The 63,024-nt window shown below is 38.8% G+C and overlaps 5 protein-coding genes across 5 annotated transcripts; 2 read left to right on the top strand and 3 right to left on the bottom strand.

The window, feature by feature from the left end:
- Nucleotides 1-5,153: 5,153 nt before the first annotated feature.
- Nucleotides 5,154-6,188, top strand: LOC125120619 (trace amine-associated receptor 6-like). Its single transcript, XM_047769126.1, has one exon. The coding sequence runs from the start codon at nucleotides 5,154-5,156 to the stop codon at nucleotides 6,186-6,188; it is 1,035 nt and encodes a 344-aa protein (XP_047625082.1).
- A 4,913-nt stretch (nucleotides 6,189-11,101) lies between these two features.
- LOC125121003 (trace amine-associated receptor 7a-like) lies at nucleotides 11,102-12,133 on the top strand. Its single transcript, XM_047769335.1, has one exon. The coding sequence runs from the start codon at nucleotides 11,102-11,104 to the stop codon at nucleotides 12,131-12,133; it is 1,032 nt and encodes a 343-aa protein (XP_047625291.1).
- Nucleotides 12,134-21,388: 9,255 nt separating this feature from the next.
- Nucleotides 21,389-22,423, bottom strand: LOC125121004 (trace amine-associated receptor 6). Its single transcript, XM_047769336.1, has one exon. The coding sequence runs from the start codon at nucleotides 22,421-22,423 to the stop codon at nucleotides 21,389-21,391; it is 1,035 nt and encodes a 344-aa protein (XP_047625292.1).
- A 7,954-nt stretch (nucleotides 22,424-30,377) lies between these two features.
- TAAR8 (trace amine associated receptor 8) lies at nucleotides 30,378-31,406 on the bottom strand. The gene has a single exon (XM_047769127.1). The coding sequence runs from the start codon at nucleotides 31,404-31,406 to the stop codon at nucleotides 30,378-30,380; it is 1,029 nt and encodes a 342-aa protein (XP_047625083.1).
- Nucleotides 31,407-42,076: 10,670 nt separating this feature from the next.
- TAAR9 (trace amine associated receptor 9) lies at nucleotides 42,077-43,129 on the bottom strand. The gene has a single exon (XM_047769337.1). The coding sequence runs from the start codon at nucleotides 43,121-43,123 to the stop codon at nucleotides 42,077-42,079; it is 1,047 nt and encodes a 348-aa protein (XP_047625293.1). The 5' UTR covers nucleotides 43,124-43,129.
- Nucleotides 43,130-63,024: the final 19,895 nt, after the last annotated feature.

The following is a 63,024-nucleotide window of genomic DNA, read 5'->3' on the forward strand; positions in this document are numbered from 1 at the left end:
AAAAGAAAGGATTCTTGAAAAAAGCAGGTAAGTAAAAAGTAGGTAAGTAGAACATACACAGAGTAAAGATCTAAGAATACATAGTTTGGAAAATACATAAAGAGCATGAGTCATATGGGATGCAAAGATCTAAAATTAGTACAATGTAAATTCCAAAAATATAGGGTAGAGTGAATTAAACCAGAAACAATATTTAAAGATATTTTGGCTGACAATTTTCCAAAATTTATTTAAGATATCAAGTCGGTTTTAAGGAATTCCACCAAAAAAAGGGAACGAGTTCCTTTCAAGTGCACAAAGAAACACACGCTCAGTGTACATGCTGAAAACAAAAGACAAATAAAACATTTAAAAGCAGTCATAGAAAGAAAACACATGACCTTCAAAGGAGCAAAAATAAGATGCTGATCTGAATTTTCAACAGAAATGAGGGGAGCTTAAATACATTGGAAGAATACCACTAATGTGTTCATATAAAATAACTGACAACCTTCTGGAGTCAGCAAATATACCACTCAAGATTAAAGGCAAAATAAACTAAAAATATTTTTGAGAGTCCTCACTGCCAGCACATGAGCATACAAAGGAAGGAAAGCGAGTACTCTGTGGAGAAGCAAACCACTTCCAGACTGAACACTGTAACGTAGGAGGTAAGGAAGGATATCACAATGTATAAATAAGAGAAAAAATAAATGAATGCCAAAATAAAAATAAATGTCTTTTGAAGCTTATAAATGCAAGATTTGAAAAAATGACAAGAGTATCAAAAGAGAGATGATGGAATTTAAACATTTAATTGTGACCCCTAGCAATTTTTTGCATTGCATAGAATTGGTAAAATCATTAATTTATTGAAGAATTTAATTAATCAGGGATACAAAGTAAAATTCTAGGGGACCTGCCAACAGAATACTAAAGGTGATCAATTTGTAATTGTACAGAAGGGAATAATTGAATCATTTTAAAAATCTGATTACAATCAGTCAAGAAGGCTAAAACGAACAAAGAAAAAACATGATAAATAGAAAAAACAGTAATGCGGTCAATTTAAACCTAAATAGATCAACAATCATATTAAATATAAACACACTAATTATTCAAATTGACAACAAACTTGTCGGACTGGGCTTAAAAAGTCAGCTCTAAATTCTCTGTTTTAGTTTACCCTTGGTTAGGAGAGAATTATAACTTCATATAACTGGCCAAGAATTAAAGGACAGTTTATCAACAGAAATTTGTTTTCAGGACAAGACCTAAATTTAAATGAAGAAATTGTGCTGTGTGGGGCAGTTTCTGTTTCTTACGGCGTGGAATACAGCATGGAGTATGATTTCAAATTTGGAGACAGGTGTTCCCCAGATTCAATAGTACAAACATTGTTTACAGTGAGCTTTCTCAAGCATCGGCTGCAAACATGTTTACAAAAGCAGTGACACAAGGTTCTATGTCCTTACTGTTAGGATTTTTCAGTTTTCTATTTCCCAGTCTTCTGTGGGAAATTTTTTTTTTTTTTTTTGGTATTTTCACTGTTCACACTCACCTCCCTGTTAATTTCGATGCACATTTTCTTCTTCCCACTTTCTGTTAATGTCATGTGCTTTGGGTCGTTCCCTAGATGCTTGTTTTCTCAACTTCCATTTCCATGTCTTTGGCTGGGGCTCTGTTTTCTTAAATCTCCTCAGCTTCCACTGCTTCTATTCCATGGCAAGGAGTTTAGTCCTTCTTTTTCACCAATAGTCCTTCAACAATAAGGAACCAGGCATTATTTTCAGATCTTGCATAAGCTGAAAATTGGCATTTAGGGGACATTCTCCTGGGGTAGTAACGACCATGACAAAATAGTATATCAACCACAATAATTTTCTTTCCAGCATGATTACTTCCATGGGGCATGTCACTTCACCACTTAAACACACAATGGGGAAATAATTACTTGACTGTCATGATATGTCGCAGACACTGCTGATCATAATGCAACTTATGATGTCACGAGCTTATAGCAGAAGATAATATATTCAAGAAATTGTGTTTGGACATTTAGCTGTCTATTTGGAAAAAGAAATTGTTAGATTCCTGCTCCCTCCTCTTTCTCTACACACACACACACACACACACACACACACACACACACACACACACACACACTGCTTCAGGGTAGATTGTAAAATACAAAACCATAACAATTTAGAAGAAAATACTGGAGACTGTTTTCATAGATTCTCATGGAAAGATCGACAGATTAACTACAAATCTAAAATTTCTACGTAACAAAAATGAAGTTGCAGATACGATGAACTTGAAAAAACACTTTAGAACATCTATTCTAATTACTTAAGTTGAAATGAGGAAGAATTAGGATTATTTTTCTAATGCTTGAGACTCAAAAGGCCAGGCCTTGTTGGGACAGGAAGAGCTGATATTCAATAGCTTTGGGGAAGTTCTGGGCAATAGGAAAACTTCCCTGCATCCCAGCGTAAGAGTAGGACAAATAACTGGAGAATAAAAATAAGTGAGAAAATAGCGAAGGTCTCTAGGAAAGCGTATGCCATCTCTCCCTGCATATGGTATGGGTTGGACAGAGGTTCTCTAAAGAGATCTACATCCTAAACCCTAGAACCTATAAATGCTAATCTTAGTTGAGAAAAGAAAATATTGGCGGATGTGATTAAGAATCTTAAAATGAAGAAACTATTCTGGATTATCCAGGTGGGTACTAAATGCCAGCACTGTGCATGTTCTTACAAGAAAGAGGCACAAGGCAACTACACAGAGAGAAAAAAGGCAATGTGGCCCCAGAAGCAGAGATTGGAGTGATGCGACCACAAGCCAAAGAACACCGACAGCCAGGAGAAGATGAAAGAGGCTGGAGTTCCCCTTAGACCCTCCAAAGGGAGTAGGGCCCTAGTAAGACTTTGATTTTGGATTCCATACTTTGGCCTCCGGAACTATGAGGGAATACCCTTCTATTGCTTCAAGCCACCAAGTTCATGGCCATTTGTGGTAGCAGTGACAAAATGAATTTAGTCAAGTATGTTTGAAGGGAGAAAGCCCAGGTGTAGAGGGAAGTCATTCTCCCTTTCCTGGGCAGAACGCACTGAATATGAAGGCCACAGTGCAGAAATGGACACATAGGCTGTCTCAGCATGTAGCCTGGGACAGCCTCACAGCGCATCTCACAGCTCTGCCACGGTGCAGGGGCAGGAAAAGATTCCTGAGGCTTTGAGGGCAGCATTGGGTCATGATAGGTCCTAGAAATCCCCACCCAACCTTCCATGGTCCTGTGTGGCACCAGCACAGCTGAAGGATCCCTTGCTCTGAGAAGCAGTGTTCCCAACACCACTTATTGCAGAGACTGTTTTCCCCACATTTGTATCATAGATTGCTGCTTTTGTCACAGATGGATTGACCATAAGTGTGGGGGTCTATTTCTGGGCTCTCTGTTTTTGGGTCATACTGTACTGTTTTGGTCACTATAGCTTTGTAGTATGGTTTAAAGCCAGGGAGCATAATTTTTCTTTGTTCTTATTACTTTACACTTTTCATGTGTGTTAATTTTAGCTTGAAGCCCATTGTTGCTATTGCTGTCTTATGTCTGTCTCTCATATAACATGAAGACCCCCTTAGGGGCAGGCAATGTTTCTTGTTTACCCGTGTCTTAAAGACCCTGACAGGAATAGATGCTTAATGAATAAGCGAATATCAGTATTGTACACATGATTGACTGGTATACAGCTGAATTTATGGATGTCTTAAGATGACTTACACCCATAAATCTTCTAATGATTTGAAGCATCTCTGCCTTTTTCCTCGTCTTAAGGAGAATTCTCTCCACTTTCCCTGTTGAGGATATCACATGAGGTAGGCCCTTTCTGTAGAGACCTTTACAGGTAGAAACAATCACTTACCTTTTTAGTTAGTTAAGAGCTTTTGCTTTCAGTAATGATTCAAATTTGAAACTTGTCAAATACATTTTGGCATTTCATCAGATGGTCATAGAAGTTTAATCGGTTAAAATGGTGCGTTATACTAATACACTCTCTCTGGTTAAAGAAAATGTCCGTTCTTGGCACGGACTCTAATCAAAATGTATGTTTTTGTATATGCTGTGGGGGTTCGTTTGCAAAAGTTGACTGTTTTTGCGTCTTTGTTTATGAGGGAGAGTGTTCTTTCATTTTCCTTGCGTTCCATGCTATTCTCCCTCAAAGAAGAACTTTTAACTAGAGATTGTCTTCTCCCTGTTCACACCCTGTCCTATAGGGACTCCGCTGTAGATGATTTTGGACATGGGATTTGGCTGTGCCTCCTGGGGATGGTTGTATCATGAACTTTTCAGACAGTCTTGTGGGGTGGGGAGTATGCGAGGGTGGGTAGCAAAGGTAACCAATGGATAGCAAATAACACACGTCTCACTAACTTTGACAAAGAGGACTCTCCCCCATACCCATATATAAGCCAAGAAACAACAGAGTATGGATAAATTGTAAGGCAAGACATATTTTGTGGCTAAAGCAAATGTGCAAGCGATTTATTTGAAGTGAAGTTCTTAGTTGATTTCAAAAACCATGCGCAATTATATTCCAAAGTATAAGAAAAATAACAGTAATCATAGCTAAGATCTCCTGGGTATTTAAACTGAAGCGATTGTTATTTCACACGTTCAGAAATTAAAACTAATATGGTTTGTAACAGGTCATGGAGTTAATATTATTATTATTATTATTATTTTGCCTTTTGTCTTGTTTAGGAACACACCCGTGGCATATGGAGGTTCCCAGGCTAGGGGTCTAATCGGAACTGTAGCCACTGGCCTATGCCACAGCCACAGCCATGCCAGATCCGAGCCACATCTGCAACCTACACCACAGCTCAGGGAAATGCTGGATCCTTAACCCACTGGAGCGAGGCCAGGGATCGAACCCCCAACCTCATGGTTCCTAGTCGGATACATTTCCGCTGTGCTACAACGGGAACTCCAAAATTAATATGGTTTGTAACAGGTCATGGAGTTAGTATTTGAGAACTCTGACAAAGGTAATGAGTTCAAAGAAATCTTTTCTCTCCCTTCAGGCAATAGCAATCTTCTGCTCTATCTGGTGTGATTGACAAAGGGGCAGGTCTTCTCCACGGGTTTACACGCTCTTTACAGCAGCAGCATGAACAGCCTCTCACCTTCTGCAGCTGTGCAGCTCTGCTACGAGAACGTGAACGGATCCTGCGTGAAAGCCCCCTACTCGCCTGGGTCCCGGCTGGTTCTGTACACAGTGTTTGGCTGTGGGGCTCTGCTGGCCATGCTGGGCAACCTCCTGGTGATGATTGCCATCCTTCACTTCAAGCAGCTGCACTCGCCCACCAACTTCCTCATCGCCTCTCTGGCCTGCGCTGACTTTCTGGTGGGAGTGACTGTGATGCCCTTCAGCATGGTCAGGTCCGTGGAGAGCTGCTGGTACTTTGGGCGAAGCTTCTGTACTTTCCACACGTGCTGTGATGTGGCCTTTTGTTACTCGTCTCTCTTCCACCTGTGCTTCATCTCCATCGACAGGTACATTGCTGTCACCGACCCTCTGGTCTATCCCACCAAGTTCACGGTGTCTGTGTCAGGGCTATGCATCAGCATCTCCTGGGTCCTGCCCCTTGTCTACAGCGGTGCTGTGTTCTTCACAGGTGTTCATGAAGATGGGATGGAGGAATTAGTAAGTGCCCTTAGCTGCATAGGTGGTTGTCAGCCTGTTGTAAATCAATTTTGGATTTTGACTGACTTTCTATTGTTTTTCATACCTACCTTTGTTATGATATTCCTGTACAGTAATATTTTTCTTGTGGCTAGAAAACAGGCTAAAAAGATTGAACACCTTAGTAGCAAAGCCAAAGGATTTTCAAGGTTAAACAAAACCAGAGTGGCCAAACGAGAGAGAAAAGCAGCTAGAACCTTGGGTGTCACAGTGGTAGCATTTTTGATTTCATGGTTACCATACATGATTGATTCATTCTTTCATTCTTTTGGGAGATTCATAACACCTTCATATGTTTATGAGATATTTTGCTGGTTTGGTTATTATAACTCTGCTCTAAATCCTTTGATTTATGCTTTATTTTACCATTGGTTTAGGAGAGCAATAAAAGTTATTATAACTGGCCAAGTATTAAAAGATAGTCCATCAACTATAAATTTATTTTCTAAAGAGACCTAATTTTCAAATTCAGGATTTTATTGACTTATTTGGAATTTCTCAATAACTATGACATGCAATGCATTTCATAAAATTGATGCATTCCAACTGGGAAGGAAAAATGATACCTCAATTTAGTAATACAACCTTTAAGCTTGTACTCTCTTGATGAGTGAACATCTTTAAGCATTTCACAGAAGTATATCTTCTAAAAATGCTTGACACAAAGTTGCTGTTTTCTACTTCCTCGAATCTGCACACTTCCTTGCTTTGTCAGTTGTTAATTATTTTCTTTTCCCAGGTTTTGCTTTCAGGCTGAACTTTTCTGTCATTTCAACTGTTTCCTGGTTCCAAGTTCCCTGTGAGAGTCTTGTTTCCCCCCCCCCCTTTTTTTTTAAACTCATTTAACTTTGCCTCCATTTTCAGACAGTTGTTTCTCAGGTGACAGTCTTCCAGGAGCATCTGAGGTCACCGAGTCATATACATTGGCAGTTTCAGACTCAGGAATGGACTCATAGTTCATAATTTGTGGGGATTTTTTTGAAGGTAGGAGTTACCATAGACAGATGGTAAATTTCTAAAGTGATTATCTTTTTATGATTATTTTTCTCATCCCATGAGGTATATTACTTTACCTTCCAGTCCTGATGGAGGGCAGTTTTTGTTATTTTTTTCTGTAAACACTGTCCGAAGTTTATTCATTGTTGATGACAAGAATAACAACGTATTATGAGTTATAGGGAAAGGATGGATTGTTCAGAAATTGGTGAAATGGCATACAGCTTTTTGGAAAAATACATCCAGCATCTTTTGCATTGTACCGTTCACACAAGCAAAACATTTTTTCAGATGTTAAAAATTTTATAAGTTTTCACTGGAGGACTCATGACTAAAGATCCATATAGATGTACACACTCAATTTAAATGTGTGATTAGTTATACAGACTTGAAAATAATTTTACTTAACATTTTTGGTAAGATTATTTTACATTTGGGGCTGATTACTGCTTGTTTTCACCTGAGCAAAATTATATACTATTTGGTTGTCACATTTTTTGGTGATTTCAAGATTGCTTAGTACATTCAATGGTTACTAGATCATGTTAGAGAATTGTTGTTAATATTGCTCAGTGTGGTAGTAGTATTTTCTTAAAGCTATTTATGAGTGACTTAATATAATGTCTAGCACTTGCTTCGTAATATTTGCAGAGGGAAAAAGTGTGCTTAAGACACAAAAGACAGGCAAAATGCTGATAATTAATGAAGCTGGGTAATGGGCATATTGAGACTCACTGTATTATTTTGTTTTTCTTGTATGAATCTGAAAATATGTATAATAAAAAGTTTTAAAATTGAAAATAAAATAAAATTTTAAAATGCAACAGAAAAAAAAGCCTGGTTAAGGAGTCAAACTTGGAAAACTTTGGCAGCATATCAGATCAAGAGAGGGTGAATAGACTAAAAAATATAAAAACCTTTTAGAAAATAGTTAAGACAGAGACAAACACCCCACTAGACAAATGAGTAGGCAATTTCACAGAGAAAGAATACAATTGGGTAATAAATACATTAAATGAAAAGAAATCAGAATGCTAATAAAAGTAAGCAAATTTTCATATATCATGTTGGCAAGCATTAGGAGGATCAATAATATTTGACGTTTAGTGGGAGCTTGGGAATTTGAGCACTCTCATGAGAGTAATACATGCTCACACATACCTCCAGAAAATAAAATTTAATTTCTCCTTTCTGAGGGAATTTAAACATTTTTATGAAAATTCTAAACATACATGTCAGTTGACTCTGTCATTCCATTTTTAGTAAGTAATCCTAAGAAAAGATGCAGGCAAATAAGAAACATGACAAGGACTGCCAGTGTATAACAATCATTAACTGGAAAAAAAAAACACTAGATGATTTGGGTTAAGTTAAATAAATTGTGCTGTACCACATAATGGAATGTTACAAAGCAGCTAAAAAGCACTAAGAGCTATATAAACTGACATAGATAGATTACCACAATGTAATTTTTGACCTGAAACAACAAAACCAAAAAATTCTAATCTAAATTATAAAATGGTATATGTAATTTGGCTCCTTATATGTATATACTTCTATATGCTTTTACGAAGTCTAACTTTATGTATAAGAACAGTGTGTGTGTGTGTGTGTGTGTGTGTGTGTGTGTGTAGGAATTTTACTTTGTAAATTATCTCTATTATTTGAACGTTTATGATGAAATTAACATACCAAAATGGACATTTACATTTCATATATCTGTCTTCTACTTGACTAATGAATTTAGACTTGTCACTGTGTTTGCTTGTTTTACTATAATGAGAATATTTTTCATGTGCATATCCCTAGTATATATTTTTCCTACCTATTGAAAATAAATTGTAGCAGCATTGGTACATTTTGAGGACAACATCATAAAAAGATTAAAGGATCTTAATGTTATTAAAATAATTTAATATTGTTTTGAAGCATGTCTTTAAGAGCCTTCAGTTCTCCCTTTCCTAAGGATTCATTATGTGCTATTTTGTGGGCTCTTATCAATACATCAAGCCTGATCCCACCTTCCACCCCTTCCACAGTGATATCATGCCATTGTGATCCATTCTCACATGTATTCCTTGGGCTTCTGTCAATATAGATTGGCAAAATCATGTACTCTTTTGTTCTGAGTTGTATGTTCTCACGGGTCACGCTTTGTACTTTATTCTTTGGGCTCTGCTGGCTCTGATTCTGCTTGTAAGTTTAGAGATAAGGAATTCTGGGAGTTCCTGAGGAAAGTCAGTGGTGCATCATAAGGCAACCACCTCAGGGGGAGACCTTATAGCTTCTTCAGTCAAGGGGAGACTGAGCTCCTCAGGTAATGATTGGAGGGCTGCAGGGATTGGAGGTAACCAGTTTCTTCAGATTCTGCCTATATGTTACCATCCTAATTTTGAAAATCCTTTCCCTTCCTAATCAATGCCAGAATTTTAGTGAAAGATGCTCTGGGAGTTTGAGAATTCTGTCTGCTTTGTAATTTGGCCTCCTAAGAATTAGGCTGGGAGTTTGGTTTCAGAAATTCAGTTTGTAGTTACTGCTACAGTTAAATATATATATTTCCCATATGGTCCAGCAATTCTACACCTAGGTATTGACCAAAAAGAAACAAAATGATTATACTTGAATGTTCATAGCAACACTTAATAACAGCCCCAATGTGAACACAAGTCCAAATGAATATTGACCAGTATGTGAGTCAAATAATTGTGGTATATGCACAAAATAGATTGCTATTTAGCAAATAACAAGGAAAAAACTCTTAATATACCCCATAAATGGATGAATCTCACAGACATTGAGCTGAGGTATTGGAAAGCATGCCTATCCTGTACCTTGACTGAAGTGGTGGTTACACGGGGTGGATACATTTATCATAATTCATCAACCTGTATACTTTAAAACTGTGAATTTTTAAAGTATAAATTATACCTCAAAGGCAGAAAGCTTGTTTTGTAAAATGGCCAGAAGTCATTCATCAGAGATATCTTTTTCAAAGTCTAAGCTGAGTATCAGTTCCAGAGCCCTAAGAGGAAATGAAAAATCTAATATATGGCACCAATGAACCTTTCCACAGAAAAGAAAATCATGGACATGGAAAAGAGACTTATGGTTGCCAAGGGTGAGGTGAAGGGAATGGGATGGATTGGGAATTTGGGGTTAATAGATGCAAACTATTGCCTTTGGAATGGATAAGCAATGAGATCCTGCTGTATAGTACTGGGAACTATACCTAGTCACTTATGATGGAGCATGATAATGTGAGAAAAAGGAATGTATACATGTATGTGTGACTGGGTCACCTTGCTGTACAATAGAAAATTGAAAAAAAAAACAGTAAAAAAAAAAAGAAAAATCATCAACAGTATATTCCAGAGTTAATATAGGGATATTCATGTTCCAAAGATGCTTTATTCACGGTATTTCTCTAATATCTCTTCAACAGTTCCCATATGGAAAGAACAACACACCCTCTAAAATGAAAATCTTAGCAGGAACTGCCTTTTGGGTACACTTCCTTCATGTATTTGGACTCTACACCTTACTTTGCCAAATCAGAGTTGTTAAAATTAAACTTGAAACGTTATAAATTTTAATATATAATTTAGTACTTAATCTCTTTACACAAACCAGTATTGGAAGGGATTAAGAATTTCTTTGAAAGAGTTTTAGTGACAAACAGGAATCATCAATCAGTGATTCTTACAAAAATAAAAATGGAATCTCCTATAGTTATTAGGAATAAGAAATATATCTTTCAAATTCTGGACCAAAGTTTTTAAGAACAGATGCTATTTCCATTTCTATTTCATGAAACGTTCAAATGTCATCAGGAAATTAGTAGGGCCTAAACTTACTTTTAGGATAAACATAATCACTATTTAAAATGTTCTTTTTTTCCACACCTTCCACCATGGGGATTCAGTCTTAAGGGCTTGGTGTATTAGAATCATTTAGCTACTTTCCTGAGAGGAGAGTGTGTTTTGGGTGTTATCTTCACTCTGATAAATTAGGAAAAGAATGCTAATAAAATGTGGCATTTGAACAAGCATCACATAAGAGCTTCTTGAAGATTAGTGCTTCTCAGATATGAAATACTAGGTAATGCAAATGAAGACATTTAAATAAACAGCATTTTATGTAATGAAAATTAACGGCTTAGTCATTTGGAATTGGCTTATTTTACAAGGTGAGACTATGAATCACTTTACAAACATGAAAATAAGGCTTTGCACTTAAAAAAGAGCTAGAGACAGCATGTACCGTCAAGTACTAACGTAGTTATCTTTTTTTTTTTTTTTTTTTAAAGTACTTTGAAACATGAAATGACATCCTGGGCCATGGATGGTGGCAGTTTCTCCAGGTATCAAAACAGAATCATGAGCAGTGATTCGCCCCCTCCCCAGGCAGTGCAGCTCTGCTATGAGAACCTGAATGGATCTTGTGTCAAAAGTCCCTATTCACCAGGCCCCCGCCTGATCCTGTACACAGTGTTCGGCTTTGGAGTGGTGTTGACTGTATGCGGAAACCTCTTGGTGATGATTGCAATTCTCCACTTCAAGCAGCTGCATTCTCCAGCCAATTTTCTGACCGCGTCCCTGGCCAGTGCGGACTTCTTGGTTGGCGTGACGGTGATGCCCTTCAGCACAGTGAGGACTGTGGAGAGCTGCTGGTACTTTGGGCAGAGGTACTGCCAGCTTCACTCTTGTTTTGATGCGTCATTCTGTTACGCTTCCATCTACCACTTGTGTTTTATCTCTCTGGACAGGTATGCTGCAGTCACTGACCCCCTGATCTATCCAACCAGATTCACCTCATCTGTTTCTGGCATGTGTATTGCCTTCTCCTGGCTTTTTTCGATGATTTATAGTTTTGCCCTTTTTGGCACAGGTACAAATGCAGCTGGGCTAGAGGATCTCGTAAGTGCTCTGTCCTGTGTGGGAGGCTGTCAATTTACAGTGAATCAAAGCTGGGTATTGGTCAATTTTCTATTATTTTTCATCCCCACCCTTGTGATGATAACTCTTTACTCTAAGATTTTCCTTATCGCTAAACATCAGGCTAGAAAAATCGAAAGTATGAGCAAGGAGACTGGGACATCCTCAGACAGCTACAGAGACAGGGTGGCCAAGAGGGAGAGAAAAGCCGCAAAAACTCTGGGCATTGCAGTGGTAGCATTTCTGATTTCCTGGTTGCCATACTTCGTGGATTCAATAATTGATGCCTATCTAGGTTTCATCACTCCCACATATATTTATGAAATATTGGTTTGGATTGCTTATTATAACTCAGCTATGAATCCTTTGATTTATGCTTTCTTTTATCCTTGGTTTAGAAAAGCCATTAAACTAATTGTCACTGGCAAAGTCTTGAGAGAGGATTCCTCAACAATAAATTTATTTTCTGAGTAGGTTCTGGTTTTATTTTGGGAAACTGTAAATAGACTCATGCTGGACAGATAATGAGGAGGAAACAATTGATCATAAAAGTACAAAACTTTTTAATGTAAAATAACCAAATTATGGCTCAACCTTGATCTAAATGTTAAATTCAAGTTCATAGTTCTTTGGCAACTATAACATTAAAACCCATTTGTAATGGGAACAGGATGGCCTTGTAGCCAGAAATGCCTGGATCACAGTACCAACTCTGCCTTTTAACACTGTGATCTTGAGCAAATTAGTTTTCTCTGAACTTCACTGTATCTCTCTGGCTAATAACCTGCCCCTGTTGGGATTTGTGAGAAAATTAAGGAAATACATGTAAAGGACCTAGGATATATTTGTTATTCTAAACCCTCCCTTTAATTGCTTTATCTTAGTTCAATCCTCACCTCTATCTTCTCTTCCTTCCTGTAAAATGTGAATACAACCCTGAGATATTTAGTGGGGCGGTAGCTCCTTGCTCAGCAAGGGCAAAGGAAGTGTCTGTATTGTAAAGTGTTTAAATTTGCAAGTGTAAAAATGTGATTTCAGAGTCAGGTAAAAATCAATTAAGAGAGAGTTTTATTTACTATGAGATAAATTCAATTATTTACCACAGGAAAGATAACTAGAAACATAAATAACATTCATTTATTCAGGGAGCTTCTTTCTGATGAGTAAGTCTGCTCATAAAATTATATTCAGAAATTTTACCCATTACCAAACGTTTAAGGCAAGGAATTTAAGATTGTTATTTATTATGTACTTTATTTTAAAATTAATTTATTTCGTATTCATTTATTGTACATTGTTCTACAAATAATTTACAGAGGCTTTTAAGAATATACATGAAATCATAACTTAAAAATGTATTCAAAAGAGGAAAGAAAATTGAAAGGAAGGACGTAATGTGAAGTCAAGGCAGACTACAAAATGCGTTTTGCCATGAACCACAAACTTGGTTCCAAGGCAATAAAGAGAAATGAATTGGTCACACAATTCACAGTGGGTAAACCAAGCCAATTATTTCAGAGAATTTTTCTTGGTACTAAGTGGGTGCTGTTATGTCCATGAACAATGTAAATTAATTAATTTTTTTTTTTTTGGTCTTTTGTCCTTTTAGGGCTGCACCAGCAGCATATGGAGGTTCATGGGCTAGGGGTCTAATTAGAGCTGTAGCTGCCGGCCTACACCCGATCCAAGCCGCGTCTGTGACCTACAGCACGGCTCACAGCAATGCCAGATCGGATCCTTAACCCACTGATCGAGGCCAGGGATCCAACCCGCAACATCATGGTTTCCAGTCAGATTTGTTTCCATTGCGCCATGTGTGGAACTCCGTAAATAAATGTCTTATATCTTATTCTAGCTTTAATCTCGTTTCAATTAGACATCAAGATTTTAAAATCTTATTATATCTTTATTATGTCTTTGGGGCAGGAGTGAATATATATCTAACCATTCTTGCTATATTTTAAAAATGTCTAGCTTGATGTAAATCAGCGTTATCTATTAGGACATCATTCCTGATTGTCACACAAATACTTTGAATTGGTAAACCTTTCTGGAAATAGTGTATTGTTTCTGATTACACTGTTCTTGTGAGAAGCTGTCTTATCTTTATCTGATTTTACAGATGATTAAAAGCACCCTAGCCTGTATAATATCAGTTTATCTACAATTCTTCAGTATACTAAGTACAATAAATTTATTTCGACTCCTATGGTTTCGGTACAGTAACTTCTTCTTATCCTGTTTTGCAAGCTATTATTGGAATAAAATTAATCTTTTGAGGTCAGGCAAGAAAATTTAAGCATAGCATATTCCCTGCCCATATTGGGCTAATCTTAAGGTGCAATGTGTATCTACTTTATAGTTAACCAGACCTCTTCAAGGTAGGAATGCCTGATTGAATGTAAAGTTGTTTGTTTTTTTTTCCTTTTTCTGATGCCAACAATGTAACTCTTTAGAAGGTAATCTTTTCCTAACTGTGTAAGGGGTCATGGTGACCTGTGGCTCATTTAGTATGTGCTTATCCAGACTATGTATCTTTGGTGAACTTTATATAACATGTCAGTGTATCATTTTGATGTATGTTCCTTTGTTTCAAAAATGTATATGACTGCGCTTTCTGAAAGATGCTTCCCGAACTATAATCCTCATGTTGGTGCCAATGAAATCCTCTATTTCTTCCGTAGATTGACTATTAATTATTTTTTTCATGGACATAGCAGAATAAAAATATTTCCTCTCCTTTAAAAGACAAAAAGGAAAAAAAATCAGTGTTTAAGAAATCTGCTGAATATCATAAAACTTCTGGATTCCAATAAGCTCTTCTTAGGTGTTCCTGTTGTGGCTCAGTGGGTTACAAACTTCACTGGAATCCATGTGGATGTGGGTTCAATCCCCAGCCTCGCTCAGTGGCTTAAGGATCTGGCATTGCTGTGGGCGCAGGTGCGGCCCTGAAAAAAAAAGCACTTCTCACATTTATTTCAATATACTTCTCTTTTTTTAGTAGCCTTTTTTTTCTTTCTTTTTTTTTTTTTTTTTCTTTTTTAGGGCCACACCCAGGGCACATGGAGGTTCCCAGGCTAGGGGTCTAATTGGAGCAACAGCTGCCAGCCTATGCCACAGCCACAGCAACGTGGGATCTGAGCCGTGACTGTGACCTACACCACAGCTCAAGGCAACGCTGGACCCTTAACCCACTGAGTGAGGCCAGGGATCGAACCCGCAACCTCATGGTTCCTAGTCGGATTCGTTTCCGCTGCACCATGGCGGGAACTCCAGTAGCCTTTCTAATATATTAGACAAATCATCAAATTTTACCATTTTACTGTCCTTTTGTAGGTGCAGACCACAGCTTAAATATTCCGAGCAAGGTCAGATAGCCAGTCTCATGAATTCATGTGGGGAGTGGTCACAAGCTCCAAGTCCATTTCAAGGAGATTAAACCCAAAATCTCTGGCCATGTCTCATTGTAATGCTCCTTCCCCCATCTTGACCAGCTTGGGCTGCTCACTCCCAGCTAGAGAGGGAATGTCACCCACTCCTCACCTGCCATTCTATAACCTGTTCTCCATGCAAATAAGGGATCCTTGCCCAGAACCAATCAGAGGATCAAAAGGTGCCCCCCATACAGAGATCAAAACAACACTCAGCCCTTACTCACGTGCACGGCACAGGGGGGTTGGGACAGTAAATTAGCAGTCCTGGGGACAAGAGAATGGGGGTCCTCAAACATGTCTGCAATGTAGAGATATAAGGAAGGACCCAGTTGCAGCCAGCACCAGTCACTACCCCAGAGCAGCTTGCTCTCTCTGAGGGTGTAAATAAAACTTGTTGTACACTGCTACCTGACTCTTGATTGTCTCTTTAGATCTGCTTATTCAGTTGTGTTGCTGATCTGCCCTGTGCTCATGTTGAGCAGAGGAAAGTAAACTGGAGAGAGATGGATGGGAGGAGAAAAGAACCAGCAGGGAGACATGCCCATACTGTCACTGATTAAGGTGTCAGCGATGCATGGGTTTCCTGAGGACTGGAGGCCATGTGAGAGCCCGTCAGATTTGGCCCTTCCACAGGTGTCCCATTTCCCTGTGGATCAAGCATCTGACACACACCCCACAGGACTTGAGGAGGAGGTTGGAAAAGGTCAAAGGAGCACTGACCACAGGCATGAGGGACCTGGAGAAGAAAATGCCTCCTGCAGGGATGCTTGAGGACCCCAGATAGGCACTGCATGAGAGAGGGACAGTGTTAGAAGGCTCACCACACAGAGGTCAGGACCACCAGCAAAGTTAAAGCAGACCAAACTTGGCACAAAACAACTGTTCTCTTTTCCTTCTACTCTCTCTTTCACCTCTCTCTATGGAAGAGGGCAGCAAAGGAGCATGGAAAAATAAAAGATCAGAAATGCTCCTTGCCTAAAAATCATACCTTTCGAGTGTCAGCCTGGTCATCAATGGACCTGAGAAGGAGAGGGATCCTCGATTAGACATAGATCATGGCAGTAAACCAGAATAGATCAAAATGGAAATTTGTAACACTCAGAGTGACTGGACAGCTCTGGGGTCTGCCTGAAATCTAATGACAGGATGAAGAGGCGAAGATAGGCTAGAGCCCACTGGGGTTGTGATGGGAAGAAATATAGTTTTGTATGGTTTCTCACCCGAAAGTATTCCATAAGCAGTTACACATTTCTAAGAAATACTTGTGAAATGCAAATGAATTGTATGATGAATCAAGATAAGAATTGATTCTGTTACGCAATAACTTGAAGAATGGCTTAGACTGTTAATTAGATATATCAATTGCATGTAACGAAGCCAAGTGCTGTTCATCAACTGCGTAACACTTTGATCCTGTTTTGTGTTTGGTTACCTCTAGCCTCTAATCCAAAGAGACAAGAATACAAAACATTTCTGTCCCCTTCTTCTCATTAACAAGCTTTCAAGTGTGGGCACTTGAAAGACCACAGGGCATCATTAACGAATTTTCTCCCACTTTCATCATAATAAGGAATGCCTCACACTCTTTCTCATTTGGGGAATTGATTCATTTCACAGACTTTAATGTTAAGAATGCCTTAGAGAAGTTAAAAGCTTGAAAACTAAAGGTCCAGTGTAGATCTGGGACTGAAAACTTGAGATGATGCAAGGCAACCAAAGTTTGACTCCATATTCTGCCCTAGGTGTTAGTATTATAACCCCGAGAGAAATGTGATTGCTGCCTAATTTTGATCTTTACCTGATGCAAATATGTTTACTCAAGATGGTCTCATGAGTAAGATAGGAAGAATCACATATTTACAAACATTTTAGAGGCCTTGGGAAGGGTCTCCAATTTACCTTTCATCTTAACATGAGACTAGTTCCTATTTAGAGACTAACCCCAAACATGGACACAGTATAAAATACCTAGCTTCCTCCTCTAATACACTTCAGAAGTGTAGTCCCCCCAAAAAAATAAAATAAAATAAAAAGGTGGGAAAATGCAGGACAATTCTTCTCTTGTGATAGGAGACATTCCATGTTGCTTTTTCTATGTGGTTGATTTCTTTTTTTTTCTTTCTTTTTTTTTTTTTTTTGGCGTTTGTTGTTGTTGTTGTTGCTATTTCTTGGGCCGCTTCTGCGGCATATGGAGGTTCCCAGGCTAGGGGTCCAATCGGAGCTGTAGCCACCGGCCTACACCAGAGCCACAGCAACGCGGGATCTGAGCCACGTCTGCAACCTACACCACAGCTCACAGCAACGCCGGATCGTTAACCCACTGAGCAAGGGCAGGGACCGAACCCGCAACCTCATGGTTCCTAGTCGGATTCGTTAACCACTGCGCCACGACGGGAACTCCTCTTTTTTTTTTTTTTAAGCTTTTTATTGATTTATTTTTTTTCCCACTGTACAGCAAGGGGATCAAGTTATCCTTACATGTATACATTTTCTTTTCCCCCACCCTTTGTTCTGTTGCAATATGAGTATCTAGACATAGTTCTCAATGCTATTCAGCAGGATCTCCTTGTAAATCTATTCTAAGTTGTGTCTGATAAGCCCAAGCTCCCGATCCCTCCCACTCCCTCCCCCTCCCATCAGGCAGCCACAAGTCTCTTCTCCAAGTCCATGATTTTCTTTTCTGAGGAGATGTTCATTTGTGCTGGATATTAGATTCCAGTTATAAGTGATATCATATGGTATTTGTCTTTGTCTTTCTGACTCATTTCACTCAGTATGAGATTCTCTAGTTCCATCCATGTTGCTGCAAATGTCATTTTTTATGGCTGAGTAGTATTCCTTGTGTATATGCACCACATCTTCCTAATCCAATCATCTGTTGATGGACATTTGGGTTGTTTCCATGTCCTGGCTATTGGGAATAGTGCTGCAATGAACATACGGGTGCATGTGTCTCTTTTAAGTAGAGTTTTGTCCGGATAGATGCCCAAGAGTGGGATTGCGGGGTCATATGGAAGTTCTATGTATAGATTTCTAAGGTATCTCCAAACTGTTCTCCATAGTGGCTGTACCAGTTTACATTCTATGTGGTTGATTTCTTGATCTTCTCTTTCCATTGTGCATGTCAATTTTATTATCACTCATTATTATTTCAACTGTTCTAAGGTTTGGAGTTGAACGGTGTTGCCCTGGATTATCTGGGGGACATTATGGAAACCTTATCTGCTGAAAATACCAGGTTTCCTATTTAAAATATTAATTGCTCAGGAAAGTGGTTCCTAGAAATTTGGGTTTCAGAAATTTAAAAATGGATGAAATTTTGAGAACCAACAGATAACAATTGCCAAATTTTAACTTGCCAACGAAGGACATGCTAAACAGCACCAATAAGAGCAGCAAAAATTTCCATGTACCTTGTCATAATTTTATAAAATAAAAGTGTTTTAATGACAAAATCAGGAAAAACACAGTCTAAGAAAAAAGAAATCTTATAAATTAAACTTTCCAATATGTGCCCTGGATTGAACTTTAAGGCCAACTGGCTCAGGAGTCTGTGTTTTGACCATGGGCTAAGTTGCCTTTCAGTTCCTAGAAATCCTCTCTTTCAAGAATACCTCAGCGGTAACTTAGGACTTGTCATTTTCAGGTTATAGTCTTGTATCTGAAACCGTTGGGACTTCTAGAAATCAGATTTTATAGAACTCCTTAATGCTTTTCATTGACTTCATAGCATTCTATTGCATGGGCGGACCATGTTTATTTAATTTGTCCCACATTGAGCAAAGTTTTTTCCAGTTAGTAGTTAAGAGATATACAAAGAATGCCTTTGTTATATTTGCTCCCTTACCTGGCTCTTTCCTTAAGAATATTTGCCAGAAATAGAATTACAAGAGTCAAATGACATGCATCATTTAAAACTTTACATAAATTTAACTCTCCTCAAAAAGAAGATACTAATTGCTATTTTTCCTAGGGGTATATGAGCATATTCTAGTCTCACAAGAGCACTCAATTTCCCACATGCTAATTAATACCAACTATTATCGATCCTCTTAAAATTTTCCAATTTGAGATATGAAACACTGTTATATTTTTATTAACGCTTTTGATTATTTGTGCATTTGACATTTTAATGAATTTATTAGCCATATCTCTGTAAAATTGCCTATTTATTCGTTAGTGGGATATTTGTCTCCATTTCAGCTTTGTAAAATGCTTTTACATTTTTAAATCTACTAGCCCTTTCTTCTCCATGTATGCTGCCAATAATTTCCAAGTGTGCCTTTTGTTCCTTAACATGGCTTTGTTTTCCCTTGAAGTGTAAAAATCTAAATTTAGTGCAAGAATCTCTTCCAATTCTACCAATAAAAACTATAAAAGCTATGTTAACTTCTAGTTGTTTATATCTGGAAGAAATCAGATTTGATATTGTGAAATACACGAAACAAGATGCTAAAGAATTTTTCAAAAAGTTATATACCATCTCAACATTTCTAAATTATCCACTTTTTTTCTAATAACTTAAATAATGGTATCATTTTATCCTGGACAATGCATAATTTCAAAATAGTGTTTATGGGAGAAAATAACAAAAAAATGGCCTTTATCTAGACTGGGAGGTAAAGCAAAAAACCTCGTGGACTGAGAAACTATAACTACTATTGCAGAAATTGTACCATTTGCTCATGGTTATTCCCACATTTAAAAAATATCCCTCAAAATGTAAAATATGAGTCTCATCTTGAGTTTCAAATGGCTGATGTGTATGGTTAGAGACCTTTAGGAGCGCCAGAAATGCCAGAACCCAGAAACAATCTGCTCAAAATGAAAGTATACTGAGTCCAAAGAAAAACTTTTTTTTTTTTTTTTGTCTTTTCTAGGGCCGCACCTGCGGCGTATGGAGGTTCCCAGGCTAGGGGTCTAACGGAGCTGCAGCTGCCAGCCTACACCAGAGCCACAGCAACGCAGGATCCGAGCTGAGTCTGCAAACTACAGCAGAGCTCACGCAATGCCGGATCCTTAACCCACTGAGCAAGGGCAGGGATCGAAACCCGCAACCTCATGGTTCTTAGTTGGATTCGTTAACCACTGAGCCACGACGGGAACTCCCCAAGAAAGACTTTAACACACATTAACACATTAATATACATTAGCAGGCAACGTGATGCAAAGAAACATTTGAAAGTGGAGTTCCCATCGTGTCAGCAGAAACGAACCCCACTAGGAACCATGAGGTTGCGGGTTCCTTCCCTGGCCTCGTGGGTTAAGGATCCGGCATTGCCATGAGTTGTGGTGTAGACTGCAGATTCAGCTCGGATCCCGCGTTGCTTAGCTGTGGCATAGGCCGGTGCTACAGCTCCGGTTCAACCCCTAGCCTGGGAACTTCCATAAGCTGTGGGTGCAGACCTAAAAACAAATCCCCCAAAACCTCCCCAAAAACAAAAAACCCTTTGAAAGTGAAAAAAGCATTAAGTTTGGTAGGAAAGCTGAGACAGGTATGGTATGAGAGGTCTGACAGAAATAATCAATTGACAGAGCAGGAAAGTGCAGATTTGAGGAAACTAGAAAATAGGACCATTTTCTCAACTGTTAGTAAATAAGTTTCTATCAAATGCTCAAGGATGTTCACCTCACCAAAAAAGGTAAGAATAGAAAGGTGAGATTGAGGTACCATTTCTCCTCCCCAGTTTTATGGATCATCTTCAAGTGCTATATTTCATGTCATAATTACTGGAAAATTCCCAATATATCACCATGCCAATGTCAAAATTTTTAAATCATCAATGTGAAATTTAGGCTTATTTATAAACTGATTTTATGGCTGATGAACCCTTATTCACTATTGACCAGTTTGGTAAGTTTTATTGAAAAAAAAAAAAAAGCAATAGCCTGGTGAAAGCCAATCATAGAGAAACTTGGATAAATTGAGAGTAAGGAGGACAATTTGTAAGGAAAAGAGGAAAGGAAATCCAGACAGCAAAGATATTTTCAGGTTACAAATGGAAGAGACCACGGGATTAAAAGAGGAAAGAGAAGGAGGATGGTGTCAGCAGGGAGTGAGGAATGACGATGACACCTGCAGCAGTTAACAAACAGGCATCTAACAGTTATTAGTCAAATATTTCTGGAGATATAACAGGGACATGCATATCCTAACAAGACGGACAAACATTGATTTATTCTAGAAATCAAATTTGAAAAGTGATTTTTTTTCTATTTGTTAGTCATTTTACTTGATTTTTAAAAATTTGTTTCATTTGAAATTGTAAAGCTATCTTCACCTTAATCCAATGGCTTACATTTGTCCAGAGAACAAATTCATGCTTGCAGAATCATTCTTAAAAACTTGACCACTCACAACAATTTTTATGGCTTTCCTAAACCATGGGTAAAATAAAGCATAAATCAAGGGATTTATGGCTGAGTTATAATAAGCACACCAACAGCAAATCTCATAAATATAGGCAGGGGTTATGAAGCCCATAAAGGCATCGATTAATGAGTCAATACTATAGGGTATCCATGAAATCATAAATGTTATGACTGTGATACTCAGGGTTTTAGCTGCTTTTCTCTCTCGCTTGGCCACTCTGGATTTGTAACTGTCTGAAGATGATTCTGTTTTGCCACCAGTATTTTCAATTTTTTTAGCCTGTTGTCTAGCCACAAGAAAAATATTACTATAGAGAATGATCATAACAAGAGTAGGTATAAAGAAGGATAGAAAATCTATCAACACCCAGTTTTGATTTACAACTGTCTGACAACCTCCTAGACAGTTAACAGCGCTAGATAATTCTTCCAGCCCATCATCATAGGCACCTGTGTAGAACACAGCACCGCTGTAGACAAGGGGCAGGACCCAGGAGATGCTGATGCATAGCCCTGACACAGACACCGTGAACTTGGTGGGATAGACCAGAGGGTCGGTGACAGCAATGTACCTGTCGATGGAGATGAAGCACAGGTGGAAGAGAGACGAGTAACAAAAGGCCACATCACAGCACGTGTGGAAAGTACAGAAGCTTCGCCCAAAGTACCAGCAGCTCTCCACGGACCTGACCATGCTGAAGGGCATCACAGTCACTCCCACCAGAAAGTCAGCGCAGGCCAGAGAGGCGATGAGGAAGTTGGTGGGCGAGTGCAGCTGCTTGAAGTGAAGGATGGCAATCATCACCAGGAGGTTGCCCAGCATGGCCAGCAGAGCCCCACAGCCAAACACTGTGTACAGAACCAGCCGGGACCCAGGCGAGTAGGGGGCTTTCACGCAGGATCCGTTCACGTTCTCGTAGCAGAGCTGCACAGCTGCAGAAGGTGAGAGGCTGTTCATGCTGCTGCTGTAAAGAGCGTGTAAACCCGTGGAGAAGACCTGCCCCTTTGTCAATCACACCAGATAGAGCAGTTTGCTATTGCCTGAAGGGAGAGAAAAGATTTCTTTGAACTCATTACTTATGTCAGAGTTCCCAAATATTATCTCCATGACCTGTTACAAACCATATTAGTTTTAATTTCTGAAAGTGTGAAATAACAATCGCTTCAGTTTAAATACCCAGGAGATCTTAGCTATGATTACTGTTATTTTTCTTATACTTTGGAATATAATTGCGCATGGTTTTTGAAATCAACTAAGAACTTCACTTCAAATAAATCGCTTGCACATTTGCTTTAGCCACAAAATATGTCTTGCCTTACAATTTATCCATACTCTGTTGTTTCTTGGCTTATATATGGGTATGGGGGAGAGTCCTCTTTGTCAAAGTTAGTGAGACGTGTGTTATTTGCTATTCATTGGTTACCTTTGCTACCCACCCTCGCATACTCCCCACCCCACAAGACTGTCTGAAAAGTTCATGATACAACCATCCCCAGGAGGCACGGCCAAATCCCATGTCCAAAATCATCTACAGCGGAGTCCCTATAGGACAGGGTGTGAACAGGGAGAAGACAATCTCTAGTTAAAAGTTCTTCTTTGAGGGAGAATAGCATGGAACGCAAGGAAAATGAAAGAACACTCTCCCTCATAAACAAAGACGCAAAAACAGTCAACTTTTGCAAACGAACCCCCACAGCATATACAAAAACATACATTTTGATTAGAGTCCGTGCCAAGAACGGACATTTTCTTTAACCAGAGAGAGTGTATTAGTATAACGCACCATTTTAACCGATTAAACTTCTATGACCGTCTGAGGAAATGCCAAAATGTATTTGACAAATTTCAAATTTGAATCATTACTGAAAGCAAAAGCTCTTAACTAACTAAAAAGGTAAGTGATTGTTTCTACCTGTAAAGGTCTCTACAGAAAGGGCCTACCTCATGTGATATCCTCAACAGGGAAAGTGGAGAGAATTCTCCTTAAGACGAGGAAAAAGGCAGAGATGCTTCAAATCATTAGAAGATTTATGGGTGTAAGTCATCTTAAGACATCCATAAATTCAGCTGTATACCAGTCAATCATGTGTACAATACTGATATTCGCTTATTCATTAAGCATCTATTCCTGTCAGGGTCTTTAAGACACGGGTAAACAAGAAACACTGCCTGCCCCTAAGGGGGTCTTCATGTTATATGAGAGACAGACATAAGACAGCAATAGCAACAATGGGCTTCAAGCTAAAATTAACACACATGAAAAGTGTAAAGTAATAAGAATAAAGAAAAATTATGCTCCCTGGCTTTAAACCATACTACAAAGCTATAGTGACCAAAACAGTACAGTATGACCCAAAAACAGAGAGCCCAGAAATAGACCCCCACGCTTATGGTCAATCCATCTGTGACAAAAGCAGCAATCTATGATACAAATGTGGGGAAAACAGTCTCTGCAATAAGTGGTGTTGGGAACACTGCTTCTCAGAGCAAGGGATCCTTCAGCTGTGCTGGTGCCACACAGGACCATGGAAGGTTGGGTGGGGATTTCTAGGACCTATCATGACCCAATGCTGCCCTCAAAGCCTCAGGAATCTTTTCCTGCCCCTGCACCGTGGCAGAGCTGTGAGATGCGCTGTGAGGCTGTCCCAGGCTACATGCTGAGACAGCCTATGTGTCCATTTCTGCACTGTGGCCTTCATATTCAGTGCGTTCTGCCCAGGAAAGGGAGAATGACTTCCCTCTACACCTGGGCTTTCTCCCTTCAAACATACTTGACTAAATTCATTTTGTCACTGCTACCACAAATGGCCATGAACTTGGTGGCTTGAAGCAATAGAAGGGTATTCCCTCATAGTTCCGGAGGCCAAAGTATGGAATCCAAATCAAAGTCTTACTAGGGCCCTACTCCCTTTGGAGGGTCTAAGGGGAACTCCAGCCTCTTTCATCTTCTCCTGGCTGTCGGTGTTCTTTGGCTTGTGGTCGCATCACTCCAACCTCTGCTTCTGGGGCCACATTGCCTTTTTTCTCTCTGTGTAGTTGCCTTGTGCCTCTTTCTTGTAAGAACATGCACAGTGCTGGCATTTAGTACCCACCTGGATAATCCAGAATAGTTTCTTCATTTTAAGATTCTTAATCACATCCGCCAATATTTTCTTTTCTCAACTAAGATTAGCATTTATAGGTTCTAGGGTTTAGGATGTAGATCTCTTTAGAGAACCTCTGTCCAACCCATACCATATGCAGGGAGAGATGGCATACGCTTTCCTAGAGACCTTCGCTATTTTCTCACTTATTTTTATTCTCCAGTTATTTGTCCTACTCTTACTCTGGGATGCAGGGAAGTTTTCCTATTGCCCAGAACTTCCCCAAAGCTATTGAATATCAGCTCTTCCTGTCCCAACAAGGCCTGGCCTTTTGAGTCTCAAGCATTAGAAAAATAATCCTAATTCTTCCTCATTTCAACTTAAGTAATTAGAATAGATGTTCTAAGTGTTTTTTTCAAGTTCATCGTATCTGCAACTTCATTTTTGTTACGTAGAAATTTTAGATTTGTAGTTAATCTGTCGATCTTTCCATGAGAATCTATGAAAACAGTCTCCAGTATTTTCTTCTAAATTGTTATGGTTTTGTATTTTACAATCTATCCTGAAGCAATGTGTGTGTGTCTGTGTGTGTGTGTGTGTGTGTGTGTGTGTGTGTGTAGAGAAAGAGGAGGGAGCAGGAATCTAACAATTTCTTTTTCCAAATAGACAGCTAAATGTCCAAACACAATTTCTTGAATATATTATCTTCTGCTATAAGCGCGTGACATCATAAGTTGCATTATGATCAGCAGTGTCTGCGACATATCATGACGGTCAAGTAATTATTTCCCCATTGTGTGTTTAAGTGGTGAAGTGACATGCCCCATGGAAGTAATCATGCTGGAAAGAAAATTATTGTGGTTGATATACTATTTTGTCATGGTCGTTACTACCCCAGGAGAATGTCCCCTAAATGCCAATTTTCGGCTTTTGCAAGATCTGAAAATAATGCCTGGTTCCTTATTGTTGAAAGACTATTGGTGAAAAAGAAGGACTAAACTCCTTGCCATGGAATAGAAGCAGTGGAAGCTGAGGAGATTTAAGAAAACAGAGCCCCAGCCAAAGACACGGAAATGAAAGTTGAGAAAACAAGCGTCTAGGGAACGACCCAAAGCACATGACATTAACAGAAAGTGGGAAGAAGAAAATGTGCATCGAAAATAACAGGGAGGTGAGTGTGAACAGTGAAAATACCAAAAAAAAAAAAAAAAAAATTCCCACAGAAGACTGGGAAATAGAAAACTGAAAAATCCTAACAGTAAGGACATAGAACCTTGTTTCACCGCTTTTGTAAACATGTTTGCAGCCGATGCTTGAGAAAGCTCACTGTAAACAATGTTTGTACTATTGAATCTGGGGAACACCTGTCTCCAAATTTGAAATCATACTCCATGCTGTATTCCACGCCGTAAGAAACAGAAACTGCCCCACACAGCACAATTTCTTCATTTAAATTTAGGTCTTGTCCTGAAAACAAATTTCTGTTGATAAACTGTCCTTTAATTCTTGGCCAGTTATATGAAGTTATAATTCTCTCCTAACCAAGGGTAAACTAAAACAGAGAATTTAGAGCTGACTTTTTAAGCCCAGTCCAACAAGTTTGTTGTCAATTTGAATAACTAGTGTGTTTATATTTAATATGATTGTTGATCTATTTAGGTTTAAATTGACCGCATTACTGTTTTTTCTATTTATCATGTTTTTTCTTTGTTCGTTTTAGCCTTCTTGACTGATTGTAATCAGATTTTTTAAATGATTCAATTATTCCCTTCTGTACAATTACAAATTGATCACCTTTAGTATTCTGTTGGCAGGTCCCCTAGAATTTTACTTTGTATCCCTGATTAATTAAATTCTTCAATAAATTAATGATTTTACCAATTCTATGCAATGCAAAAAATTGCTAGGGGTCACAATTAAATGTTTAAATTCCATCATCTCTCTTTTGATACTCTTGTCATTTTTTCAAATCTTGCATTTATAAGCTTCAAAAGACATTTATTTTTATTTTGGCATTCGTTTATTTTTTTCTCGTATTTATACTTTGTGATATCCTTCCTTACCTCCTACGTTACAGTGTTCAGTCTGGAAGTGGTTTGCTTCTCCACAGAGTACTCGCTTTCCTTCCTTTGTATGCTCATGTGCTGGCAGTGAGGACTCTCAAAAATATTTATTAAAATAGTTTATTTTGCCTTTAATCTTGAGTGGTATATTTGCTGACTCCAGAAGGTTGTCAGTTATTTTATATGAACACATTAGTGGTATTCTTCCAATGTATTTAAGCTCCCCTCATTTCTGTTGAAAATTCAGGTCAGCATCTTATTTTTGCTCCTTTGAAGGTCATGTGTTTTCTTTCTATGACTGCTTTTAAATGTTTTATTTGTCTTTTGTTTTCAGCATGTACACTGAGCGTGTGTTTCTTTGTGCACTTGAAAGGAACTCGTTCCCTTTTTTTGGTGGAATTCCTTAAAACCGACTTGATATCTTAAATAAATTTTGGAAAATTGTCAGCCAAAATATCTTTAAATATTGTTTCTGGTTTAATTCACTCTACCCTATATTTTTGGAATTTACATTGTACTAATTTTAGATCTTTGCATCCCATATGACTCATGCTCTTTATGTATTTTCCAAACTATGTATTCTTAGATCTTTACTCTGTGTATGTTCTACTTACCTACTTTTTACTTACCTGCTTTTTTCAAGAATCCTTTCTTTTGCAGCCTTTAGCAACTGTTAATATGCTGTTAGACTGTAATTAAGAGCTTGATTATTTTAATATTATATATTTCAATCCCAGAATTTTCATTTTATTTAAGTAATTTCAGTTTCCACTGAGATTTTTAACTTTATCTTTTATTTTGTTGAAAATAGTAGAAATAAATTTTTTTTAAAAAATCCACAGTGCAGTATTTCCAGTATCTATATTACCTGTGCATTATTTGGGGAAATTTTTATTGAGTTATTTTGCTTCTATGGCATGAAATCCTGGTAAGTTTTATGTTTTATTGGATGTTAGTACTCAGTTCTATGTCATAGAACATACAATTGTAGATGATGTTTTCTTCCAAACAGGATTTAGTTTTTCTTCTGCCAAGCAGAGTAAAAGCAGATCAGGGAATGTGATAGTCCAGTTCAGATTTCAGTCTTGGGAAGCCTGGTCCCATTTCTGATTTTCCTTCCTCTATGGGGTTTCAACCGTAATCCTGAGCTGTATATCTCAATCTTTCCTCCTTGGAAAACCATGACCTCTAATATTTGCCTTGCCAGGTCTGCCAGACTGTCAAAGCTCTGGTTAGTTTCCTAGCCATTACTTTCTTCTTTGCTTCTCACACTCTAGCCACAGAGCAGTCTAGAACTCAGAAAAAAATCTCAAGTGCAAACACAACACGGTGTGCTGGGCCCACTTTCCCGCTAGTCTCATTTCTTCTGGCTCTTGACTCCTCACACACTGGCTTCCTTGGTCCCTAAATTGCAGTTTTTCCCCAACATCAACCTGAGGCTATTGGTGCCTTTAGGCCACCACTTTCTGCTAGCTTCTATGTGTCACAGCAGGAACCGATGTTGCAAATACAAAAATCTCTGGAAAGGACCCATCTCACCTCAATGTCTTTCCCTTCTCTCTGTAACCTCGTTCTAGCCATTCCAAAGTGTCTTGCCTGCTCTCCAGTGCTGCAGTTGTTCTACGTGTTCCTCTGAGGTCTTGTAATTGTTCTGGTTGGGAGAAATGGTTTGATGTAAGCTGTTTCATCACGGTCAACATCCAAAGACGTCCCCCTTGCCTCTCACAATATTTTAAAATTTGTTTTAATTGTATTGTTTTGTCATGTTTTGTCATTATTTAGTTCATAATATTCTCTGTTTTTCATTTTAATTCCTTTCTAGTCCATGGGATGTTGTGTTGAGGCATATTGTGTGCAGCCTCAGATTCGGCCTCACCCTTGACCACTTATTCTGCCTAAGCCACCACTAAGGCCACCAGATGCCTTAGTGCCCTGGGGTTCTACGGTCTGAGGTCGATGCCGAGCACCTCTAGCATTCTCATCATTTCCAAACTCAAGGTGGGAACTCACTCTCTCAAAGCCTACTGAAGTGGACAAATGAAGATAATTTGAGGGTTTTAGGAGTAGACATTCTGTGGCTTGGATTTTGACCTGGGGAGACAGTAGCCAAGGGCAGCCAGCCCATAGGTCCTATTTTTGTGTAGCTCAGTAGACTCCCATTTAGCCAAGGTCTGGATTCCTTGTGACTTGGGAACCAGAGACCAGTATTTTGGGGATCTAGAACGTCCTTTTTTAGGGCCTGATCTGCAGCATGTGGAAGTTCCCAGGCTTGGGGTCTAATCGGAGCTATAGCTGCTGGCCTATATCACAGCCTCAGCAACACCAGATCCAAGCCATGTCTGTGACCTACACCACAGCTCATGGCAATGCTGGATCCCTAACCCACTGAGTGAGGCCAGGGACCAGACCCACATCCTCATGGGTACTAGTCAGGTACGTAGCCTGATGAGCCACAACGGGAACTCCAATGCACACTTTTTAATACGAGGATTTTTGCAGTAAAAGCATCGCATTTTTGACCGTAAAACATGCTGGGGAAGTAAACACACACTACAGTTGGGTTTATTTAAGTCAGAAAACTTCTGAGAAAAAATGGGGATGTGAGTTACACATTATTTTCAAGTGAGCAAAACTGGCTCAGAAATGACCACTGCTAGTGATAACTGATCATTCTTTCCTATGCAGGTTTCCTGCCAGCTAACGGTCATTATGCCAGACTTTTTATGGTAAAATTTCTCCACAATTTTCTACTTCTGTGTGATGTCTGTGGCTAATTCTTGATCCCAAGGCACACTTACTGGTCCCACAATATTACCTGTAACATTTAAAGATCCTACCCAGCCACTAAGCAGGAGAGGCTTACCTGCTAATCCAAAAGCTCCAGGAAGGTACAGGGAGATATAGTCCCAGGAGAACAGCAAATAAACAGACTTTTAGGTATGTCATCAAGCCTGGACTGTCTGTTAGGGACTGAATCATGCCCCCCCCAAAAAAAATTCATATTTTAAAATTCTATCTCCTAGCAGTTGGTAGTACAGCTGTATTTGGACATAAGATCTTAAAAAAAAAAAAAAAAGCTACCTAAGTTAAAGTGAACTTTGAAGGGTGAGCCCTAATGCAATATGACTGCTCTTCCTAGAAGAGATGATTAGGACATAGATTCCCATATAGCAAAGACCATGTAGTGACACAGAGAGGAGACAGCCATCTGGAATCCAAGGAGAAAGGTCCTCAGAAGAAACCAACCCTGCTGATGCCTTGACCTTGCAATTCTAACCTCTAAAATTAGGAGAAAATAATTTCTGTTGATTAAGCCACCCACTCTGTGACACTTTGTTATGACAGTCCTAGTGAAATACTGTAAGGTCACAAAAGGCTGAGAAAGAACAGCCATTCAAAGACAAATGAGAGTCGAGTGTAAATAAGAAAATGATTACAGATTTCACAGCCAAAAGCAAGATTCGGAATTCAGTGAAACTGGAGGAAACAAGGGCATGTGGTCAGGATGTGTACAGAGCATTGAGACAGGTGATAAAGGTAGACCACTTTATTAGTTGTTATTTAGTGCAGTAAATGTCTTTACAATGTATATGTCTTTCCACTATCTTATGATGAAAGGACTTTTATGTGACATTGTTCATGGATAATTTGAAAAAATAATGTATTCCCCCAATTTGAAAGGCTTTATTCATTTCTTATAACTCATTTCATTATCAATTTATAATGTTGAACATATCCTCGAATCTCTCAACTTAGTGCTCATATTTATTCTGAAAATAAACTCATGGTTGATGAACTATTCTGAAAAAGACCCCCACTTAAAATAACTTTTATGGCTTTCCTAAACCATGGGTAAAATGAAGCATAGATCAAGGGGTTTATGGCTGAGTTATAATAAGCACACCAACAGCAAATCTCATAAATATAGGCAGGCGTTATGAAGCCCATGTAAGCATCAATTAATGTATCAATTGTATATGGCAACCATGAAATCATAAACGCCATGACTGTAATACCCAGGGTTTTGGCTGCTTTTCTCTCTCGCTTGGCCACTCTGGCTTTGTAACTCTCAGATTCTGCTCTGCGGCCAGGATGTTCAATTTTTACGGCTTGTTGTTTAGCTACAAGAAAGATCTTACTGTAAAGAGTTATCATGATGAGGGTAGGTATGAAGAATAACAGAAAATCTATCAAAACCCAGTCTTGATTTACAACAATCTGACAACCACCTACACAGTTGAGAGCACTGACGAATCCCTCCATCCCATCGTCACTGACTCCTGTGTAGAACACAGCACCGCTGTAGACAAGGGGCAGGACCCAGGAGATGCTGATGCATAGCCCTGACACAGACGCCGTGAACTTGGTGGGATAGACCAGAGGGTCGGTGACAGCCACGTACCTGTCGATGGAGATGAAGCACAGGTGGAAGAGGGAAGAGTAGCAAAACGCTGCATCACAGCAGCTGTGAAGGGCACAAAAAGTGGCTCCAAAGTACCAGCAGCTCTCCACGGACCTGACCATGCTGAAGGGCATCACGGTCACTCCCACCAGAAAGTCAGCGCAGGCCAGAGAGGCGATGAGGAAGTTGGCTGGAGAATGCAGCTGCTTGAAGTGAAGGACTGAAGTCATGACCAAGACGTTTCCAAATACGGCCAATAAAGACCCAAAGCCAAGCACTAGGTACAGGATCACCCGCGATCCAGATGAGTAGGGAGTTTTAAGACAAGATCTAGTCACATTCTCGAAGCACAGCTGCACAACGTCGGCTTGGGAAAGATTGCTGCTGGTCATGGTGCTGCACTTTGATGCTTGCTGTGTTGCTGCCCTTCAGAAAAATGGGTGTCCATGCTGAAACTTCAAAAAGTCAAGCAAAATGGCATACTTGAGTCCTACTTTTAAAAACTGCCTCCCAGTACATCCATTTCCCATTTTATCATGAGGAGAGATGAAAAGAGTTTTTAAAACTCAGAAATGTATTCTCTCTGGGTTTATACAATTATTTCCATAGCCATGACTGAATTTGATAAGTAGTTAACTCTAGGCAAATCTGCTATGACTCTTCATCAGCCCAGAAATCACCTTATCTGAATAATTCAAGAAATTTAATTTAAATACCTGGCCCCTTACACCTCTGGATTTCCTCTTTCCAAAGGATAATCACAAATCACAATTACACACTTGAGAGGGCACTTCTTCAAAGACTTCTACCTTCACTTTATCTCAGAAGCGAACACCTAGATGCTTTAGGAAGCCAGCCAATAAACGGTGCCCATTATAAATTCCTCACAAGCATTCCCTATAGTGTAAGGTGTGACTCCTGAAAGGGACTTACTTCTGATAATGATAATTCAGAAGTTCTTGTACAAAATATATTTCTCTGAGCTCTGTTACTTTGTAGAAACACTTAGAATTTTCACAACCAAGAGATTGCTTAAGTTCCACTGTCCTGAACTAGTCTCATTCAGTATTTCACGGTAGTATTACCTCTTCCCCACTTGCAAGACTGGCTGCATAATTTTCAGGGTCCAGGGAAAAATAAAGTTGTGGAGATCTTGGTTCAAAAATGGAAAAAATGGCCCTTGAGTATCAAGCTTTGTCCTTTCTCTGTAGTCTTTCTCCACCCGCCATGGTGTTTGAGTTTGCTATGGGATGCCTCACTCCCTTGGGCATGGAGATATTACAGGATATATTAGCAGGGCAAGTGCAGACCCTCACAGGTCACTGGAGACCTTGCCCTGTGACTCAGTGGCCCACCCACTGCCAGCCTCTCCCTCCCTCCAATTGCTGAAACAATATTCCATGTTGAGATGGGGCTGAGGAAGCTAAGCCAGGCCCTGCCCATCTCCTCGGCCTCCTCCTCACGCAAAGGCAGATAGGCAATCCCCTGGGATCACAGCCTCCACACTGGGACCCACTCAGACCTGAACTGGAGGTGAGTGAGAGGCTTGGACCTGCTGAGTCCATGGCTTATGCTGTAGCCCTACAGCTATGGGATGATGGCTGCCAGGCTTGTGCCAAGACTGCTGAGTGTGCACCTGACTTCAACCCTCCCTGACTCACATCCAGTGCTTGGACAGAGTGGGGAAGGATGGCAGTGTAGCAGGTCAGGGTGAGGAAGGGGATGCTGGACTGAACCCAACGTGCCAATGGGTGGGGGGCAGGCCAGCTGAGACCCCATCACAGGGAGAAGGTGGAGTCATGTAAGACAGTCCCAGGTCATGTGATTCCAGGTTCTAAGGCCCATGTGCATGCTCCATTGTCCCTTTTTAATTCACATATAAAACACAAATTCAAAGGTGAAATTAGAATTCCACCACTACAACTATAGGCATCAAGGCCCAATAGCAGGATTCTGTGCCTCTGGACTAGCCCAAGCCCATGGAAGCCTCTGCCTAGTTCACTTTAGAGATTGGATTATCTCTTCGCAACAGCAAGAAAATGATGAAGCAAAGAAACTCAAGTGGAGGCAACTGTAACACTGCCTGATGGGTGAGTGTGGGAGCTGAGGGCCAGCCATTCCGACAGTACCAGCCTTTCCTGATGCACAGTTTTGCCCTTGCAATAGTAACAGAAATTCAGAGAATTAGAGAGGCAGATTAAACACTAAAAGCCCCATTAAAGCATTTCAGGTCTGAGGAAAATAGCCACCTTTGATGCTTTAAAGCAAATAGGAAGTGATCCTACAAACTAAATAAGAAGTGATAAAAAATACAATGTATTCAGCATTTGAAAATAGAAGTATAACCTGCCATTTAAGATAAAGATATTGAATATACCCTGAAATAAAAGTAGAACGGATATTAAAGATGTGCTCTGAAGACAATTATTCAGTTAACCAGCTACCAAATTCATGACAGTGCTGTCATTTCCTCTCTTTCCTTTCTCAAACCTAACTTGATTTCATCCCACTCTGTATTCAGTAACCTTGCCTCACTTTTTTCTGAAAATATGACATTCACAATTTAAAGACTGAAAGGATGTAGAAGTTTAGGGTTGCATAACAGAAAAAAAGTCAAAGATGATTCCCAGGTTTCTAGCTTGCCAACGAGAAAGATACAGCTTTTAAAGAAAGAGAGTACACTGGGGGTGGTGGGAGGGAAGACGATGAGTTAAGATTGGTTGGAAAGACATAAAACTGTAGTTCTTCAATGAGTAGTTAAGCCGATACTTTTTTTTTTTTTTTGTCTTTGCCATTTTTTGGGCTGCTCCCACAGCATATGGAGGTTCCCAGGCTAGAGGTCAAATCAGAGCTGTAGCCACCGGCCTACATCAGAGCCACAGCAACGTGGGATCCGAGCCGTGTCTGCAACCTACACCACAGCTCAAGGCAATGCCGGATCCTTAACCCACTGAGCAAGGCCAGGGATCAAACCCGAAACCTCATGGTTCCTAGTCGGATTTGTTAACCATTGAGCCACGACAGGAACTCCAAGCCGATACATTTTTAATTCAGGAAAGAAATTGTGCCAGATATAATCATTTGGGATTCCTTAGTCTACTGACATTTTTGAGGCTGTAGGAGTAAATGTGATTGACAGGTACACACGTGCCATAATGCCTAGGATATATCAGACACTCAATAAGTATTTGTTGACTGGTTTAGAAGGTATACAGTGAAAATAGAAGGAACTGGAGATGCACCAACTCCAAAGTTGTACCTGCAAGGAAATAGTAGACAGAAATATAGATGGAAACAGGAAAAAGTGGTCCCACAGTCCCCCAAGGAATGAAAGAGGTTTACGAATGAAGGTGTACCAATAGTGTCATAGGTTGATGATGGGTGAAGTTAAATAAAAACTGAGAACCCTTTTTCAGCATTAACAACCAGATCGCCGAAGAGCATGATTCCATCTCTTCTGTTGGAGATAGAATCCAGATCGCAGTGGATTGAGAATGAATGGGAATGTGTAGGAAAGCCAAGGAAACCATGAGCAATGACTGCTTTTTTTTTTTTTTTTTTCTTTTTCTTTTAAGGGCCACACCAGAACCGCATCTGCAACCAACACTACAGCTCTCAGCAATACCGGATCCTTAACCCACTGGGCCAGGCCAGGGATCAAACCTATATCCTCGTGGATACTACTCAGGTTCGTTACCACTGAGCCACAACGACAGGAACTCCCATGATTGGTATTTTAATGTTAACTGTAAAGAGGAAAAGAGACATCTATTGGCTTTCAAGAGACACATTCAAAAATGCTGCTACTTATTTTTATCTTGATGTGGTTTATTTGTTTTTTTATTTGGGGATGCTAAAGAAAAGCTAATGAAGAATATGAGACCACAGAATGAGGTCTGATTGGAAAAGCTTTACTGAGAAGCAGGGAAGCAAAAAAAACCAGAAATCTAGGCTCTGGGAGATTAGGGTCAAGGGAGTAAACATAGGTGAGTTTTCTTAAAGCCAAAGGGCTATGAACTGCCCTATACTAGGAAAGCAAATTCTCTGAGTGCTACTAATTGGGTAATGGTGTCTGGGTTTGCTTTGGGATCTAGTCCATAACTCTATTTCCTGCTACAAATTATGACAAAAAATAAGTCAGTACATAAGCAAAGAAGTTCGTTCTCATGAAAATTTCAGTGAGAAAACAGGCTTGTTGATTGTGGAAGTACAGAGAAACTACCTGTAACCTCCTGATATGATGAAGAGGGGAAACCTTTAAATAATGATGGAATGTGTAGACACCTCCATAACTAGAACCTGTTGTTTCCTTCTGGGAAATAATTTCTTAGCACCTTGATTTGAGTCTCTGCTCCTCAATACTTTTCACTTCATTATACATGGTAACATAGTGCTATAAACTGAAGGTTTGCGTCCCCTTGAAATTCATATGTAGAAACCTCATCTCCAATGTGATGGTATTTGGAGGTAGGGCCTCTAGGAGGTCATGAGGATGAAGCCCACATGGATGAGATTGGTGCTCTTATGAAAGAAGCCTCAGAAAGAACCAATTCATGAATCAGGAAGTAAGTCCTCATCAGACCTAAATCTGCCAGCATCTTGATCTTGGACTTCCCAGCCTCCAGAATTGTGGGAAATAAATTTCTGTGGTTTATAAGCCAACAAATCAATGGAAGGTTTTTTTTTTTTTTAATAGCAGCCTGAGCTAAGACACCTGTGTACTTCACAATAGAGTAGACTAGAGGTGATTTGGGATGTCAACACAGAGGCTCAATGAAAATGATATCTTTGCTTTATATTAATAATTATTACAATAGATCAAGATGGCCTTAGTGGTCTCCTTAGCTTGACTAAATTTTAAGTAGTCTTCTTCCTGACTCTAGGTCCCCAATCTCCCTTTTCTTAGATCATTTACCTCAGAAAGCTTATAAGTTCTTTCTCTGTTCCTTTGAGATATGAATCTTTTTTTTTTTTTTTTTTTTTGGCTGAATTCACAACATATGGAAGTTCCTGGGCCAGGGATTGAATTCAAGCTGCAGCTGTGACCTATGCCACAACTTCCAGAACACCAGATCCTAGATTTTTTTTTTTTTTCTTTTTAGGGCCGAACCCATGTGGAGGTTCCCAGGCTAGGGATCAAATCAGAGTTGTAGCTGCTAGCCACAGCCATAGCCACAACAGCTCAGGATCCAAGCCGCATCTGTGAACTATACCATATCTCACCGCAATGCCAGATCCTTAACCTACTAAGTGAGGCGAGGGATCGAACTCGCATCCTCATGGATTCTAGTCAGATTCATTAACTGCTGAGCCATGAAGGGAACTCCAACATCAGATCCTTTTAACTCACTGCACCAGGCTGGGGATCCAACCATCACCTTAGCAGCAACCCCAGCAGCAGAGAAAAATGCAGGATCCTCAACCTGCTGTGCCACAGCAGGAGCTTCCGCTAATATAGATCTTTTACATATAAATCTCTTAAAAAGCCTCTTGCCAGTTTTACATCCCAGGACTGTCTTTCTCAAGTACCTGAGAGCCATCCCTTTGAAATGTAATCATCATGGAAGACAGCATCCCATCTCCCATTTAATACTTAGGGAAGTAGGTAACCAATATTTATCCAGCAGACTCAGGCCAGTATATGGTGCAAACAAAAAATGGATAGGCGTTTCACTACAGACTTGCTCAGCATTGACCTTGGATGAGAATGGAGCAGAACTCTTCTCCATAAGAGGTTCTTGAATTTCAACTGATTGATACTAATTGAGGGACACCAGTAAGTCATCCCAACTGAATAATCTTCTCTTCTTGAAACTTCGTTATTGGCATTTTATCATTTTTATGAAGTACTTCTCTCTGAATGCTCCCTAAAATTTCTCTCGTGCCTTCATCCATACCAACTCAACAGGGAAAACCCTCTGAGAATGGGATGTTTTATTGTTAATGCTTCCGTTCATCCAATAGTTATTGTTTAGCTACTCATATAAAGGAGATGGAGTTCCTAGCAGATGGTAGGGAGTAAAGACAGGGCAGGTGAGAGACTCTAAAGAGGATTTTGCCTACCTCATAAATTTAACAAAGATGAGTCATAACAGAAACCTTATATGTTATCTTTAGAATGGTCTATACTGCTTAGCTTTGTATCGTCCTTAGAAACAGATGAAATATTGCCCTTTGACATTAGACACAATTGAGTACTTATCTTTATAACTGGTGTGTGTGTGTGTGTGTGTGTGTGTGTGTGTGTGTGTTTGAACAGAATAAAATATAAATGTCAGCTGCTATGTAATACCTGGGAGTGCAGTCTCTGCCTTTTCATTTCTGAGAAATGCTGTTGGTTTTTCTGAACTAATTATAAAATAATCTGGTTTTTTTCCAACACTGTGTACAATAGCCAAGTGCCCTTTTGCTTAAAAGGCTTAATTGTATGACTTCAGAGAATCAATCTTATAAAGGCATATTCTGAAACTGTCTCAAATAAAACAGCCTAGTAATAAAATTCTTTCTACTGAGATCATTTATAAAATAAGAAACACAAAATACTGATGTGATAGGGGTGTGTTTATTAGCTATTTGATATCCAAAATCTACAGATTTATTTTAAATCATGGTAATTTTACACAAGACCTCAGGGAGACTGATCTATTATCATTTCATTTTATAGGTAAGCAACAAAGATACACAATGGGTAAGTGACTTAACCAAGACTAAAACTAGGAAATGGGATTCAAATCCAGGCAGCCTGGCTTTAGTCCCTCTGGACCCTGCTATTATATGTAGGTTTTACAGATGAAAGAAAGTGCACGTTTCCAAAAACAACTAGACATTTGCAATTCTCACAGTAAACCTCGGAGAGGTCACCTTATATATTCCCAACTGCAAGTAAGGAGATTCGGTATCATCAAAGTTTATGTGTATTAGCACTTTTTCTCACTAAATATAATTTTTTTAAATGACTGGGTTGTACAAACCCTATCAATAGCCTAAAGCTGGATTTTTCCTAATCATTGATAACTAAAAGCTTTCTACTTTGGGAAACCAAATTTTAAAGGAGGAGGTAGATTTTTAATGTAAAAGAATATTTAATAGACAATTATTTGATGGTTGAAAATAAAGAGTTAATCATTTGCTTAAAAATATTTTGGGGGCGCTTCACTGTCATAGGTATTACAATAATGTGGAAAAATAGTCACCAGCCAATAAAAAGTACATAACAATTCAGTGTCATTAGTAAACATCAAATTACTTGATATGTAATAAGTATAAGAATACATCCATCCAAAGGCTGAAAATATCTACACATTATAGCTAATACACTGTAATAAGCTTACTTTTAAAATATAGTAATCAATAAATCTCATGTGTGTCAAAGGACAATTGCCCTTTAAGGCCCACTTTCAATTAATTTGATTTTTAAGGTAATATTACAAGTGTATTTCTGTTTTTAGCAAATGCAGGGAGTTCCTGTCATGGTGCATGGGAAATGAATCCAACTAGTATTCATGAGGACTTGGGTTCAATCCCTGGCCTCGCTCAGTGGGTCAGGGATCTGGCATTGCCGTGAGCTGTGGTGTAGGTCATAATCGAGGTTTGGATCTGGCATTGCTGTGGCTGTGGTGTAGGCCAGCAGCTGTAGCTCTGATTCAAACCCTAGCCTGGGAACTTCCATATACCAAAGGTGTGGGCCTAAAAAGCAAAACAAACGAACAAACCAAAAACCCCAAAGAAGCAAAAAACACAAATTCAAATGTAATACTAGCGATAACAAACCCAACTAGTATCCATGAGGACTCAGGTTCGATATCTGGCCTTGCTCAGTGGGTTAAGGATCCAGTGTTGCTGTGAGCTGTGGTGTAGGTCACAGATGCAGCTTGGATCCTGAATCGCTGGGGCTGTGGTGTGGGCTGGCAGGTGTAGCTCCGATTTGACCCCTAGCCTGAGAATATCCATGTGACATGGGTGCAGCCCTAAAAAGACAAAAAAAGAAAAAATTCATTATTTAAGACTGATGTTTAAGTAGAGAGTAATATGCCAAAAATGAAGAGTGAAAATATGTCAAGAGCATTATAGCTGAAGAAAAATAAATGTAGCATCTTAAAGTTTGTAAACATATGGGGAATATGTGAAATTCAGTAAGCATCAATTATGACATCAGTAATAAATGAAGAAACGCTGTTACAGCAATGTCCAGTGATATTGGTAGCTCTCCAGGAGGACCTGGGTATTAACAATGGCCTAATTCTGTCTTCATAATTTGTCAGTGATGTATTATTCACAGCAATGCCACTAAATGATAAATTTGCTCTAATCCTAACCAAAACTGGCAAATGACAGCAATTGCTTTTTACCTTTCTATATCTGAACATTTCTTTTCCATACTTTTAAAAAATATGCAACATATTTTTTAAAGTAGTAGTTGTACTTTCAGTATCAACTGATGAAAAAAATACATGTTGGAGTTCCCTGGTGGTTCAGCAGTTAAGGATCTGGCCTGACTGCTGCTGTGGTTCAGGTCACTGCTGTGACATGGGTTCCATCCCTGTTCTGGGAACTTCTGCATGTCCAGAGCATGGCCAAAAAAAAAAAAAGAAAAAATACATGTTGGACAAGAGCAATTATGAACTCAGTAATGCTTTTAATTAAACGTTTCATTAATAAAAATAAATAAAAATTAATAAAAAGAAAAAGGGAAAAGACAAATGCCACTTGATATCACTTATATCTGTAATCTAATATATGGCACCAATGAACCTTTCCATAGGAAAGAAAATCATGGACTTGGAGAACAGACTTGTGGTTGCCAAGGGGGAAGGGGAATGGATTGGGAATTTGGGATTAATAGATGCAAACTATTGCCTTCGGAATGGATAAGCAATGAGATCCCGCTGTATAGCACTGAGCGCTATATCTAGTCACTTATGATGGAGCATGACAATGTGAGAAAAAAAGAATGTATACATGTATGTGTGACTGGGTCACGTTGCTGTCTGGTAGAAAATTGACAGAACACTGTAAACCAGCTATAATGGAAAAAATTAAAATCATTATAAAATTTAAAAATAAAATAAATAAATAAATAAGTATTTCTAATAATAGTACATATATGTAAGAGACAGTATTCATAAAGTCTACAACCCAGGGCATGAATGGATTAATTACATCTTTGCATTAGTGGCCTACTTCCATCTTCAGTGTGTCTTGTTCCAAATATACCCATGGCTCAGCAGCAATTTAGTGTGCATCTAGCTAAGGAGTTGACTGATCCTTTTCTAAATAAGTGAGACTTAAAAGGAAAGAGTGGTGCTGTAACCATCACTTAGACAATTTGCGGGGAATAGCCAAGTGTTATGCTTTTTTTAATCAAAAGCCTTCTTTTATGAAGAACTTCTAGGAAAGTAGAAAAATAAACAGGAAAGTTCATTCAAAGTGTATTCTCCACTTGTGGATGTGAATAAGAGCTGAAAAACACCACTGGACAGTATTTATTTCCACAATCAGTTCGTCTAAAGAGTACTCACTACACAGTGGAGGTGAACAGAAATAGGACATATATAAAGTCTCCCCGATGGTTTTCCTTATTATTTATGAGTGTCAGTGTCAGTTTACACTTGCAATTAGGGAAGGAACACACATTTCTTTGAAGACAACATTACTGACTCACCATCAAAGGGACACATGTTTTTTGCTCTTCTTAGGGAGTGACCTTAACTCCAGTAGAAAGGTGGCCAGGAGACCCGTTCCGTGACATTTTGGTCTGAACCCCACAGGTATTCTGCTGCGAAGACTTCCATGTGCCTTTCATCCTCTTTTATCTTTACATTTTTTCCTCCTAAATATTGTCAGCTCCATTTGAAAAGTATTAATGCGAAATGGCTTAATCTTGGGTGAAATATTTCCAAACTGGTTCATTTATAAAACATATAACACATAATGTTTATGGAACTCTATTTACTTACTTTTTTTCATTTCATAAAACAAGTTTATTATAGAATAGTCTGTGAAAACCAGCAACCTAAACAAAGATTTAAGACTGTGATTCAAAGACTTAAAAGGCCAATCACCCTATTATTAGTTTTTTTCAAATTTTTACTCTATCTTAAACACTCAAGATATATTTTCAATTAAAATGAATTAAAATTCATGTGATTAAGAAATGTTATCAGATGAGAAAACAAGCTCTTCCTAGAGTATATACCAGTTTGGGTACTTGCTATTTTGAAAAATAATCCTTGGTTATATTAGGGTCATTCAGCCTTCTATTTCCAACGCCAAATACAGTGCCTGATACATAAAATGAACGCAAAAGTGAAAAAAAGTTAATGTGAAATAGCTTTTTAGTAAAATTCTTATTTTACTTTAAATTGCTAAAAGCAAAAAGCAGTCAGAAACCATCTTCTTGTCCACATGCTTATTTGACGGTAATAAGTTTTGTTTTCCAAAAGAAAAATGCAGTGAAATCATAGAATCTCTGTATACATTCTGTGTGAACACAGTGTCCATAAAATGGAGAGGAAGCATTGTCAGGTTTGGAAAACACAAGAGCTTTAGTGTTTTTAATCTTTAATTCACTGGGAGGTTTCACATTGCAGCTTTTACTAAAGTCCTTTTAGATTAACTAAAGTTTCAAGAATTTATGATCTTAAATTAACCTCTCAAACAAAATATATTTTAAGGAAGATTTTTGTCCCCAAAGAATTTAACTGCAAGATAGGCAGAAGATCCCCCCCCCATATATTTTAGACAACTGAACACTGATACTACACAAAAGAATCTACAAAACCCAAATTATTTGAAGAAACAATGAGAAGTTTCGGAGACAAAGGTGGAGAATCATAAAAGCATAAAAGAATATTAAATGAGGAGTAATCAGTAAATCTTACTCATCTCTTGGTAAATTATTTTAAAAAAAGCCAAAATACATGAAAATAACAAATGCTTTAGAACTACTATTGAACATAATATTCCTCCTAGATGGCAAATGATTACACTTGCCTCTCTAGATTCAAGCGTTTAATTTTGCACTTGACCTTAATTCCATGTAAAAGTCCCTGCAGTAATCTCGTCAATCTACGTCTGCTTCCTCAGAAAATAAATTAATTGTTGATGAATTACTTTTTAAGACTTTGCCGCTCACAATAAGTTTTATTGCTTTCCGAAACCAAGGATAAAAGAAAGCATATATCAAGGGGTTCATCGCTGAATTATAATAAACACACCACACTAAAATCTCATAAACATAAGAAGGAGTTATAAAATTCATATAAGCGTCAATCACAGCATCAATGATGTATGGGAGCCAAGAGACCAGAAAAGCTGCCACGGCAATACCCAGTGTTTTAGCAGCTTTTCTCTCTCTCTTCGCCACTCTTTCCTTGTAACTTTCGGAGGAGGTCTGAGCTTGGCTGGCTGTACTTTCTATCTTCCTGGCCTGATATTTAGCCACCAAAAATATCTTACCGTATAGAAACACCATGGCAACCGTGGGTATAAAGAACAGAAGAAAACAAAGGAGAACCCAATTTTGATTCAATGGTGCCTGACAGCCTCCTACACACGTGAGAGCGACGACCAACTCCTCAATCCCTTCCTCGTTGGCTCCCGTGTAAAAGATAGAAAAACTGTAAGTGACAGAGAAGAACCAGGAGAGAACAATGCATATTCCTGAAACCGAGATAGTAAATTTAGTTGGGTAGGTCAGAGGATCAGTAACAGCAACATACCTATCAATAGAGATGCAGCATAAATGAAATAAAGAAGCAAAACAGAAGGAAGTATCGAAACATGTATGAAATTTACAGTAACGCTCCCCAAAGTACCAGCAGCTCTCCACAGACCTCACTGTGCTGAAGGGCATCACCGTCACTCCAACCAAGAAGTCCGCACAGGCCAGGGATGCGATCAGGAAGTTCGTAGGTGTGTGCAGCTGTTTGAAGTGAAGAATAGAGATAAGGACCAGTAAGTTTCCGAACACCGCCAGCACGGCGCCCAGACCGAGGACTGTGTACAGAATTGCCCGGGGACCCGGTGAGTAAGGGGTTTTAATGCAGGAGCCATTCACATTCTCGTAGCAGAACTCCACAGCTTCAGCTTGGGAGAAATTATCCACCATTTTTTTTTCTGAATTACTTTAAAAGTTCTCAAATTCCCTCTTTCAGCAATTTAAAGCAATGAGGAGCTGGCAATTTCAAAAGCTTCTGGAAGAGAAACAAAATCTTTAGTTAAAATAAAAGATAGTAACTCTTCTCCCATTGGGGTGGGGGGTGGAGGGGGGCTATTTACTATAAGCTCTTGGTCTTTCCAAAAAGTATTTTTAACATAGAGTGGGAACTTGTGGCAGAAAGTCATTGAAATTATAGTCAAGTTTAGTATAAATAAAGGGCAGGCAATATACTTAGTCCAATGATATATTTTATAGAATGTAATTAGCCGATCGCTAGAAAACCCTTTTTGTGATACTTTACCTTTTGAAATCTCACCTGTAACCACCTCTGTTAAGAAATAATTAGGCTATCAAAGGCTGAGTTTTATTTACTAAGTTATCTCCCCTGAGTAGTCACTTCAGTGGTAATGACAAATGGTACTTCATTTTTTTTCAAGACGGAAGAAATAAATTACATCTCCTTCAAATTATAGCCTCGAAAGTCCCTATAGTATAGACTCTTAAGACTGAGGAAACATTTACTCTCAGTATCTTGCTAAACCTATTTGGGGAATATATATCTTCTATTGCTTGTATTTTCAGAGTTTGTGGGGTTTTTGTTTGTTTGTTTGTTTTTTGTATTCCTTCGTGGTTTGGATAGCTTGAGATGATTTGGAGAACTATTGTCACCAAATTGACGCTAATATATAATCAGTGTGTAAGTATTTTCCTGGTGAGTAGCCAGTTTTAGATGTCTGAAATCAGCAAGATTTACTAAAATAAGCAATAGCTCATCTGCATCTCTCTTTCCTATCCTTAAAAAACAGTATACACACTACTATACATAAACTAGTAACAAGAACCTACTGTTTAGCACAGGGAAATTTATTCAATAGCGTGTAATAATCTATACACAGAATCTGAAAAGGAATGGATATATGTATACGAATATGATTTACTTTGCTCTACATGTGAAATTAACACAGATTTGTGGGTCAACTATATTCCAACATAATTTTTTTTAGGTAAATGTATATAGTTTTGGAGTTTCCTGGTGGCCTACCAGTTAAGGATTTGGTGTGATCACTGCTGTGGCTCAAGTTGCATCCCTGGCTCAGGAGCTACTAGGAGCTGTGAGCGTGGCCAAAAAAAAATGGGACTTTGAACTGTTACATTTGTAACAGAACAATTATCTACAGATAGGAATCATTAATTAGGAAAAGCACAGACACAGTAATACTACCAAGTCCCCCTTGACAAGGTGTGATAAAAAGCTCCTTTAAACTCTTTCTGACTTTCCAGGATGCTGGAAATTTTCAGCAAAGCTCTCTGGAAAGTGTCTTTTAACTGTGAGGAGCAATGTAGTAGAATATTTTTCACATTTAGTATCACATTTCCTCCATAGACAATCCATTCTTGACTAGCATAGGGACTGCGTGAGAAATCGGACACGTTCATTGCACAACAGAAAGTCCAGGAAAGCCAGATGTTTGTTGAGTAGCCCTGAAACATACAGCAGTTAGAGGCCAGCACACAAACACTGTGTGTCCCTAAGAGGAGGGATGCCATATTGCTCAGGTCCATATTGTTACACTACTTTTAAAAATTTGCTTAAAAATCTTAATGATTCCCTAAAATATTCTTGGACAATTTTTGAAGCTTTAGATCAAAGGAGACAAGATTCTGTGCCCTTCTTGATTCAATGGTCTTGAAGAAGACATGGTTTAGTTGAATCACAAATAGTCTAGTAGGAGTTCCCGTCGTGGCGCAGTGGTTAACGAATCCGACTACGAACCATGAGGTAGCCGGTTCGATCCCTGGCCTTGCTCAGTGGGTTAAGGATCCGGCGTTGCCTTGAGATGTGGTGTAGGTCGCAGATGCAGCCGGGATCCCACCTTGCTGTGGCAGTGGCATAGGCCGGTGGCTACAGCTCCGATTCGACCCCTAGCCTGGGAACCTCCATATGCCGCGGGTGCAGCCCTAGAAAAGGCAAAAAAAAAAAAAAAAAGTCTAGTAGAGAGCTAGCTATCCAATAAAACTTCCTGTGATGAAAGAAACATTTTCTAATCTGCACTACCCAATTTGATAGCAACTAGCTACATGGAGTCATTGAACATTTGAAATGTGATCAGTTAGTGATTGAGAAACTGAGTTTTAAAGTTAATTTTAATAAATTTAGGTTAAACTCTTCATGCATGGCCAGTTGCAAATATATTCCACAAATTAGGTCAACAATTAAAGGACAAAAAAAAAAAAAAAAGATCTATTTTAGCTCTTTGGTTTGATTTAAACAGATCGGTTTCATCATATGATCTGTATTTAGGTGAATTTTTCTAGCAAAACTGAATTTCTTGCCCTGAAAACCACGTTGGTTATTTTGTTCTGCTTTTCAGAGTTTACTTTATTTGTTAATTTAATAACCACCTACTATTAAGGCAGACTAATGGGGTAATTAAGAACACAGACCCGGGGGCGGGAGGCGGGTGCAGAATACAGACCTCGAGTTTAGGAAAACTCAAATAGTAGCACTTAAGTATTCAGAATCTCAGTTTTTAGAAACTTAGCTATCCTAAATTGGCATGGGGAGAAATAGTTGGCCATTATTTTTTCACATATTTGTTTCTTCTCTGTAATCTTATTCCTTCCTTTCTGGGGCTGCAGTTACACTACATTAAGCCATTAGAGATTATATAACCATTCTCTGAGGCCACATTCTTTTTTCCAATATGTTTTCCCTCTCTGTTCTTAATAATGAATAATTTTTTCATGAACTGTCTTCAACTTCACTGCAGTTTTCTCTGTAACTTCCCTTTGGTTAAGTCCATCTAGTAATCTCTTATTTCAAATATTATATTTTTGCCAGTTCTAGAATTGTCATTTAGTGTTTTACTGTTTTCAATTCTCTGTTAAGAGTTCCCATGTTTCACTCATGGGTAACATATTTTATTCTACTTCATGGAGGGTAGTTAAAACAACTGCCTTACAATCCTTATCTCCCAGTTTATGTTTGTTGTCTCAGGATTGGTTTCAGTTGGTTTTCTTTTTATTATTATTATTATTATTATTATTATTATTATTATTATTATTATTACACAATGAATTTTATTACATTTATAGTTGTACAACAATCACACGGTTGGTTTTCTTTGTTCTTGAAAACAGGTCTCATGTTTCTGGCTTTTTGTATGTTGGATAATTTTGGATTGTATTCTAGACATTATGAATATTAAGTTCTGGAGACCCTCGTCACAACTTTAGAAATAGCAGAAGTCAAACCATCAACAAATCACCAAAGCAGTGGTTAGTAAGAATTTATTGTGGCCATACCCAAGAACAGTTGATGAGCCAGGAACTCAAACCACAACTTGGCATAAGGCTCAGGAATATATTGTTATGAAGCAGCTTTTGGAGAAGGCAGTGACTTTATTCTTCAGAGTGATTGGTTTTGATAGTAGAATTTTCTGAAACAACAGGGAAGTGGTTAGCGGTTACCACATTATCAACTTTGGAACCAGTTCAAGTTTGCTTGCTTATGATTTTCCAGAGGCATAAGGAAGAAAAACCCAGGTCAAGTTAGTTTGTATAACTAAACCGGTTTTGTCTTCTCGGGGAATTTTCAGGGTTGGTCTCCATTTTTTGTTTGTTTTTAAGACTCTGAGTTGTTTTCTCTGATGAGTATTAGCACTTTCATTTTAGTAGACTATTTCCTGGATGGTAGCTCGTCTTAATTCAGATCCAGTGTCTCTCTCTATCTAACCTATTTTAATTTGCTTGGCACACATGTCATATAGGCACCTGCCAGAGTTGTGGGTGGACAGAATTTAATGATCCCCCAATCTGGCTTTTTTCTTTCTGAGATTCCCACATTCTCCCCAGTGACCACAGTTACCCTGGATCTCCACGCCAGAGGGACTGGGTTTTCCTGTAAGTTCCCGTGCCAAGCCATGTCCTTCCCATCAAAATCTGTTTCTGGTCACCCTCCACTGCCTTCAGGTAGCTGCTTTTTGATTATGTCCAAATTTTATAGTTGTTCTTACCCAGTGACTCACAGAAACACAGCAGTCATGTTACTGTCAAAGCACTTTACTGTGTTACCCGATTTTACCATCGTTAATTGCAGCTCACTCATTCCGTTTATGCAGTCCACACTTGAATCTCTCTATGACTAATAACAAGAATTATTTAAAGATGGATGTCTTATGTTCTTTACATTATTTGCTGTTCTTTCTTGGGTTAGTTACCCTGTTTGTTCCTCTTGTTCATTTTCTTTTCCCTTTTAACTTCCTCAACTATCTAGGATCACCCTAACATATGAGGTAAAAGTACAAAAGGGACTGGGGCATCTTAACACCTTTTTTCTTATTGATCTTTTCAAAGGTAGGACCGTCTCCATTCTGTTTTATGAGCCTCTCATTTTTCTCCATGCTCTGCTGCCCCTTAGTGGTCACTCTGAGCAATACTGGGCTGACCTAGCAAAAGCTAATTAGGTGAAAGCCCAGAAGGAAACTGCATTTTTTAAAAAGCCACTGGAGTTCTCCTGGTGGTTCAGAGGTTAACGAGCTAGCATCCATGAGGACTAGCATCCATGAAGACTAGCATCCATGAGGACGCAGGTTCGACCCCTGGCCTCACTCAGTGGGTTAAGGATCAGGCATTGCCTGAGCTGTGGCGTGGGCCACAGAGGTGGTTTGTATCCGGCATTGCTGTGGCTGTGGTGTAGGCAAGATGTTATAGCTCTGATTGGACCCCTAGCCTGGGAACCTCCATATGCCACAGGTGTGGCTCTAAAGAGACCACAAAAAGAAAAAAGAAAAAAACAAAAAACAAAAAAGTAAATAAAAATAAAATTTTTAAAAAGCCAACATCCCACCACTCTTCCAAAATGAGCCCCAAATCTCACCCTTTGAAAGCATGCCAGTTAGGTGACTTTCCTCCCTCTTCACACTACCCCTCCATGCAAACTAGTCAAAGCAAGGTTTTTGAAGCTGTCTTCATTAGAATCATGAAATGCCTTAAATTTCCAGCCCCTGCACTCAGACGTTCTGATTTCTAGGACTGAGGTGAAATGTGCTTTTTTAAATCAAGCACTGCAAGAGATTCCGGAATACCACTGACCACTTTTTCAGAAATATTGCCCCAGGGGAAGCAGCACTGTTAGAAAGGACAGAGCTCTAAACCCAGACAGAAAAATCGGGTCCATTTAGCCTCCCTCACACTTGCTAAGAGCCTTCTAGTGCCAGGCATCCATGCTGGGTGCTACGAATGCAGAAGCACAATCCCTAGTCTGTTCAGAGTCTAGTTTGGGAGGGGTCAAGCAAACAATTACAGCGCTCTGAGATAAGAACTTGAGAGAGAAAGAGCCCTTTGAGGGAGAGAGGAAGGTTGGGAGAGCCAGGTTGGTGGTATTTATTGTAGAAAGTTCTCCAGAGAGACTCTGAAATGAGTTAGTAAGGACAGATTGCACTCAAGTTTCTAATTTCTCTGACCCTGAACATATTTTCAAACTCTCTGAGTTGCACTTTGTTGTCTATGTAAGAAAAAGACAGATTATATACATGTAGATGTATACACTTGCTTAGAGGCATGTTTGGCTGTTTCTGGTGCTTTTAACTTTTACTTGACAGTGTGTTTGCCTTCTACACTCACACTGTTTGTAATAGGTACAGTAGCTGGCCCTCAAGATGTCATTCACTAGTTCCAAATAGTTCCCACCCAGAGTTTTATGGTCCCATTTACATATGGGATCCAGATATCTTAGGAAGAGCCGTTGGCTATTCGTCCAACTAAAACAGATAAGGTCCTAACCGTTCATTGTATTTCATTAATCATTCACAATAATCTATCAAACGGAAACCTATATCATTTTTTAAAGCTTGTCATTGATTATAGAACTCCAGGTAAAACTCAAGGGTCCAAATGGAAAATAGAACGAGATAACACAAGACAAGGGGAATGGGAGCAACAGAGATGGAGTGAAAGGCAAAGGACAGAAAGCCCAAAGGAAGGATGACGGGAAACTGAGAAAAAGACGTGATTCCCCAGCCCCACCTCCACGCTTCAATAATTCTTCCTCTTTTACAGCCCAGCATCACAAAAACTTTGTCCTCCAAGGTCCTTCCTAAAGCAAAGTCATCATCTAAACATGGTGTTTTTATCTTGCCCATGACTCCTATGTAATAGTGAGAACTAACACTAACTCTCGCAAATGTTTTACTTTTTTTTTTTAAGGTGGAAGAAGCAGATTTGTTATTTTTTTTAAGATTTTTATTTTTTCTATGATAATTGATTTATAATGTTCTGTCAATTTCTGCTGTACAGCAAAGTGACTCAGTCATACATACATATATATATACACACATTCATTTTTCTCACATTATCCTCCATCATATTCCATCACAAGTGACTAGATGTAGTTCCCTGTGCCATACAGCAGGATCTCATTCTCTCCAAATGCCATAGTTTGCATCTACTAACCCCAGATCAAATGTTAATTCATTTAATCATCACAACTCTACGAGGTAATATTACAAATTCCACTTGACACGTGAACACTGAGGTGCACAGACTTTGAGTAATTTATCCAAATTCACAGGAAAAAAAAAAAAAAACCTGGTAGAACTAGGATTCGAACATACTTTGTCTTCTCTTTCTGTATGCTACCTCAAGACAGACTTTTAGTCCCTTCTTTCTCTATCCTCCTTAATTCAGTGGCTTGTGAGACGTGAAGTACCAGTGAATTACAGTGATGACTTCAGCAAGAAAAAAAGAAGGTGGAGGGGAAGTGGTTTAGCAAGTTTGGAAGACCGATACCAACTGAAGCTCATAACTAGGAATATGAATAGCAACACTCAGCTGATTTATTTCCTAAACTGTGAATTAGCTGATTAACTGTTGTAGGAAGTTCTTCAGTATTTTTAACCTTTACAGTTTTTGTTTGTTTGTTTGTTTGTTTGTTTGCGGCCACATCTGTGGCATATGGAAGTTCCCAGGCTAGGGGTCAAATCAGAACTGCAGCTGCCGGCCTATGGCCTACGCCACAGCCACAATAATGAGGAATCCAAGCCATCTCCACTGCAGCTCACAGCAAGGCCAGATCCTTAACCCACTGAGTAAGGCCAGGGACTGAACCCATATTTTCATGGATACTAGTTGGGTTCTTAACCCACTGAGCCACCACGGGAGCTCCCAACATTTATACTGCTTTTTAAAAATCTTCAGTAATGTTTAATTCCAGTTAATACAGCTTTTTAAAATTGAGATATAGTTGACATAACATGTTGTTAGTTTTAAGTGTACATGATGATCTGATAGATGTATAGATTGTGAAATAATTATCACAATGTTTAGTTAACAATCATCACCACACATCCTTATAATTTTTTTCCAGTGAGGAGTATTTTGAAGATCTACACTCTTAGTAAATTTCAAACATACAGTACAGTATTGTCAATTATAGTCACCGTGTACACTACATTTCCAAGACTTTATTTTATAACTGAAAGTTTGTATCTTTTGACACCTTCACCCATTTTACCCAAGTCCCACCCCCACCTCCTCTGGCAACCACCAATCTGTTCTCTGTATCTGTAAGTTTGGTTGTTGTCAATTTATTTTTTTTAGATTCCAGATATAAATGAGATCACACAGTATTTGTCTTTTTCTGATTTATTTTACTTGGCACCATGGTCTCAAGGTCCATTCATGTTGTTGGAAATGGAAGGGTTTCCTTCTTTTTTATGACTGAATAATATCCCATTGTATACGTATGCCACAGTTTCTTTATCCATTCATCTGTCGATAGGCTCTTAGGTTATTTCCATGTCTAGGCTCGTGTAAAGAATGCTGTAATTTACGTGGGGTGCAGATATCTTTTGGAGACAGTGATTTTTTTTTTCCTTTGGATAATTATCCAGAAATGGAATTGCTGGGTCATATGGTAGCCCTATTTTTATTAATTTTTTTTTTTTTGGTCTATTTGTCTTTTTTAAGGGCTGCACCGGCGGCACATGGAGGTTCCCAAGCTAGACGTTTAATCAGAATTGTAGCCACTGGCCTACGCCACAGCCACAGCAATGCCAGATCCAAGCTGCATCTGCAGCCTACACCACAGCTCACAGCAACACGTGATCCTTAACCCACTGAACGAAGCCAGGGCTCGAACCCACAACCTCATGGTTCCTAGTCAGAGTCGTTTCTGCGGCACCACGATGGAACTCCCTGTTTTTAATTTTTTTGAGGAAGCTCCATGTTATTTTCTATAGTGGCGGCACCCATTTACATTCTCACCAACAGCACACATGCATTTCCTTTTCTCCACCACCTCCCCAACACTTGCTGTTTTTTGTCTTTTTGATAATGGTCATTCTGACAGTTATCACAATGATATCTCATTGTGATTTTGATTTTCATTTCCCTGATGGTGACTGATCTTGAACACCTTTTCATGTACCTGCGTCTTTACATGTGTGTCTTTGTGAAAAATGTGTATTCAGATTTTCCGCCCGTACTTTAATTGAATTTTTTTTTTTTTTTTTTGCTATTGAGTTGTATGAATTCTTTATATGTTTTGGATAGTAACTCCTTATCAAGTATGTGGTTTGCAAATACCTTCTCCCATTCGCCTTTTCATTTTACTGATGGTTTCCTTTGCCGCACAGAAGCTTTGTTTTGTTTAATGTGGTCCCACTTGTTTATTTTTGTTTTTGGTGCCTTTGCTTTGTGTGTCAAGTCAAAAAATTAATTGCCAAGGGTAATGTCAAGGAGCTTACCCACTATGTTTTCTTCCAGATGTTTTATGGGTTTGGGTCCTTAATTTCAATTTTTTGTATATGGCTGTGCAGTTTTCACAACATAATTTATTAAAGAGATTATCCTTTCCTCATTGTATATTTTTGAATCTTTTGCTGTAAATTAATTGACTGTACATGGATGGGTTTGTTTCTGGGCTCTCTATTGTGTATGTGTCTGTTTTATGATGATACCGTACTGTATTATTATAACTTTGTAATATAGTTTGAAATTTAAACGTTTAAAGACTGCATTCTAGAGAAATGAACTTTGTTAAAAGAAAAAAATGAACAGCTCAGAAGTATATAAAGTAAAAATTTAAAAAGTTAAATTCTGCATTTATATCCTTCTAGATGTTGTTTCATTCTCTCCTTTTCTCTATATATCTTTATTTGAAAAAGGGTCTCAGAACACATATTAGACCATTGTCTCATGCATTTTGTAGATGCACTTTTATATTTAATAAATGGCAGACACATTTGGATGTCAATAATATAAGCCTATTAATTACTAGCTATATATTTCATTTATATTACAATACAGGCACTATACGCTATCATATATTAATTCATTTAATCCTCCCAACAATCCTTTGAAGTGGATACATCTTCATCTTCCAAGTGAGAAAACTGAGGCACAGAGAGGTTAAGTGAGTTGCCAGGATTACACATCTCTAAGTGCTAGAGCTGAGATTTGAACCCAGGTGGGCTGACTCCAAAGAGCATGCTCTTATTCACCACAGTACGCTCTACCTCTCCATTATCTTTGTTAAAGCCACACTGTTGTGTGTGTGCAAATATCCTTAGTGAATCCAGTTGACGGATATTTATGTGGTTCCCAAATGCTTGATATTTAAAATAATACTGTGATATATGTCATTTAAGCACATTTATCCAGGCATTTCCTCATTATAGATTTCTAAACATGAGGTGGTTGAACTAAAGAGTTAGTACACTGCCTTTAAAGGTTGGCAGAAAAGCAGCGTCAACTTATACAGCTGCCACTCTTATACAAGAATGAGAAAATCCCCTTGTATTTACCGCCATCGGCACTGCGTAGTATCAAAATCTTTCTCATATTCTGAGTCTGTCATGTCTGACAAGGTTGAACTTTACCTGAGCTGCTTTTTATGCAGATAAGACCCACAGATGCCCTCCTTGTTTACCTATGACAAGGCCAGACAGACTAGGCCAAATTCCCATTCTCTGTCTCATAAATATAATTAGTTGAACTTCCAGTCTCTACAGATCAATTATAATAAAATACTTGTTTTGGAGTTCCCATTGTAGTGCAGCTGAAATGAATCTGACTAGTGTCCATGAGGACATGGGTTCGATCCCTGGCCTCACTCAGTGGGTTAAGAATCTGGTGTTGCAGTGAGCTGTGGTGTAGTTCACAGATGCAGCTTGGATCTGTTGTCGCTGTGGCTGTGGTGTAGGCCGGCAGCTATAGTTCTGATTCTAGGAAATTCCATATGCTGCAGTGCCCCCCCCACCAAAAAAAAAAGACCAAAAAAATGAAGTAAAATAAAATAATATACTTGTTTTTTTCAAAGGTTCATTAAGAGTCTGTCTTTCTCCCAGGTGCCTGAATTTTGGTTCATCCTCAGCCTTAGCCAACGCATGCCCAGCCCCTCCGTAACAGTCTCTCCTGAGAAAATACTGGCCACAGGACAAAATGCTTTCTGATCTTGTCACTCCCATTCATTCTGAGTTCCCATACCCAGTTCATCTCGTCCTATTTCCTCCTCTCTATTAAAGAAAAAGCCTATTGCCTATCACCTGAGACCTTTGCTGCTCTTACAGTCAAAGAGCTCTCCTCATTGCAACAGTTCCTTTCTCTTCATTGCAATAACTCCAAATAAAATCTGTTTTTACTAAGTCCAGATTGGTTTTTTATTTGCCAAGTCAAAACAACAACAAAGCAGCTTGTATTATTTTTGCTTTTCCTTGTGTACTCTTGTTTGCTTTTCAAGTATAATTATTACCTATTTTGGTTTCTTCTCATGCAGATTAGAAACCTTCCCAGATATACTCAGTCCCAGGTTATTTCAGCCATTTATTTCCAGGAAATCCAGCTACAGAGACAGTCCAACACCGTGTCTCTCAGCTTCCCTACCATGAATCTGGGTTTCTGCAGGGCCTCCCTTACGTGTTCTGAGTGAGCCACAGCATTACTAGTGCACAATTCCAGAGTAATCCAAGCCACAGAGGCTATGGATTTTACCCCCACATTTCCCCTCAAACAATATTCAGCTCTAGGTTTTGGATCTGACTAGGAAGCATGGGTAGCAGAATCTGAATGTGTAGGACTTGATGCCCCATGAGGTTAACTTTTGATAGGGATAGGGTGGGCACAGGTAGTTGTAGAAATCCCAATAAAGGATCATAGATAAAAAGGGAAATCAACGGGACTTTGGGAGATCACTGTAAGTTAATTATTGCTCAAGAAAGCCATCAGAATGAGACAGGCTTGCTTGACTAATGGAGGCGAGAGACGTTGGGTGGGAGATGGGATGAGGCCTGCATTCAGATTCAGACCAAGAACAGGAATTTGAGGACCACCTTCCACTGGTTTGAATACACACCTAACCAGATGCTAAGGAGGAGCTACTACTCCCAGAAAGGAAGAGGCTGTATTTTTCAACCCCCACTCCCCTTGGATGATAAAACTGTAGCCCACCAGGTCCTCAGGGCAGAGACTCCTTGCCTGCCCACTTGCTTCTCTCACAAGTGTCCTATCCTAATAAATCTATTTCTTGCCTATCGTCTGAATCTTGCTGAATTCCTTCTGTGTGAAGGCATGAAGCACCTGAACCTCAGTAAGTCCAGACACCGGGTGAATGATTCTAATTTAAAACTGTGGGTTCAAGTCCCAATCTGGGTTTAGGCTGGGTTCGAGTCCCGGCACGGGGGTACAAGCCCCAGTCTGTGTTCTGGCTAGGTTCAGGCTGCTAGTGCTGTCAGTTTCACTTTGATCCATGAGAATCATGAGAAGGAAGTGAAGCTAAAGTGACTACTTCTCCCTTCTCCCCTTTCCAGCCCACTCTCAATTTTGTTCCAACAGTGATTCTACAAGGCCTCTGTGGAAGATGCTCCAAGTCTATGGCTCCAAGTGACTAAGTCATGTTTTCCTGGTGATGTGACATTTTGTATTTGTTCTTCTCCCTTTCCTGCCTCGATTCCCCTTTTATCTTGTTCTTGCTGCCCTAGGATTATTCTAAAGCTTTAGGAAGGGGGATTGGGGAGGCAGTGAGGGGAATAGGAGAGATGTTTAGGAGTACAAACTTGCAACTAGTAGGTAAACAAATCCTGGAGATCAAATACATAGTATATTGATTTTAGACAACAATACTGTACGATAAATATCAAACTTGCTGCTAATTGATTAAAGACAATTTAGGTGATAGAAACAAACTTTAACACTCCATGAAGTAGACAGTTTATTTTCAGAGAACTGAAAGATGGGACCAAAGACAGAAAACTATTATATGGTTTTTTTAAATTAATTTATTTATTTAAATTACTCAAATGAATTTATCACATCTGTAGTTGTATAATGATCATAACAATCTGATTTCACAGGATTTCCATCCCACAGCCCAAGCACATCCCCCCACCCCCAAAACTGTCTCCTCTGGAGATCATAAGCTTTTTGATATCTGTGAGTCAGCATCTGTTCTGCAAAGAAGTTCAGTCTGTCCTTTTTTCAAGTTCCACATGTCAGTGAAAGCATTTGATGTTGGTGTCTCATTATATGGCTGACTTCACTTAGCATGATAGTTTTCAGGTCCATCCATGTTGCTAAAAATTCCGGTATTTCATTCTTTTTAATGGCTGAGTAATATTCCATTGTGTATATGTAAGAAAACTATTATATGTTAAAGAGTAAAGAACAAGGAAAAGGAAAATATCAAATATCTGATTGGCTGGGGCCACAGAGTTAACCTTGTTTGGGATGAGAAGGCCCAGAGTTGGCTTGGTGTTTGGGGATTGACTGAGTGGATACACTGCTTTTCTGGTCAAGAGAAGCATTTACAGGGACATGAAAGTTATCTAAATTTTGGTTGGCTGATATGGTCTCCTGTGCAGGAATGTCTCCATCTTGGGCCTAGAAAGGATCTCAACATTGCTAAGAGATTAGATCTTAATTATTTCCACGGAAAAAAAAAATGGTGATTAAGTAATGTGATAGAGGCCTTAGCCAATGCTACCATGGCAATCATAGTACAATACATAAATGTATCAAATCAACACGTTGTGCACCTTAAACTTACACAATATTGTATGTCAAACATATTTTAATTTTTAAAAAGGTTTAAGATGTAAATTTTGCCTTAGGCTCTACCTATTTAACAAATCAGGGACTTCTTTTGTTAACTCGAATATGCACATAAAACAAACCTTTTTGTCCTATTAATCTGTCAGTTGTTAGTTTAATTCACAAGCTATAGAACCTAAGAGGGCAGAGAAAAAGTTATTTTTTCCTCTGCTACGTGAAGTACAAATCATCCTATTTGAAGTTTCTGCTTTCCTTGCCTTTTTCACTCCAAGATGAAGAGTCATCAAAGTGTATGGAATATGACACAGGCAATAAACTTGGATCTACACTAAGAAATGAAGAGATTCAGAAATGGAATATATGAAAGTTAAATAAATTTCTCACTCATTTTAAATTGCTCTAAAATATAGATGACTATTTCTATAAAAATAATAAAATATATTATGTTTTATAGCATATGGAAAAGTGAAGTATATGACAACAATAGCACCAGGAACGAGAGGAAGGACTTGGGAATACACCCTTATAATATCTCTAGAAATACATTACTTGAAGGTAGCCTCAGATTCATTTTAAAAAGAATTATAAAATATTTCTAAAAGTAATACATATAAAAAGTCAATAGAGAAGATAAAATAGAATCATTTAAAACATCTAAAACCCAAGGAAGAAAGAAGGAGAATAAAGAAAGAATAAGTGTAAAAAATAGACAAAATTAGCAAGATGGTAGATTTTAATTCAAATATATCAAAACTATCATAGATTTAATTCAAACGTATTTTAAATGTGGATGATCTATACATATTTGTTAAGATCAAGTGGAATTTGAAATAAAAAATACATTTATAATAGCACCAAAACAAATGAGTACATTACATATGACTTACAAAATATGTGCCGGATTTGTATACTGAAAATTATAAAACAGTGATTAAAAATAAATAAAAGAGGAGATCCTGCCATGGCTCAGTGGTTAACAAATCTGACTAGCATCCATGAGGATGCAGCTTTGATCCCTGGACTCACTCAGTGGGTTAATGATCTAGCATTGCCGTGAGCCGTGGTATGTGTTGCAGACACGGCTTGGATCCTGCATTGCTGTGGCTGTGGTGTAAGCCTGCAGCTGCAGCTCTGATTTGACCCGACCCCTAGCCCCGGAACCTCCATAATCCGTGGGTATGGCCCTAAAAACCAATAAGTAAATAAATAAATAAAAATAAAAAATAAAGAAGATAAACCAAAGAAAATCTAAATAAATGTAGAGATCTACTGTGTTTATGAATTGAAAGTCTCAGTTTTTAAGCTGTTAATTCTCCTCAACTGATTTTTGACAAGAATGCAAAGGCAAAGCAATGGAAAAAGAATAGTCTTTTCTACAAATGGTGCTGGGATAATAAGACATCCAGATGCAAAACAAACAAACTTTGATGTATACTTCTTATAAAACTAAAAATTAACTCAATATGTTTTGTAGACATAAATGTGAAAGGTAAAAGTGTAAAACATTAAGCAAAAATGTAAGAGAAAATGTGTAACTCTGGGTTTGGTAATGAAAAGATTCAACAATAAAAGCATGTCCATAAAAGGAAAAATTTGGCAAATTGGATTTTATCAAAATTAAAAACATTTGCTCTCTGAAAAGAAAATAAAAAGACAAGCTGCAACATGGGAGAAACATGTGTAAATGACATGTTTGATAAAATACCAGAATAGATAAAGAACTGCTAAAACTCTCCAAATAGGGAGATAGTCTAACCAAAAAAAAAAAAGAAAAAGGACAAAAGATTTGAACAGATATTTCAGTAAAGAAGTCATATGGATTTTCAATAGGCATTTAAAAAGATGTCTAATGTCATTAAGAAAATTAAAATAAAACCATGAGTTGACATTATATACCTATTAGAAGATAAAATTTAAAAAGAAAATCCAACAGTATCAAATGTTGACAAAGAATTAGAGAAATATAAACCCTCATTCATTGCTGGTAGGAATGAAAAATGATATAGGCACTTTAGAAAACCCTTTGGCAGTTTCTTTTAGAATTAAACGTACACAACCCAACAATCACACTTTTAGATATTTACCTAAGTGAATTGAAAATTTATACTTGTATTAAAATTTGTATGCAAATATTTATAGAAGCTTTATTAATAATTGCCAAAAAATTAGAAACACCAATAGGTGAAAGGACAAGTAAAAGGTCTTACATCCTGGGAGTTCCCTTCGTGGTGCAGCAGAAACGAATCTGACCAGGAACCACGAGGTTTTGGGTTTGATTCCTGGCCTTGCTCAGTAGGTTAAGGATCCTGCGTTGCCATGAGCTGTGGTGTAGGTCGCAGATGCAGCTTGGATCTGGCGTTGCTGTGGCTTTGGCATAGGCTGGCAGCAACAGCTCCTATTAGACCCTTAGCCTGGGAACCTCCACAAGCCACCGGTGCAGCCCTAAAAAGACAAAAAGCCAAAAATAAATAAACAAATAAAGGTATTATATCCTGACCACGGAATACTAGTCAGCTGTAAAAAAGAACAAACCAATGACTTATACAACATTGTGGATGTGTTTTAAATGCATATCGTTAAATGAAAGAATTAAAACTCTAAAGTTTATTCATTGCATAATTCCATTTTCATGACATTCTGGAAAAGGGAAAAAGCTAATAGAGAGAGAAAACATAAGGATGGAAGAGGAATTGACTAAAAGTTACTGCAAAAGGGAATTTTTAGGGGAGATTAAACTGCTCAGTATGGTATTGGGGGTGATTGGTACATGACTCCATGTATTTGTCAAAATTCCACAGAACTGTACATAAAACCAAAACAAAACAAAACAAAACACTTTTTTTCTGGGAGTTCCCATCGTGACTCAGCAGATTAAGAGCCCAACACAGTGTTTATGAAGATGTGGGTTCATTCCCTGGCCTTGTTCAGTGGGTTAAGGATCCAGTGTTGCTGCAAGTCTCGGCATAGGTCATGGATGTGGCTCGGATCCAGTGTTCCTGTGGCTGTGGGTAGGCTGTCAACTACAGCTCCATTCAACCCCTAACCTGGGGTCTTCCATGTACCACAGGTGTGGCCTTAAAAACAAACAAACCGAAAAAAGAGTGAACTTCGCTCAAATTAAAAAAAAAAAAAAATTCAGTGCATGCCCAAATGGAACACAGGCACATGACAAAGGAACCAAAATACAATCCAAACATATACTTTCAGGGAAGGGGATGAGGAAAAAGGGCTGATCTTGGTAATTTTGGAAAACATAGTTTTGACTCAGTAGTCTAAGACCAAAAACAAAAGAATTGTCCTTAGATACTACTCATATTTTTCCTTCACAGGAGTATGAGTTAGCCTGTTCTGAAACTATGTTGTACCAATAAGTAATTGAATTACAGATAAGGGGAACTAGGTTCCCCCTTGTCAAAGAAGTTAACAATAAGGAAGCAGAGAAGGCTGGAATGAATCTTATGATGCTGGTTTAGAGTTGGAAATATCTATATGAACTCATGTTTATATTTATGTAAAATAAAATCAGATAATATTATAGATACATGTGCATACATGAGTTAAGAGGCAGACATATATTTCCTAGTCCTGGCCACTGAGAGGGTACAGAAGTGATGACACCCCAGGAGCTGGCACCCAGACCTTGGTTTCTAAATACATTTTCTGGTAAAAGGAACAATGGCTCCATAGTAAAATGACTGGTTCTAAAGCTGGAGCAAGGAATATACAAGGTAAACCTGTGGTATCTTGTAATACTAACAAATAAGACAGTGCTAAGGAAAAGAAATTGGGGCCTGCCCAAACGCAGAGGAACCACCCTGAAAAAATCCGAAATGGTGGAGAGGGAATTCAAGTATAATCTAAAGTATAAAATAAATATCCATTTATTTGGAATTCCCCTCAGCGGGTTAAGAACCTGACTAGTATACAGAAGGACGCAGGTACCATCCCTGGCCTCACTCAGTGGGTTAAGGATAGAGTGTTGCCACAAACTTCGGCATAGGTTGAGGATGCAGCTTGGATCTGGCATTGCTGTGGTTGTGGCATAAGCCAGCAGCTGCAGCTCTGATTTGACCCCTAGCCTGGGAACCTCCATATGCCAAGGGTGTGGGCCTAGAAAGAACAACAACAACAAAAAATCCATAAATTCATACTGATATAAATAAATGATTGAAGAAAGAAAGAAATTTGGGAGAAGTGACAAATATTCCTTATAGAAGAACTGAAGGAAATAGAAAATCACCTTTACAACACAGCGGAATAACTGCAATTAGGCAGGTGGACAATACGAGGAAAGAATACATGAAGAAAGTAGAATCGAGGTTCAAAGCTGTAAAGAGCTAGATGGAACATTCATGGTCAGGATCTTCCTATGGAAAAAGAATTCCATATTACAAAAACAAAATAGTTATGTACATAAAATAAAGCTGAGAAAAGAAATCACAGCAATTTCCTAGTTTTTCTACCTAAGAAACTAGGTAGAGTTGAGCCTGAGAATCTATCTTAGCATCAAGTGTCTGATGTGAGGAGGTACTTTCCTTAACTATTCACTTGAAAATCTTTTCTTTCCATCGTAATAACAATGATCTCTGATGGTTTAGCCTCAAAGCATCTTTGTCCAAATATTTGTAAGTTACTGTGGTAGTTTCAATATATGTCCATAATTTTTTAATATTCCTCGCTTTTGGAGATAGAATTCAGTTCTCCTCCTCTTGATTGTAGGCTGGATTTAGTGGTTCTCTTCTTATAGCATAAGAATGGAAAAAGAGTGATGCGCAGACATCACTTTAACCAAGGTGTGAAGATGAATACCATCAGTAAACAGCTTCTGTCCTGTACTCCCTGAAAGGACATGATAAGGACATTTCGCCTCCATGGTAAAAATCTATAACTCAGTCTAATCATGTGAAAACATCAGTCAAGCCTGAATTGAGGGACATTCTGCAAAATGCCTACCAGTACTCTTAAAGTGCCAAGGTCATGATAAAAAAGGAAAAGACAGAAAACGATCATAGATCGGAGGAGACAAAGGAAACATGCTGTATACATACAGTGTGGGATTGGATCCTGGAACAGAAAATGGACAGTAGCAGAAAATTAGTGAAATCCAAATCAAGTCAACAGTTTAGCCAACACTACTATACCAATGTTAATTTCTTAGCTTCGGCAAATGCATTATGATTATGTAAAATGTTAACACTGGCTGAATCTATGTGAGGTGTAATGAGAACTCAGTATTATTTTTGCAACCCTTCCATTAGTCTATAATTATCCTAAAATAGAGTTTATGTTAAAAAGTGGGAGGAAGAAAGAACATATTCCAATTAAAGGGAACTGATGGAGCAACACACAGAAATAAAAAAATCCTTGATGTGCAGTTTGTGAGCTGGTGGGAGGGAGGTGAAAGCAGAAAGAGATGGAGAAATTCTTTAAACTGGCATATTCCAAAGCACAATTTTAGTGCACAGAAAGGCAGGATCCAGATTATGTAGGTTCTTGTATGGGAGTTCCTGCTGTGGATTAGTGGGTTAAGGACACAATGCTATCTCTGCGAGGATGTAGGTTTGATCCCTGGCCTCACTCAGTGGGTTAAGGATCTGGTGTTGGGCAGGTTGCAAATGCAGCTCAGATCTGGTGCTGCTATGACTTGGCATAGGCCTGCAGCTGCAGCTCCAATTCCACCCCTCACCTGGGAACTTCCATATGCAGCAGGTGTGATCTTAAAAACAAAAACAAAACAGATTATGTAGGTTCTTGTGTACAAGGTGACTGTGACCATATAATATATCATCTGAACTGGGACACTTTTGAGAAGCAAATGAAGAAGTAGAGCTAGATTTTTTGTTAGGCTTTCTCTAGCTTTCATACTTTATGGCTGAAACTGAAACAAGAGGGAAGGAGGGAGGGCATAACCTTCAAAGAATGACATAACCATGGAGGATAAGACAAAAACCAGTTAGAACCTACTAGGTCCAAGATGGCAGAAGATTCGACTTCCCATGGACTTTGAGCCTCATTATACGCTCATTGTAATATATTAGCATGCTAAATGACATGCCCACAGAGGCCAGGACAGTTCCAAGGGCAACCATGAAAGGCCAAAAGTGGGTAGTGGCCTATTTTCTGGAAATCCCACCCCTTCCCTTGAAATAGTTGAAATAACCCTCCCTCTCAATAGTCTATGAACTTACCACACTCGTAAAAGCTCACTACCCCATATTTCAAGACCTCTTGCGTCCTGAGATAGCCCACACTTTGTGGAGTGTGTTTCTCCCAGGGCTGCTCTCTTGCCTTTATCAGACAGATCGCATTTTGTCTGTGGAGTATCTCCCAGGCAGCTTTCACCTGCTGAGATGGTCCATACACACTTGGCCTATCTCTCTCTCAATAAATCTACTTCTTACCTACTACTTTGCCGTTTTTTTTTTTGTTTGTTTTTTGTTTTTTTTAAACGTCCACACCCATGGCATTTGGGAGTTCCCAGGCCACGGACTGAATCCAAACCGCAGCTGTGTCCTACACCAGAGGTGCAGCAATGTGGGATCCTTTAACTCACTGCACCTGGCCTGGGATCAAACACACACCTCCGCAGCAACCTGAGCTGCTGCAGTCTGATTCTTAAGCCACTGTGCCACAGTGGGAACTCCTCACTTTGCCTCTTACTGAATTCCTTCTGTACTGAGACATAAAGAACCTGAACTTCAGTAAGTCCCAAGACAAGGTGTGTGATTTTAATTAAAAACAAAAACAAAAACAATGGCTTTGAGTCCCACTGTGCAGTTTTAAAACTGTTGCCTGGAGTTCCC

This window comes from Phacochoerus africanus, chromosome 2, assembly GCF_016906955.1.
Source record: "Phacochoerus africanus isolate WHEZ1 chromosome 2, ROS_Pafr_v1, whole genome shotgun sequence".
NCBI classification, from domain to species: Eukaryota; Metazoa; Chordata; class Mammalia; order Artiodactyla; family Suidae; genus Phacochoerus; species Phacochoerus africanus.

Coding starts and splice junctions, on each gene's coding strand:
- LOC125120619 (XM_047769126.1), top strand. CDS start 5,154: ATGAACAGCCTCTCACCTTCTGCAGCTGTGCAGCTCTGCTACGAGAAC.
- LOC125121003 (XM_047769335.1), top strand. CDS start 11,102: ATGAGCAGTGATTCGCCCCCTCCCCAGGCAGTGCAGCTCTGCTATGAG.
- LOC125121004 (XM_047769336.1), bottom strand. CDS start 22,423: ATGAACAGCCTCTCACCTTCTGCAGCTGTGCAGCTCTGCTACGAGAAC.
- TAAR8 (XM_047769127.1), bottom strand. CDS start 31,406: ATGACCAGCAGCAATCTTTCCCAAGCCGACGTTGTGCAGCTGTGCTTC.
- TAAR9 (XM_047769337.1), bottom strand. CDS start 43,123: ATGGTGGATAATTTCTCCCAAGCTGAAGCTGTGGAGTTCTGCTACGAG.